Source organism: Nilaparvata lugens, chromosome 4 (genome assembly GCF_014356525.2).
Source record: "Nilaparvata lugens isolate BPH chromosome 4, ASM1435652v1, whole genome shotgun sequence".
Taxonomy (NCBI): Eukaryota; Metazoa; Arthropoda; class Insecta; order Hemiptera; family Delphacidae; genus Nilaparvata; species Nilaparvata lugens.
Window position 1 is genome coordinate 51,243,996 of NC_052507.1, and position 72,089 is coordinate 51,316,084.

Consider the following 72,089-nt stretch of genomic DNA (forward strand, 5'->3'; position numbering starts at 1 on the left):
TGAAAATATCGATATATCATCGATATTCGATTATTTATAATTATATATTTTCAAACTTGTTTGGGAATGCATTATTCAAATTACATATTTTAAATAAGTAAGAGTGAAATACTGTCCTAATTTCTACATTGTTTAATGCAATAAAACCAGTTTGCCCCAGAAAAAAGTTGGAATTTGCTTGTTTGATATATCGATTGTTGAAACTTCGATACGTTCATCTCATAGTATTAATATATTGATATTTTAATTCAATACCATAGTAGGCCTATGGATGGTGGGAATTTCAAAATTAATGATATTGATAATCTTATTAAAAAAATTGATATTTCAGGTGCAGGTTAATGATTTTTATGGGGGGACGACATTTGTGCTTGACACTGAAATAATGTTGGGATCGATAAATAGTGGAAGTAGTTATTATTTGAATTGAAATCATTCAAAGTTCAAGTGTGTATAGTTCAGATACTGCACGATTTTCCCCATAAACTTTGATATAATTATTTGAAAAAGTGGTATAACTTTTCCAATTTTGGATAGAATCATTTGAAATTCTAGGATAAGATTGACAATATGAACAGAATCGTACATGATTTTTTTTAGAATTTTCCATGATCAAATACAAATTTAAAAAAAATTTAAACGTCAGTAGCACGTTAACGGCACGTCTGACAGGATTTTTGCAAAGGACAAAATGTACTGGAAATTCACTTCTACACCCGAATCACTCATCAAAAATACATTGTTTTGAGAAAATTGAAAATCTGCCAAAATTATTAAAGTTTTTAACTGAATTTAAAATTACCGCAAAATGTCTATATATCGTTAACGGTATGTTGTAGACGATTTTTTCAAGAGACAAAAAGTGCTGGAAATTCACTTCTACTCCCGAATCAGTCATCAAAAATATGTTGTTTCGGGAAAATTGAAAATCTGCCAAAATTTATTATTACAAAGTACAACTACTGCATTTAAAATTACCGCAAAATGTCTATATATTGTTAATGGTGCATTGTAGACGATTTTTGCAAGAGACAAAAAGTGCTGGAAATTCACTTCTACACTCGAATCAGTCATCAAAAATACATTGTTTCGGGAAAATTGAAAATCTGCCAAAATTATTAGGCTACTAAGTTTTTAACTGCATTTAAAATTACCGCAAAAGTTCTATATATCGTCATCAGTCATCAGTCATCAAATAGTTATTTGTATATCTAGAGTGGAAAGTATGACTTTCTCTCCCTGTGGGAAAAAGTTTGAAGCCCGAGGCAGCAATTTTCCTGAGGGAGAAAAAGTATTTTTTGCTCGTGATGTACACAACATTTTTCCTCCATCTACATTTTTTTATAGAAACTGCAAATAGAATCATTCTAATAACTTACGTATCGGTGACAATGATTCCTAACAACATAGCCTAAATCTAAAACCTAAAAACCGGTCGTCTGATTGGCACTGCCGATTGCGCTATCTATCGGCAAAAGTTGTAACAATTATATCAGCTGAGCAGCTACCAAAAATGGCTGACTCCAGATCACGCGGTTCAGATCAAAAATATTTGTTGGCTGGTATTTTGAATAGAATAAAATATTTTAAAAATTGTATAAATTTTCATCGTCTACTAATATTAAGAATATAATAATTAGCATACAAACATATATTTCATGAGTTAATCAAATTTCTGGTTGTGGTATTGAATTCAGTTGACTCAATGACAGACACCTCTATTATGCTTTCTCATCTGAGCTTAGACCTTCTAACCTATTACAATGTAAGTTTCAAAATAGAGATGCTCCCCATGTTATTTAAATGGAGTCACTTTTACTCCCTAGGGAGTTTTTCTGTTTTTTACTACCAAGAGCGAAAAAGTGACACTTTAGTATTAGGTTTCAGGGAGTAAAGTAAGTACTTTAGACAGTAGGTGGAGGAAAAATACATTGTTTCGAGAAAATTGAAAATCTGCCAAAATTATTATAAAGTTTTTAACTGCATTTGAAATTACCGCAAAATGCCTATATATCGTTAACGGTGCGTAGTAGACAACTTTTGCAAGAGACGAAAAGTAATGGAAATTCACTTCTACACCCGAATCAGTCATCAAAAATACATTGTTTCGGGAAAATTGAAAATCTGCCAAAATTATTATAAAGTTTTCAACTGCATTTGAAATTACCGCAAATATATCGTTAACGGTGCATTGTTTATGATTTTTGCAAGAGACAAAAAGTGCTAGAAATTCACTCCTGCACCCGAATTAATTAACAGAAAGCTTAAAGTCAGACTGTTTTGGAAAATTCAAAAAAATTTCCATCAAAAATGTAATTGGTGTGAACATTTTTTTATCTCGATAACGGTGTGTTGTAAACGATTTTGCAACAGATAGAAAGGGGTTGAAATTCAATTTTACATCCGAACTGCTGGTCAGAAAGCCTAATTGAGAGTTGAAAAATGTTTGATTTTCACTTTTAACATTTTCACTTTTTATTCACGTGAAGAAACGTGATTTTCACATTGTGTGTTAACATGGGTAATATCATCCTGAGAGCTCAGAAACCGGTCCTTATTGTTATCAATATAATCAATAGATGCTCATTGACTGTATTTGCCATGATGTCTATTTGTTTGTATTTACTTCTAATGATATCCATTTACTTTTATTGATATCACTAAAAGTTCAGTGATAACAATAGATTTTCGTTGACTGTATTTACCCTTATTTCTATTGATATCCATGAGCACCTATTGATATCACTGAACGTACAGTGATATCAATAGAAGTTCATTGACTGTATTTACCGTGATGTGTATTGATATCCATGAACTCCTATTGATTTCCATGAACATGTATTGATATCCATGAGCATATATATTGATATCAAAAGAGTTTTTCTATCAATTTCTATGGATCTCTTCCACTAGGGATGGTACTGACATCTTTTGGCTGATGTCTCCAAAACAAGATGGCTGACACCAAATAAGGGCTATCAATGCTAAATTATAGTGCAACTTTGATTCTGTTTTGTTTTTAAAATACCGTACTATATAGTGAGGTCCACGTTATAATGACAGTTTTTGCTCAACTTTGGAATTGCTATACTTGTCTATCATTCGACAAAGCTGGTGGTACTATCCTTTTCTAGGTCCACAATGATGCCAATTATGATTTTGACAGTGTAGAAATATAATAAATAAATGCAGAGAATTGGCATTGCTATTCTTCTATGTTTATCCACTGTCATTATAAAGGTGCGTACAGACTTTTGCTCTGCTCCGCAACCGAACGTCACTCCAGCAGAGCGATTGATGATCGACCGGGGAGCAACAGTGGTTCGACCGGGGAACGTGAGAAGATGTAACATCTTCCATAACGTTCATGATGGGTGCGTGGGCGGTGCGACTGTGGTTCGATGGTGGTACGAGGGCGGTACGAGGGAGGAGCGTGCTCGGTGCTGGTTGAAAGTGTGAATATGTGTACGCAGCTATACGTGGACCTCACTATAGTGATCTACACTAATTTTAATTTCATTTTGTAATCTAATTCTTCTAACTTAATTTTTTCATTTGCAACCAAAAATTTGACAAATTTATCCATTCCATAAATATTTATAGGCTGGATTTTGGCACTATAGTTTATCGAGAGATTTATGGATTCAATAAGTTTATGGAGCATTCTAGAAACGCATTTCTCATATTTATCGATTCAATAAAGTTATTGAATAGATAAAAAGCTTATGGAATGACTGAGAAACCAGGAATATAGTTTATCGAGAGATTTAAGGATTCAATAAGTTTATGGAGCGTTCTAGAAACGCATTTGTCATGTTTATCAATTCAATAAAGTTATTGAATGGATAAACAGTTTATGGAATGACTGAGAAACCGGGCATCAGTTTAATTATGTTTTAATGTGGGAGGTTTAGTTTATACTTTCCTATTCTTTCAAATGACAATACGATGATATTATTATAAATGTTTTGATTCTTGAATAATAAAACACAAATGATGAAAAGTTTTTTGATCAGCTGTTTTTGTACACTTGAAATTTGGCCAATCTGAATGTCAACGTCAACAATGCTTGTTGTCGTCGACTGCGGAAGTTAAGGTTAGAGGTTCTATCCTATGAAAATCGAATTTGAATAGTTTATAATCTATCTTATCTGTATTTCATTCATCCAAATAAAATGATAGTAGGTACCTATCTTATTATTGCAGATTACTTTATTCAATAGAAGCATAAAGTGAATCCTTTTCATAAACTATTTTGTAAACACATGATTTACATCAAATCAGAATCAGCTGACTTCAAGGTTATTTTACAGCCCTAGGGCCGTAATAGCTATCTATGTATTAAGAGCGTAATGCTCAACTTTATCGCTCGCGCAAAACAGTTATTACGGGACGCGAAGCAGAGTGTGATAATTTTGCAAGAGCGATAAAGAAGCATTACACGCAAATTACATACAAAATTTTTTCTACAACTGCCCAAACCTGTTAAATTACTTATATCGGTGGAGTTACAATTACCGACTTTTTAGGTTAAGATCTGACTTTTTGGCGAGCTGCTTACCATCAGCTGCTTAGCGAGCGTAAAGAAACTCTTCTGTGCATGCACGAATGTTTAGCAAGCATAAAGAAAATCTACTGCGCATGTGCAGATGGTTAGCAAGCGAAAAAGTAGATTCTCCTCAGAAATAAACTACAAATTAAGAATCCAAAATCAAACTTTGCATAGATGGAACGGTGCTCCTGAAATTTCTACAGGTATGGGACTTTTGGCAGTTGATAGAGCTTATCAATTACTATTTTAGGTATGAATTTGATCAAAATCGTTGGAGCCATTTTTGATAAAATCGCAAAAACCCTGTTTTTTACAACAATTTCGCCATTTTAGCCGCCATATTGAATTGCATTTGATCGAAATTGTTCGTGTCGGATACTTATAGTGTAAGGACCTTAAGTTCCAAATTTCAAGTCATTCTGTCAATTGGGAGATGAGATATCGTGTACTCAGACGCACATACACTCATATATATACACACACACACACACACACACACACACCACACACACACACAAAAACACTCACACATACAGACCAATACCCAAAAACCACTTTTTTGGACTCAGGGGACCTTGAAACGTATAGAAATTTAGAAATTGGGGTACCTTAATTTTTTTCGGAAAGCAATATTTTCCTTACCTATGGTAATAAGGCAAGGAAAGTAAAAAAGTGTCAAAGCAGTTCGTGATGGAAACCAACAGTGAAGAATTTTTTTATAGTAAAGCAAATAAATGTCCACGTCAACTACCTATATAACTTAATCATAATATTATTATACTTTCATTTATATAAAAATGTGGTATGTTGTTTTCAGCTTATAAGCTTCAAAATATTGGTATATTTCAATTTAGTATCCAGTTTATGTTCTTGTAGAGTTTCAAATAAAATAAACTATTCTTTCTGTTTGTTTTTCTTTTCTTAATAAAATCGGTTCCCTACAAGTCAGGCTGTGGAACAAGCAGAAGTTGAGAGTGAATAATATTCTCAAAAAATTCGAATTGAGAAATAATGGATTTTATACAAAAACTCTTCGATAGTACCTAGCTAATATTTGTCATCAACTGCTATTAATATTAATTTATAAAATGAAGACAGTTGAAGTAATTTCATTGAACATTGTATAATTGAAGAAATATGATACATCATAGATCATAATGAATCTTATATACATATACATACACATATACATATACACATGTACATATAGGTACAGCTGATGGAAGCTTCAAGGGATACATTAGCGTTAGATAACCTAAGCTATTTATTATCCATTATTTGTGCAGGCAAGCACATAATATTACAGAGTACAAAATAATGATTGTGAAAAATAGCTGATTCTATGCTGAAACTCTACCAAGTTAATATAGTAATGGCACATACTAGAATTTTACAAAACGAACTAAATCCAGGAGTCATTTTTGTCAAGAGTAGAATTTTTAAATGCCTGAAAAAGCATTCTATTTTCATTTTATAATCACTGATTCTTTTTAAAATTCAATGGAATTTGTTATATTTCGAAGCTACCATTTTACTTCTGGGGTGTCATAATCGTTTTTTTGCTTCTCCTGAGAAATTACGTTAATTTAACTATGCCTCCATGCGTCTTGACAAAATTTTATACAAGATTGAAGCTAACAAAATGTCCTACAACATAATTTATTTGACAACTTTTTCATATCATCTACAGTAAGGAAAGTAGGTCTATCTTCTGGAAAATTTTTATCAAAGCTCTAGTTAACCTCCAACCCCCCTCTACCGTTTTTATCAACGCTTTGAGTTTAAGTCCACGGGGCGAGTTTACAAGCTACAAGCCGGCTTTTTTACAAGCAGCTCGTAAACTAGCCCCGTGGACTCACCGCACTCGCTTAAAAGCTGCTTTTAAAAAAGCTCTTGAAAAAGTTGACTCTGCCGGCGACTTAACACACCACTCGCCAGCTTTTGAGCACTAGCGCATGCGCATACTCCTCAATTCTAGAGGTTAAAATCTGGCGCGAGAGGCATAACGACGTAACCTAACTTTGAAATCAAGCCAAGCTCTGCATGAAGTCGAATAAAAATTTCTAAAAATATTAAATATAAGTATATATTTATAATATTAATTATATTACATATATATATTTCATATTCAATATTTTGATTGAAGAAACTGAATATAAGGGATTAAAAATAAATGAAATTAAACCAAGCTCATGCAGATCAGTGGAGTTCAAAATATAAACGGACAATGAACAATTTCTGAAAGTAAGAGACTATAATTTTAAAAAGACAGTAACTTTCACATACTTGGGAGTGACACTCACGCACAACAACTCAGAAGAACTGGAAGTGACCAACAGAATAAGATCGGCAAATAAAAGCTTTCACGCATGCAATAAACTGCTTAGCTCAAGACTCCTCTCACATACATCAAAACTAAGACTATACTAAACCATCATAAGACCAGTACTACTATAGGCTTCAGAAACATGGAATGTATTCCACACTTCAGCTACTTGGCTACTGAGTGAGTGGAATGTTTTGTGTGTACTCTACAACTAGCGCACTCGCAAACTCGCCGACTACTTACTTTCCGGCTTGTAGCTTGTAAAAAAGCCCCGTGGACTTGACCTGTCACTCAAATACATTAATAATAATAATAATATGTAAAGAGAATAACGGAATAAGAATTTCTATCGTTAAATGATGTCTCCCATTTCTGCTAGGGGACCATATAGACCTGCAATGTTTAGTCTCACGGCCCGAAGTAATGGATTGATTGGTATACCGATTGGTGTACCTTAGAGAACCTAGGACACGTTTCTTGAATCAGATATCTTTCTCTCTTCGAAATTTATGGATAATGCAGGAAAAAAAATATCTGCTTAATAATTTATGTGCCAGTTAGATTGGACGGAATTAGCAGTAAACTGGAAAAAACCAAACTCCTGCAGTAGACTAACCAAAATCCAAAAATACTCAATATTTCTCTATCATAATAATTCCGATAAAAGCATATAATCAATCAAACAATCCTCTATGAATCACAAGGTGAAACAATAAACAAATGAATGTAAACAAAATTGGTTTAAAGAAAGAAGTTTGAGTCGAAAAATATTAATTTCTCTAATCTGATATTTTGTCATTTTATCAGTATATGAATTTTTTCAAACAATTGAGTAGGCTATAAGAGATAGAATCTGCTATCAGAATTTGAAAAAAACAATGTGTGCGGGGGGCCATGGCCCTCATTTCGGAAAGGAGTTGAAAAACTTCATGTTCTTGAAACCTACTGAAAAATGTTAGGAATTATATTCTTTATCATACATGCATGGATTTTTGGAATCGACTGAAATTTCAGCAATTATATTTAGAAATTGGTTCACAGATACTATTTTATGAATTGAATTATATATATATATATATATATATATATATATATATATATATATTATATATATATATATATATATATATATATATATATATATATATATTACTAAAAAATTCGTTCGTGCGAAAACTTCCAACGTCGACCGCGACCGGGTCGGCTCAATTTCTAGATGGCTGAAAATCCGTTGTCGACTGCGAATCAAACGTTTTCCTTTACACGAGAAGTTCGCTATTTCAAAATTAACACATTCAAACCAAAATTGGGATACCTTGAATTTTTTTGGAAAGCAATTCTTTCCTTACCTATGGTAGTGGGAAGGGCAAGGAAAGTAAAAATGCTTTGGAAAATAATAATAAATGAAAAAGAATAATCATTGTCTGCAAAATTTAATGTACTGCATGAAAAAATCGACATACATTTAAATCACAATAATAGTAATACAATTTTATCGCATTTGGTTGGTAACTGAACAAAAAACACAGTAATTTATTAATATGTTTAGGAGTGAGTCAAATAACACTGAAATCTAAGTTATCTGTAAAATATATTATTAAATAAGTAACATATGAATATATAATAATATTATTAATCTGGATAAATACATACCAAAATTAGTGTTTGAGCAAGTATTACTTTATTACTTTCAATATTGCCAAGTAACAAACGGTTATTTCAAATTTAAAATATTGCTTGCTTCTTCTGAATAGATGAATAATAGCTTGCTTGTAAATTAAAATCTAGGGATGAACGATATTGTTCCACTGGTAAATGATAACTAACAAACGAATAAATGAATATAATTGTTCAATAGCATGCAAGAAAACACAATATTATAAACCAAAACAGTGGTAACGAAGTAGTTGGATCAAGATGAGAACAACATTTAGCATCTGGGAGAGCAAGAGCCTTCTAGCTTTTCAATTCATGTAAATAGTATTATTTATTTTGATATTAACATCTTCTGAATGAATTGACGTTACCATTGCATAGATATTCAATGAATATTTAAGCGCATCCTCTTATTTTGAACTAAATTGAGAAGGTAAATATGGAGAAGTATAGTACTAGGAATTATAAATCATTACGGTCATGTAATACAAAAGTTTCAATAACGATATAATGAACAATGGTATTTAAAAAAACTGAAATTTGAATTCAGATATTTCAGTTAATCAGCAATGCTATTAGAAACTAAGTAATGCTTGCAAATACCACAAGAAAAATGTGGAAAACATCTAGATCCCTACGTTTTAGGCAGTAGATAATTTAAGAAAAAGTCTTCGATGTAATAATATAAAATTTAGATCTAATTCAATTAGAATTGGAACAAGGCGGAAATATAAATTAATTTAATGCAATTCAAATTCAATTTGCTGATTGCACATATAAAAATATATAGGATACATTTTATACTGGTTATTTGACCTATTATTGAATTTATTATAGATCTCTTACAAAATTAATAGAAAACTAGTTCATGTCACTAAGTGTTTCAGGAAATCAACTCCCTTATTATTAATGATTGTTATTTGGTTGTGATTACAAATAGAAAAATATACTATTCATGACAGCCAAAAGATGGAAGTAAATTATTAAAACATTTCTCATATAGTTCTAATTTAGACAAAATAATTATTGTCAGTAGAAAACGTAAATTTTGAGAAAAACAAAAGTATTATTAGTGTGGGTATAAGTAAAGTTCACAAATACGGCCCTTGAAGCGAAGGAAACCTATCCCTTACTATATTCTATATTTTCTCAAATACAATCACTGTCAGCTTTTGAACTTTCAAGAACTATTTGAACTCAGCGAAAAGTGATCTGACATAATAAAATAGAATAAATCTGTTATAGAAAAAAGCTTGAGAACCATCAAAATAATTATAACATAAATGAACATATAGATTAATTGAATACGATTTTCAATGCAAAAGTGTTATAAAAATATGTATATATAGAATTTACAATGGAATTGCCTATATTTTTCAGGAATAGAATCAAGATAGTCATGAATATATTTAGCATAAGGTTTTGTTCAGTTTTCCAAGACTTATCACCCATCCCAATATTGTCAGTAACATTTTCTTGTCATCAATCAACAATTAAAAAAAGTATGATCAATCATTTTGCTTCTACCAGATGAGCAGTAGCTACATGTAACCCTATACTCTATTACAATCATTGAATAATTGACACACAGTGTTGAACAAAACACTCAATAAAACTGAAAGCACATGTCTCAATCTTTAGATGAGATGCTGAAACAGAACTATACGTTTTTCACTCAATTGCGATCGTAGAATAAATTGAAACAAATACTGGATACAGTCGACAAAATTATCTTCCATGTGCAGAAAACTGCAACAGTAATATGTTAAATGTAAATAAGTCGTCATATTTTGGGGGACATTACTAACTTAAGAAAGGCCATCCCAAAAATAATAAATGATCCGGATTGCAAATGGTGTGATGATAAATGGTTCAGTCTACAAACATCGAAAGCAGAGAGCAAAGACTCAATTTCTCTCTAGCTACTAACCCGTAATGGCAGTTGCACTTCATATCTATTACAATCAGTTTCAAAGCAGAAACGAAGCTGCTTTGCCACTTGTTGACGCTTGCCAAGGTCCAGCAAAATTAATAAACCAGTTTGTTCAGCAGGCATTGGTATTGCTCAGCTATTCATGTTGCTTGTGAGTGTTCCTTCCCATGCAGCTTCCCTCAGTTTAGCGGCTATTCGTTTTTGATCTGCAAATAAATGAAAGGAAATTACATGATTGATAACACTATGATAGACTGACTGTAATTAAACTTTAATGTTGGATGTTTCCTAAGTATCCAACTTTAGGCTGCTATCAATACCACCAACCATGTCGTATAGATAGTTTGAATAATGTCGTTCAAATTGCAGTTTTCGTGGACCTGGACCTGTGTCGTCGAGTCCAGGGCACAGTCGTGACACCAAGGAGAAGAACAACAAAATAAATAAATAAATAGTTTATTGTCAAAAACATAAAAATGTCATAACAACGTCAGTTCAAGCTTACAGTAGTCTGATATCACATTATATATGAATATATATATATATATATATATATATATATATATATATATATATATCACATTTTATTTATATTATTTTTATTTATTTTATTTTTAAATTCAATTGCCTAGCACTCTCAAGTCCAAAAACAAACATTTAAACAAATAACTTTAAAAATTGGATTTCGAAAAACTCTTCTACCTTATATAAACATTTTCCAACCAGAAAATTCGTTGAAAATCGTTTAAAACTCTCACAGTCAATCTCTCTTAGTCCGGGCGCAAATGTCATTCCGTGGTCATTTTTGAGTAACAGCCGTGGAAGATGTCTCAATTTCTTCGTTAGGTCTAGCATAATAAGGATCGTGATGATGATAAGTCGAAATCACGGGCAAACACCTCGGAAACAAGGTGGCCGCCAAAATTTTCAGGGTTTTGCTATATCGCTTGTATTTCAATAACCGTGCAAGATATTCAACCGTTTTTTTCGACGAAAATATTTTTAAAATCTTCCTCTACAATTTTTGTTTCATAAAAGTTTCCTCTAAAACGAATATTTTTCCAATTATAACCTTCGAAAGCCCAAAAAAAACTTTTTTCTAAATTTGTTCAAATTTCATTCCATTATAACCTTTTTTGTGCAAGAGATACAGAGCTAATTCAAATCTATGAAATTTAGAGCGTTTTATCAACTTTGGAACGATATATCTTCATGCGCTGTACGTCAAAAAATGAGTTCTTCAGTTCCCTCCAAAGAAAAACCTGCACTGTTTCTGGTGCAGTTTTTCATACGCATGAGGTAACAAGCTAGAGCTTGTGGTGTTTAATACCAGTCTCCTGTCGGTGACGGCACTAATCTGAGGGTTAACTCCTGTTTTGGAGAAGAAACCTGCCTGGTGTGTGGTTCTTGTTGGGTGAGCCACTTGACTGCCCGGCTTCTTTGCTCCCGTTTCAGGAAATACCCTTGTCTTAAACCAGAAACGAAATTTGGAAAAAAGCTCGATGATGGGTTACTATTGACCTCTGAAATGAATATGATATTAGCAAATAAATAAGCTATAAGCAAGGTCGAACACAGGGTCACTAAGGAACAATATGTGATAACAAGTTGCATTTATTTAAATTTACTAAATCATATATGAATATTGTTTGTTCAATAATTAATAAATGAATTTGATAATGGAGGGCTGAGCCCATAACCAATATAATTTGAATTTTAAAGAGTTATTTCAAGTTTATAAATTTATTAAGGATGAGCATGTAGTGCTTTCACCCAAGGGTTGCCCGACTCAAGTTTGGACAGTGAAACATCAGAATTTTTACAAACAATATACCAGTTTGTCTATGGAAAATTGAGTCGAAGAGATTTTGAAATAATATTATCATTAATCACTCACATAATTATATGGGCCCATAATATACGCGCACTCACTCATGAAGATTTGTTCACTGCATGGCTGGCATCTTTTGTAGACTGGTTGGCACTAACATCGTTGCGCCCCAGGTAATTAGTGTGTTCAGGTAGGCAAATGAGCACATGAAGCATCAACCGCGCCAACAAGACCCTGGTCCTCCAGGTTGGGGGTTGGGGGTTGGGCGATGGGCCGACACCCCATCCCTATAAAAAGACTCTGGTTACGGAACCGCACAATAATTTGCCTCGGATTGGACTGGATTATACGGATTCAAGAGAACGGCTTGCACTGAAACGAAATAGGAAAATGGATTTGAGATTATATACCTGGAATGTGAGGACACTATACGGAAGTGGAGCATTGCAGCAGCTGGTGGAGGTACTTGAGAAGTATAGGGCTGGTATTACAGCAATCCAAGAGATCAGGTGGCTTGGCAATGGAATGTTTCATAAAGGGAAATGCGATGTCTACTATAGCTGCCATGAGACACAACACGTATTTGGGACTGGTTTTGTATTTAACGGAAAATATAGAGAACTCGTTATTGGTTTCACCCCAATCAATCACAGAATATGTGTTATCCGTATAAAGTTGAAATTTTTCAACACTAGCATTATAAATGTGCATGCACCAACAGAAGAGAGGGCGGTTGAGGAAGGAGAGGACTTTTATGAAGAGCTGGAAAAAGTCTATGATAATTGTCCAGGCCATGATGTGAAGATTATAGTTGGTGATTTCAATGCTAAGGTTGGTAAAGAGGAATGCTTTAGGCAATATGTTGGCAAGCATAGTCTGCATTCTGAGTCAAGTGATAATGGAGTGAGACTGGTCAATTTTGCAGCAGCAAGGAGCTTGGTGGTAGGGAGCACAATGTTCCAGGGAAAAGATATTCATAAAGCTACATGGTATTCACCTGATGGAGTCACAAACAATCAGATCGACCACCTGCTGATAGATTCGCGCCATTACTCTAATCTCATGAGTATCAGGAGCTATAGAGGCGCCAATGTTGACTCTGACCATTATCTGGTGGGGGCAGTGATAAGAGCAAGAATAGCCAACTCAAGGAAATCGTAACCTGATAATTTGAAAAGGTATGAATTGAGGGCGCTCCAAAATCCTCAAAAAGTGGAAGAATTCCGGGAGATTTTGAACAAAGTTGTTAGAGGAGGCTGAGCAGGACGAGCAAGCAGTGTCGGATAAATGGAAGAAATGCTCAAAAGCTATAGCAGAAACATCTCAGAGAGTACTAGGGGATCAAAGAAAGGAAAAGAATAGGAGTTGGTTTGATGAGGAGTGTCAAGAGGCTACAAGGAAGAAGAATGAAGCATACCATGTGCTACAACAACGGACCAGCACGAGGCACGCAATAGAAAGATACAGAGAATTGAGGAATGAGGAAAGAAAGCTGCACAGAAGGAAGAAAAGAAGCGCCGAAACACAAAAACTTGAAGAGATGGAAAAATTCCAGGAGCAAAATGAGATGATGAAGTTCCACAGCTTTGTAAGTAATCAGCGTAGAGGATTCACCCCTAGAGTAATGATATGCAAAGGGAAGGATGGAGCAATTATTGCAGAAAGATCGCAGACACTGGATAGATGGAGAGAGTATTTTATAGAAATACTTAATAAGAATTCTGAGTTGAATACAGAAGTGACAGTGGAAGTGATGCGTGGGGATGAGATGGAGGAAGACCCACCCACGCTGGAGGAAGTGGAGAACTCAATAAAGAGATTGAGGAATAATAAAGCTCCAGGCCTAGATGGGCTAGCTGCAGAATTGTTTAAGCTTGGTGGTAACACTCTCAAAGAAGAGATGCATAGGTTAGTATGCAAGATATGGAGCAGTGAGGAAATGCCAGATGAGTGGACCAAAGGTGTAATAGTTCCAATGCACAAGAAAGGAGATAGACTGAATTGTGAGAGCTACAGGGGTATTACACTAGTCAATATAGGTTATAAAATCTTTTCAAATCTCCTATATGGAAAATTGAGAGTGTATACAGATAGAGAGGTAGGGGGGTATCAAGCTGGATTTCGAGAAAAGTGCTCCACTATAGACCAAATATATGTGCTCCGGCAAATCCTGGAAAAGACACTTGAATTCGATATTGAAACCCATCACCTTTTTATAGACTTTAAGGCAGCTAACGATAGTATCATTAGGAGTAAATTGTATGAGGCTATGGTGGAGATGAATATGCTAAGGAAGCTTGTGAGACTGGTGCAGATGACAATGAAGAAGGTGGTATGCTATGTAAGGATTGGAAGTAGCTTATCGGAGCCCTTTGAAGTGGAAAATGGTGTAAGGCAGGGGGATGCCCTTTCATGTTTGCTTTTCAACCTTGCTCTAGAAAAAGTAATCAGGGACTCGCGAATTAATACTAGAGGATCACTGTACAATAGACTGACTCAGATATTAGAGTATGCAGATGATGTGGACATCGCATGTAGATCGCTTGCAGCTATGAAGGACGCCTACACGCGGTTGGAGGAAGCTGCTAAAAGAATCGGTCTGGTAGTAAATGAGAATAAATCCAAAGTTAAGGTGGCCTCCAACTCTGGAGAAGGGCGAGAGCATGGCCAAAGCATAGAGATCAAGGGGAAAACTTCGAAATCGTAGAAGAGTTTGTATACCTGGGATCTTTTATAAACTCCAGAAACGATTCAAGTAAAGAAGTAAGGCGAAGGGTTATGCTAGCCAATAGATGCTATTACGCGCTATCAACTCTGATGAAAAAACGTACTCTCAGTAGAAAGACCAAGCTGCTGCTATACAGAACAATCATCATGCCTGTCTTACTGTATGGTAGTGAAACATGGGCAACTACGGTGGCGGATGAAAGAATGCTGGGCGTCTTTGAAAGAAAGATTCTGAGAAGAGTGTTTGGAGGCATACAGGAAGCAGGAGTCTGGCGTAGGAGGCATAATAACGAACTTTATAGGCTGTACCAGTATGCAGATATAGCCACTGTGATGCGAGTTCGCAGGCTGAGGTGGGCAGGACACCTGGTACGAGCTGACGATGCCTACCCCCCAAAGATAGTAATGGAAGGGAAAATATATGGCCGGCGAAGGAAAGGGCGACCCAGAACAAGATGGATAGACGTAGTGGAGAAGGATGCAGCAGTAATTGGGGTGCGAAGATGGAAAAGTGCAGCGGTGGACAGAGATGTTTGGAGGCGGAAATTGAGGGAGGCGCTTCAGACCAGCACCGAGCACGCTCCTCCCTCGTACCGCCCTCGTACCACCATCGCACAGCAATCGCTCCGCCTCCGCTCTCTACTCGCACCGATCATGAACGTTACGCAATGGTTCGATAGAGGTTCGAAGGATGATCGCTCCGCTCTTTTCTCATTGTTGATTTCAAACCGACAGCATTCCGTGGCTAACAAGATGTCAACCGGTACGCATCAAGACGAAAGAAACGCTTTAATGGTGATGAGTGGTGCGGCACTCTTGATTGCAAGCCTAGCAAAACAGAAAAAACGTCGACGTTGGTGGCAGACAGAACTTTTCAAAAAAAGATCTGATCTCTTAATGATTTTAAAATCGCAAGAGATTAGCGGCCAATACAAAAATTTTTGTCGGCTGTCTTCTTCGGACTTTGAAAATCTGCTGCAGAAAATTGGACCAATAATTTCAAAACAGGATACTTATTTTCGCTCATCGATTTCTGCTCAAGACAGGTGACTATTTATTTATTTATATAACTTATTATGCAAATATATTTATATAGAATAAGAATACAGTAACATAGACATAACCTAGTTCCTTTTTCTCTATGACTACCAATACCCACTGTATTACTTATTATTTATTTTTCTGATACTGGAATTATTGAAGTTGAATTATATTTCTAATTATAATACTGAGGTAATTTCTGTAATAATAACAAATCTTTTCCGTGTTGTAGCAATTATAGCTATACTCTTTTTAGTCAAATGTAGAATACGTAGTGTTTCACATTTCGCTACTAGGCTGCGCTACTATTGCACTTCCATCGTTCAGCGGGTGTTTTGAAAATTCTATTACGTTATGCTTATTGTAGTATAACAGTCGTAGCAACACAAATTACATTATTTCTAAAGCGATCCCTCACACTAAAGAAGACGAAACAACCACAAGGAATAATTGTATCCTACCAACATAAATATAATTTTTTTCTACTTACACCACATAATAAAAATTATAATTATTTTCAAGTGAAATTTTAAAATTATATTCTATTTATAAAATGTCAAAAATATTAAAAATGCCAATGATTATCTGATGAACGGCAAATCATAGAATAAGAGTAATGAGTAATAATATTGGAATTTTAAAATAAAGGAGCATTCCGGTATTGGCTATTGAGCTATTCATAAGTAGGCCTAACTTACATTATGCTAATCCATCTCAGCAATGAGACAAGAGAAATAATATTAACAGAACTAAAGCTAAAATTTGTTGGGAGAATTCATGTTAGTTGCGAAAATACTTGATAGACAATACTGATGAAAGTGCAGTAATGCTATAGTGAGGTTCACGTTATAATGACAGTATTTGATGAACTTTGGTTTGGCTATCCTCGTCTATCATTCGACAAAGCCGGTGATACTATCCTTTTCTAGGTCCACAAACTTGCCAATTATGTTTTTGACAGTGTAGAAATATAATTAATTAATGCAGAGAATCGGCATCGCTATTCTTCTATCTTTATCCACTGCCATTATAACGTGGATCTCACTATAGATTATCACATAGGTACCAAAATATTTCGAAGTCGATATTACTTATTTTGTTAGCTCCACCAAATATAACGTGCACGGTAGCCTGTGTCTTCCAATAAACACACTTTCCTACCTAAAAATCCAACTGACTCCTAAACTAAATTAAACCTATATACTTGAATACAAACAACTATATCACTTTAACTAATCTATTTTTACTCAAATTATTATTATGAGTAATTAACTATTCTATTATTAATCTAATTCTAATTATTATTATGAGTAATTAACTATTCTTCCAACTAGTAATTATTCTTTCAATTATGGAGAAATACAACAACATCTCATACCATACAATCAAATTATAGTAATTAACTATTCTATTATTAATCTAATTCTAATTATTATTATGAGTAATCAAAACCAAAAACAATTTAATAAGTATTAAGCAATAAGCACACCATGCCACAAGCAATATAGTTGTGATCTCATCAACAGAATACAAGGCCTAATTTAGTCGAGCTGAAACATTCAATAAATTGAAGGTCCATAGAGATGAGCACTATCTACCATTATTATAACAGGCAATGCAAACTTCACAACACAATGGAAGGACGTTATTATAACGTATTAAAATAATAGAATAAGTAACATCATAATTTGATATTGTTGAATAATTAGATTATTATTATTATTATTATTAATTGAAAAATAAAAAATATAAACTTGAAAATAATTTATTCACATCGGCACACACAAAAGACAATTATTAGAAAATTATTAAAAAATATAACAATAATTCTTATTAGGGACTCATTAAAATCAAACAAATAATTTTATCGATAATACTTTTTAATTGAATTATAATTATCATGTACGGTACTGACTTTATTAATTATTCACATTTTGCAAAAAATTATGATATTAAATATATGAACTCTTTCAGGTTGGCAGTGACACTTCGATTCCTTGCCACAGGAGATTCTTATACTAGCCTCCAATACACATTCAGGATTTCTAAGCAATCTATTGTATATATAGTACCAGAAGTCTGCACAGCACTCATCAATGGATTAAGAGGATACATTAAGGTAATATTAAATTTTCAAAAGTTACAAGCTCAAAAATCTTTATTTTAAATTGCAATCAATAAAATTAATGGAATTTCTATTTTGATATTGTAATTAGAAGAACTGATAAGCAAAAATACTTGAGGTAAATATGCCAGATCTCCTACTGTAATGATATTGGATATTGTCATTCAAGTACATCTTCAGTTGAGGATTCGAATTCTATCCAGGAATCACCACGTGGGGACTGTATAGAATGCAGAACACATGTCTCAGATTCTACTCTTCTTTTTTGAGAGTCCAAAATTTCCTTATCTGCTTTAACTAGCAATTCCATAACTGAATGCTGAAAAGATAGCTGAGTTTCTCTCGGATAAGTTTTCAGTTTTGTTCTTACAAATGATAAGAACGAATCCATCTCATCGGAAGGCGGCGTTTTGTTAAAATTATCTGATGCTGTCTTCAGAATCTTAAATGCATCATTTATTATTGAATCAGTACTCTTCACACGTTTTTTCTTATTAAACGATGTATTGTACTGTTTGTTTTCTTTTTCTTCATCCTGTTGGCTTCCTTTCTCTTCATTCTGTTCGCTTTCCTCTACTTGATTTTGTTCACTTTCACTGTCTAAACAATTTCCAACAACAGCATCCTCTTCCATCTCCTGTAAATTAATAAAGTTAATAGTTACTATTATAGCTCAATTTTCAAACTAATTTACTATTTCCATTATGTTTGAAATAAACATAGCATATAATTTGCCGGCCAGTTAGCCAAGTTGACTGAGGCATTGCATCCTTCAGTCTGCTAGTGCTACCTGGCTGCGGGTTCGAATCCCGCCGAATCTCATCGAATAGGCATAGACGTTTGATCATTTCATTATTCACCCTCGTACTTCCCATTACCCACGCACAAGCAAAAAGCTCATGTGGTTATCATCCGCAATAAAAAATATATTTTTCTGTTTCAGCTGCCTAAAACACCTGAAGCGTGGAAAGAAGTAAGCAAGGTATTCGAAACAAAATGGAACCTGCCGCACTGTATCGGGGCACTTGATGGCAAACATATTATATTGCAAGCTCCCATTAACTCTGGCACAGAGTATTTCAATTACAAATCTAACTTCAGTATTGTTCTTTTCGCATTGGTAGATGCAAATGCGAATTTCATATTTGCTGACGTCGGTTGCCAAGGGCGAATTTCTGATGGCGGTGTATTCCGTGGGAGTACTTTGCATAGAATGATCGACAAAAACCGATTGGGGCTTCCAATGGCTGAAAAACTGCCTGGAAGGTCTATGTCAGAACCGGTACCATACTTCTTTGCGGGAGATAGTGCATTCGCTCTAAGTGATAATCTAATGAAGCCCTATCATGGAGACTATCCAAAGGGGACTCCCCAAAGAATATTCAACTACAGATTGAGTAGGGCACGCCAAGTGGTCGAAGATGCGTTCGGAATATTAAGTGCTGAATTTCGAGTTTTAAGGAAGCCAATGATACTGGCTCCTGAAAAAGTTGAGCTAGTTGTGATGGCAGCAATGTTGCTGCATAATTATAGAAGAACCAATTCTCCAAATTTGAACACCTCTTCTCAATATGAAGAAAATATTGGTAGTACGTCTTTGCTACCAATAATGGCAGATGTTTCACAAACATCGAGAAACAATGCACAAAAAATTCGTGATGAAATAGCGGACTATTGTCTAAAAGAGGGATTCCTTGAATGGCAAGAAAATTACGCCTAGGTTAGTCAACATGGTATACTGGTGATATTTTTGGAAGTTTTTCGATTTGTGTACTATTAAGTTATCAAATAGAATACATGTAATGGATGAGGGAGATAAATTTACTATGTGTTTATTTAAAAAGTGTAGAATTAGAACTCTGTCAATGAATTTCTACAATGTTCATGTAGTTAATTTTTCAGTGTGAATTTTGTCGTGAGAAATTTATTTTTCTGTTGAAAAATAATTTTATCACATTAAGATTTCACCTGTGCTAGCCAAGTTGTTTGAGAGGATTTTACTGAGTAGGCTTACACCAATCATTGAGAGACAGCAAATAATTCCAAATCACCAATTTGGCTTCAGAGTGAAACACTCAACGATAGACCAGGTGCATAGGATTGTTAATATAATAGAGAAGTGCCTAGAAGAGAGAAAAGTTTGTTCAGCAGCTTTCCTTGATATAGGGCAAGCTTTTGATAAAGTGTGGCATAAAGGTCTTCTTTTTAAACTGAGAAAAGTGCTACTAAAGCAATTTACAGATATATTACAATCCTATCTGACTGACAGATTCTTTAGAGTCAGGCATGAAAATTCATATTCTGATTTGATGGAAATAAAAGCAGGAGCTCCTCAAGGAAGTTTTCTAGGACCATTTCTCTACCTACTCTATACCAGCGATATTCCCAGTCTTGATGAGAATACCACAGCAACATTTGCAGACGATACAGCCATATTATCAGTAGACAGTAATATTCATATTGCAACAGAAAAACTACAGAGATCCATCAACGAAATTTAAGATTGGACTAGAAAGTGGAAGATTAAACTAAATGAAGCAAAATCGATTAGCATCAACTTCACCAATAAGAAGGATCTGCCCATACCAATAGCAATCAACAACCAAGTTGTACCATATGCCAATGATGCCAAGTATCTAGGTATGACCTTGGACACAAAGCTTCGCTGGAAGGCCCATGTCAAGAAGAAGTGAGAGGAGCTTGGAATCGAATATAAGAAGCTGTATTGGCTGATCGGTAAAACCTCCTACCTATCAATCGAAAACAAAGTACTTCTGTACAAACAGATATTGAAGCCAGTATGGACGTATGGTATACAACTTTGAGGGTGTACGAAAGACAGCAACATCAATGTCATACAACGATTCCAGAACAAGGTGCTAAGGAATATTGTTGATGCTCCTTGGTATGTCAGGAACAGCGATCTTCATAGAGACCTGCACGTCGACCTCGTGTCCACCGAGATCCAGAGGCATGCGGAGAGGCATGAGGGGCGATACAGCTGCTAGACAATGGAGGGTTGGTGCGGAGGCTCAAAAGGAGGAAACCGTATGAGCTAGTGTAGTGCTTGTTCAATTAGTGTCCAGTGAAAGAGCAGAGCAGTGATTGAGTGAATCCAGCTTCTATAGTACAGTCAACAAGTGTACATATTAATTAAATAAACTATATCAATAAGAATTTCTAATGAGATATTCGTTGTTAAAATTTTCAAGTAGTATATAAGGGTAGAAAAAATTAGCTCATCAGTCACCAGACTAGATAGCTATAGTATTGACAATAAAAAAACATCAAGACTTTGCAAACTTGCGTCCGGGAAGACAGTCAGTTTTTTATCTTTTGCAGGGTTGAATAGTATTCTCACGGAACTGTATTGCTCCGTCTCCACGTGGACCGCCGTCTCGTTGGTGGAAGGGGTACATAATTTGCGTGGAAAAGATCAGTTTCAATCAAGCCACGACCGGAATCACATTAAAAACCCAGAGGTAGCCTCGGGCATCGAGGGCTCAAAATTAACGAGTTACATGTGGTGAAATATAAGTGTATAAATTTTCAAAATGTTTAATTCGTCCGATTTCGTGAAGTTATTTAAACTATTTTGAATTGAGTATGTTTTAAATAGTTTATTATGAATAACAGTGAATTAAACAAAATCAACGTAGTGTAGTGCAAAGTTTCAGTCGTGATGAGATTAATAGTTTTAATGATAGTGAGTGCAATTATATTTTCTAGCTCATGCTAAAACCCCTTGAATGACCGAGTCCCTAGATTTATACATTATTTGGAATAGAATAAATGAGTAAAGCTCACGATACCTTTGTTAACAGTTAGAATCCCCGATCAGTTAGCAAAATCTATAGGGCAGTTTTCTTGAGTTATTGAATGTACAAAGAATTGTTACAGATTATTTATTGTCAAAATTTCTAGTAGTTAGTTCAGATAATAAAATTTACAATTTGATTATGCAAAAGTTTGTTATAAATGAAGTCGCATGACTCGCCTTTATTATTTTAGAGATTTCTCTACCCCCCATTTGGGACGGTTATAAAAATTTATCAAAAACATTTTTTCTGATTACCCTATTAATTTTTGAGATGCAAGCGCTCAAATTATAAATTTTTGGGACAGAAAATTTTTTATTCGGTAAGAGATAAATTTATGACATTTTTAGAATGATTTCTTCATGGTATTATTGATTGAATTTTAAAAGATGACTGAAATAACTCAATCTTGAGTTATTTTTGGTAATTTTCTGAAAACTGAAATTATCCTAAATATCCATGAAATTATCTATTACTAATTATCCAAGCAAAGATTAATTGAATTTTATTTGTTTTATCAATTTCTCTCCAAGATTGATCATTCTATCACTGTATAACTAATCTCGTGTGTCAATCTATACAATCTGCATGTCTCTATTGGATCTACATTACTATTTGTCTATCAAAAAGCTTTAAATAATATTATAATGTTATCAAATTTGAAAAATAAATTTAAATTTTATCCAAATGAAGTATTTCTTATCATGGTATCATTTGTTTTAGATAATCATGAATGCATTTTTATTAATTATAATTTGTTTTACAGTATTGAATTAGAATAGAGAGAATTATACAATATAATTAATCATAATAGAAAGTCCCACACAAAAGTAACTCACTACTTTCTTACCGTTGTAAGCCCCTTTCTTGGCTTATATTTATTATCCAGAAACTTGAAAGCGTCGTAAGCAAACCAACGGCTCACATAAATTTCATCTCTTCCTGAAAAAAAGAAATCTAGAATGTATGAAAATATGTAAAATACCTACAATTTATGAGTGATGGTACTGTATACATACAGTAAGTTGTAAATACTTTCAATAATTTCACAAGTCCACAAATTTAAATTTACTAGAAAAACTAGAATTACTTTGAGAACTTTATCATAGAAAATTTCACAGTTCTGTCGAACCCAGACACATTATTTATATTCGGGGCTCTACCCTGAATAACAAAAATAAAACTAATAATATAATTTCTTAAAAAACCTTTTACTTTTTTCAAATTTCAAATAACAAAAAAACATACCTATTTAAGAAAATTTATTGATTTTTAAATTTTTCAATAATTCAAGTTCCAATATTACTATTTATAGCTTTTGTGAAAGCTGAATAATAATTAAATAAAACATAGTAGATTCGTTGTGCAAAGCTGTGAAAGCTGAATAATAATATTAATAGACTAAAAATAATAATTTACTAAAACAGTAGATTCGTCGTGCAAAAAAGGGACGATGCGTTCGGGATTTGAACACGGGACGCATGAATGGAATGCCAGAGCTCTAACCACTAGACCATCAGTAACGATGATTTCTAGAAAGAAATATCGGTTACTCCAAGAAATGCATTGTTGACTTGTTGTCTACGCAATTCTGTCTTGAGCAGTGTAAAAATGTACGAACGGAATTTACAAAATAAACATATAGTAATGTTTGAATTGAACATAGAATACTGTATATAATTATATGATTAGAGTTAAATTTAGAATTCAAAGCACATTGATTTAATATTTGAGAAAGCTATAACATAAATTTGGAAGTTTTAAATCATTACACAGGTTTCTTTGTATTGAGGCTCAGATCTTCAATACAATTCAACTGTCTTTGTCTCCTATTATAAATAATAAACTAGCTGTACTGAAAATGTTAATCATACAATAAAAATTGAATAAGATTCTTCATCAATTTGTTTAAATAATTCAACTTACCTTTGCCGGTACTTCTGCTATTTGTAATTTTTAGTTTCTCTCGCCGGTATGAAGATTGAAGATTTTGAATTTTTCTTTTAATGTCTTCTTTTGAAATATTAAACTCCTCTGATATTGCTCTCCAAGCATCTTCCCTATATTGCTTTCTAAAATGAAGCTTGTGGGATGGATCCCACAAAATTGGTTTCTCACCATACGATTCTATTATTCTTAAAAGAACTTCTTCACTCCACTCCATTTCGAACTGACCGCTTGAAAAATGAACTAACCTCAAAAATGTGAAATGTTCAACCCAGCTGATCGGGTGACAAAAATATTAAAATAATCTGACCAGGTGATTGCTGAGTAGCCTAATAGTACATTAGGTTAATTAATTATATGTTTATATAATGAATTGATAATAAATATTATGATTATTGCATTTATTTTAATATTTTATTATAAAATTTAATTCTTGCCAGTGTTTCAAAAGGTGAAAGGCTTGGTTGGGAGTTCGGCTTCTTCCTTCTAAATGCTAATATGTCGGTACCTATTATAATAAATGCTTTTATAACTTTATATTATTTAATTTAATAATTAATTATTAATTTTTATAATTTTATTTGCTAACACAGAGATCGTAGCTATATTAACAAACATTACAAACAAAAACATTGAACACGCATGCTCAACTATTGGTTCATTCGACGTTCGACCTAGGAGCTTGCCAAGCGCGACCTCTGTTCTACACGCTCTTCTCGCGTTCCCCGGTCGAACCACTGTTGCTCCCCGGTCGATCATCAATCGCTCTGCTGGAGTGACGTTCGGTCTTGGAGCGGAACGAAAGTCTGTACGCACCTTAACGTTACGGGAACTCTACATTTAAATTGAATTTATCACTCTTACATAAATTTTAACAGTGAATCATTTAAAACGGAAAAAATAACAAATAGGAGTTACCAACGACTCTCCATTGGAATGCTCAGTTAATCTCTCTCTGTCTTCCTTCTCCTCAGAAATTGAGAAGCTAGGCTATGGGAAGAAAAGGTCACATGACCAGTTAATGACCAATCACTGGTCAGGAAAAATCAATCTAACAATAGGATGGCTACACTAAAGATTATTTTGGAACTTCCAGTTGGCTGAATTGATCCGATATCCTCGACATTATTAGAATTACAGACGATTTCTTGAAAATCGACATATTTTTGCCGCCATCTTGTTTTTTCGAGATGACAAACATTTTTGAGATTGCCATCATGGATAATCTCTTTCTACACATCATTATAAAGAGATTGACACCATTCCCAAGTCTGTACCTTCAAGGAGTCATGAGTTATACAGTTTTCTAATTGTTGGAATTGGCATTTGGTGGTAAAAGCAATCCGATATATCTTACAATAACTGAATAACAAGCGATATAAAACGTTCTGTCAATAATGACTGCCATCTTGTATTTTTCAATGATGTCGAATATTTTCGTTGTTTCCATCATCAATATTCATATTCGTTTTGTTGTAACGAAGAGATTGAGACGCTTGTTACCTCATGCGTATGGAAAAACTCACCAGAAACAGTGTAGGTTTTTCTCTGGAGGGCACTGGAGAACTCATTTTTTGACGTACTGCGCATGAAGATAATATCGTTCCAAAGTTGATAAAACGCTCTAAATTTCAGAGATTTGAATTTGCTCTGTATCTCTTGCACAAAAAAGGTTATAATGGAATGAATTTTGAACAAATTTATAAAAAAAATTTGTTTGAGCTTTCGAAGGTTATAACTAAAAAAATATGCGTTTTAGAGGGAAATTTATAAAACAAAAATTCTAGAGAAAGATTTTCAAAATATTTTCGTCTAAAAAACCGGTTAAATATCTTGAACGGTTATTGAAATACAAGCGATATAGCAAGACCCTGACATCTTGTTTCCGAGGTGTTTGCCTGTGATTTCGACTATCATCATCACGATCCTTATTATGCTAGACCTAACGAAAAAATTGAGACATCTTCCACGGCTGTTACTCATAAATGACCACGAAGTGCCTTATTCATGACATTTGCGCCCGGACTATATCTCATTAGGGAGAGCATTAAAAAGTTTAATTGACATGTACCTTTTGCGATCATGCATACTGCCAATAATTGACTCTAATTATTATTTCTATGCCTAGTTTCATAACTATGTACATTACTGTTCAACACATATTCACTAATATTTTTCTTCATTGATGTTAGGCATGCCAGTATATACAATGATGGCACTGTCAACAGTCCTATACTCACAAATAAATCTCTGCATGGTGTAGAGGGGGGCCTTCTTACATATTATTCTCAAGGCCTTTTTTTGAAGCTTGAATTAGACATGGGAGGATGAGGAATTTCCCCATAGTTGAATGCCATAATTTAGATGGCTATGAATATGCGCAAAGTACAAATTCATTAATACTAAGGTATCTACAATTTGGCTCAGTCTCCGAAGAAGATAGATGCCTTTGTTAATTCTTTTGAAATGTGTCTAACATGTTCATTCCATGTTAAATTTGTGTCCAGCATCATTCCTAGAAATTTCATAGATGCAATTTCTGTTGTACTCCTATCGAAGCTAAATTTCATGTCAATTGTTTTGTCAACGTTCAAGCTCAAATTATTAGCCACACACCAATCATTTATCATTGAAGTATTTTCAGTGAGCATTACCTGTAAATTTTCCTTGCTTTTATCATCTACTTCAAGTCCTAAATCATCTGCATACAAATAAGAAATGCCATTTTTATTACATACATTTATCGAACTAGGCAAATCATTGATATAAGAGTAGTCCTAAGATAGAACCTTGTGGTACACTGCATTTAACAATTTCACCTCTGGAATACTCCCCATTCTTGTAGATGAATTTCACTCTATTTGATAAGTAAGAAGAAATTAGATCTACTGCAGATTGTTCTAGGCCATAACGATACAGTTTTTCACATACCGTAATGTGCTATGATAGACAGTATCATAGTATCACAGTATCACAGCTAAACTTTCTTTGAGTGTAAATTTCAAACAGAAATTCTATATTTGGATTGTTTTTATGTGATAAATTACAATTTGAAGCAATTTTGGACATTTTCAATTTTCAATTTTTTTTCAATTTTCAATTTATTAAAAACACACAAAACAATGTAATAGTGTGATATTGAGAGGGTAGTATTGTAGTTGTTTTTGTGTATCTTATATTATTTTTCAGGTTTTTGAACTGGAATGAACTTTGATTTTACTGTTTGTTGAACCCTGCGTTTTTAGTGTGAGAATTGACTCTGTCTTGTTTGAATTTGCTAACTTGTTGCTTAGTTGTCAAAATTAAAGCAATTTTCGTGCATTTTTCAAATGCAGTTTTAATTTCATGTCGAAAAAGCCACTGTATTTGAAGATTGTACGAGCATTGACCTTTTTGCAGCTTTGGCTTTTCCACTGGAAGTTATGCTCAACGCTCGTGGAGGGGGAATAATTTTCAGTGAAAAGGCGACAGTGGGTATTGAGACATAACCGGAAAAACATCATGTAACGGTGTGCGAGCCTCAGTCCTCTGAATGGGTCTGTTACCCATCCAGAGGGACAAATTAAAAAGTTTTCAGTTATCAGTAATTTTTATCTAGTTGGATAGGAAACCAAATTTTATAGAGTTAGTAGGAGTAGAATCAGGAAATTATTTGTGCGTGTGAGTTCAAGTATAGTGAGTTTTATTAAAGCGTATGTGAGTGTTTCTGAAGAGTCCAAGTTTGAATATTGTTAAAATGGTGAGTGCCGAACTTTTGTTGTTTTTCTTATTAAGCTCAAAATTTAGTTTCATAGAATGACCGAGGCCCAAATTTAAATGCAGCAAGTTAGCAGGTTCCCAAAATGTATAGATTAAAAATTGAGTATGTCTTCTTGACCTGAATCGATGGCTGAATAACTTTGTTCAGTTTGAAAATTTGACATGTTACCTGACTTTTATTAATTCGTTCTACCTATTTAGAGTTCAATAAACCAGGAGTTGAATTTTATTAGTATTTTTCATTGAAGTTCCTGGCTCGTAGTTGCTAGTTGCTAAAATAGGTGACAATTAGATAATGATGATAATCTGTGCATTTGAATGAACGAATCCACTAAAAGCTCCCAACCAATCGAGGATTCAAATACCGGTAGATGAATTGATAGCAGTAAACTCTAGCAAATATTATAGAAGAGAAGAAAAACCCCCTCCGTTTACATTGGTGGCCTGCGGTGGTATAGTCTGCAAGAATGACTATTGAACCACATGTACTCAATATTTCATATTTTGGAAGATTAACTAAATAGAGACAAATATATCTCCGGTTTCAGAAATGATGTCAGGTGTGGTGTAGGGTTTAAAAATACCTCCACCGGTTACATAAATGGTGTCAGGTGTGGTGTAGGATTAAAAATACCTCCACCGGTTACAATACAAAACAAAATTACAAAGAATTACGAAACAAATAGAACACAATAAAATGTTACAAATATAAAAAAACCATGGGCTTTGTGGTTGGGTGTGTTGAAGAGAAAAAAGAGAGGAAGATACCTAGCCAACTTTGGTTTCCCATGTAATAGGCAGGCAAAGAAGAGAAGATAAGTAATGAGAAAAAAAGGGAAGGGAGAAATGGGGGGAAGGAAGAAAACAGAGGAATAGCTACTCAAAATAAAGGTAAGCGAGTCCACTGAAAAATGAAAAAACAATGCTGGAGCAGAAATCTCGAGTCATATATCTAAATGGAAGAAGAAATTACTGTATGTCGAGTTTTTATATCCAGTTTAATTTTTCCGCTGATCTTATTGTCCATGAGAAAGTGATTTGGAATGAGGTTTATTATTTTAGTACCTATGTAAATTAACTGCCTCCTTATACATTCAATATTAGTGTTATAGGTTACATATTTGTTAGCAGTGGCCCTTAGATTATAATAATTAAGTGTAGAGTTTATTGTGAGAAGAAAATCGGATCTATATTTTATTAAGTACTCAATTACGGTTTTTATGTGTAATTGACGTATAGTCATGACCTCAAAATCACTAAAAACCATATCCGTTGGATAGAGCCTCGGTTTGCTTAATATAGTTTTAATTATCAGTTTTTGTGCTACAAATAATTCAGCAATATGACAGTTGAGACATCCTCCCCAAACAACTATGCCATACCGCAGAATTGACTTGACTAGAGCATGATAAATCATTTTCAGGTGGTTCTTATTAAGAATTCTGTTAACTTGGTAAAATTTAAAAGATAAATAATGATTTGTAATTATGAAGATGATTTTGAAAATGTTTTTTTTTTTTTGTGAAAATTGAGTTTCAACCTTCTTTAACCTCAAAATTGTTCCAGCAATCAGATTTTCAACTTAATTATGAGTGTAACGCTAGTTCGCCTCCATGGTGCACATTGGGTAACGCTAAATGGACTAGCAAATAATGGCGGTCAGACACACTTATGTTCTCCTGACCGAAAACTACACAACATTCTCAAAGAATTTGGAAATATACAGTGTATATTTGTCTAGGCATTTGAGACTCATTAGCTATATATTTGTTGTGTATCTGCCATACGCTAAATAATAAATTGACAGTATCAAATGCACGAGACATATCAAAACTTCTGAAATGTACATTCTTATGGTTTTCCAGGTCCTGAATAACTTCCTTTACAAGTCTAAGAACATTATCACCAGTACTATGGTTCTTTCTAAAACCATATTGGTTGTTTGAAAGCAAGCTGTTATTTTCAAAATAGTTAATAATTGTGAGTGAAGAAGCTTCTCAAAAATTTTCGATGGTAAATAAATTAAACATATCTGCCTGTAGTTATCTATGTATGATTTATCTCCTTTTTTGTGAACTGGTATCACCTTAACTATTTTGAACTCATCAGGAAATATTCCCAAGTCAAGGCACCTGTTGAATATGGAAGTCAACACTTCTGATATATTAGGAGCTGCTAATTTAAGTATCAGAGAATTTAATCCTACAATATCCAGACAATTACTATTACTCATTTTATTTATAGTTTCAAAGACCTCTTCCACCTTGAAATGCACAAATTTGAAATTTGTATTCGGCCTAGGAATATTATGAATATAATATTTATAATCAAAATTACTTTTGGGAATATCTTTACCAATCTGTTCCGCTTTATTCACAAAATATTTATTTATATCATCTTTTTGACATTCTGCATTCAATTCCTACAGATTTACTATTTATAGTGGTATGCTTATTTATAATTTTGCAGCTTTTGTCTTATTATGACTATTCTGTATTAACTTATTGTTTTAATTGAGTTTTGCCTTTCTTAATTCAGACCTATAGTAACTTCTTAATCTATAATAATCCGATCTTATCCTTTCACAAGTAGAATTTTTATGCAGATAATACAAATGTTCACATTTAGTTTTTAAAGCACACAAATCCGAATTATAACATTCAGGAGTTTCAGAAGCTATTCATGTGGGCCGTGAACTTGGCTTTTCCTTTGATTAAGAAAACTATCAATGTGAATAAATGTGATAATAAAATATAGTTTTCTTAATCAAAGGAAAAGCCAAGTTCACGGCCCACATGAATAGCTTCTGAAACTCCTGAATTTGTTCTATTACATTTTTTAGAGCATAGACAGTCAACCAATTTAATTCTTCCAATCATTGCATAAAATATGTACATTACTGTCATTAATTTCTCTGATCTTTATTATATTCTAATTCATAATCTTATTTTTATAGTTTTCAAGTCTTAATATTAAACCTATAGCAAAATGGTCCGAAAGAACTGTGAATATCATTTTGTTCTGCCATCTACTAACATGAATATATCGGTAGCAATATTATCGATGCATGTGCCACCCGTTTCGTTGGGTCTTGTCATTTCCTTTATAGTTAAATGCTTATTAAAACTCAACAATAAACTTAGCAGATCTTCTCTATAACTAGATTGAACATTAAAATCAACATTGAAATTGGAACATAAAACCACATTGAAACCACTATAAGTGAACAGGAAGCTCAACATTTCATTGAGTATGACTAGAAAATTATTGAAATTCAAAGCATTCACACTATAAGGCCTATAGACAGATAGAACAATCACATTCATAGCAGGTACTTTGATTGCGCAAGCCTCACATATCATTTCAACAGACATTTCTTTCATAATTGTTATGTCATTATATTCTACAGAGTGTCCACTGAATCAGGTTCAGAAAATTCCCGTACAATTCCCGTACATTTCCCGTATATTTCACGTTTTTCCCGGTTTTCCTCGCTGGTTAAAACACATGTAAAGATATAGGTTGGGGGGGGGGGTTATGGGGTTACTTAGAAGGGGGGTCAATTTGGAAAAATATAATATTCTTAAATAACAATTTCAGAAGTGCAAAAGTATGTTATTCATCAAAATGTAGCATCATTATACAATTACAACTATGTATTTCGAAAAATATAAAAAAGGCAATTTAGAAGAAAAAACTAAACTCCCTAACCTACCCTTTAAACCCTTTAAAACATTATAGTCCAGTCACTACCGGTATATACATTGGTGTTTGCAATATATATTGTAGTTCTGATTTTTCAGTATATTGTTTGGATACATTAGAGAGAAGTCGAGAGTCTAGAGCCAATTTTTCATGCAAAATTTCCAATATTTAAATTGGCATTTTTCCACAATTTAAATGTACAATTCAAAATCCCTCTGGGCGTAATTTTGTGCCCTTCAACCTCAGACCAGAGAGCGCACAAAATTACGCCCAAAGGGATTTTGAATTATACATTTGAATTGTGGCAATCAGAAGATATTATTGATTGAAAACTAAAATTCATCCAAATTTATTATTTTGTTGGAATTTTACTTGTTTTTGTAACTCATAACACATTACATATAGAGAGCTCCAAGTGATTTCATTCTATTCAGAATTTTATAATCTGAAAAAGGCGAAAGCAAATTTAACTGTCCGACGAATGGATTTGGCGGAAATAAGCTGAAAACTAGAAAATGAACCGAAAATACGAGGTGTTTGGGCCATTCTATATCTAGCATAAAGAAAATTGGTTCTGGACTTCTCTTATGTATCCAAACAATATATTGAAAAATCAGAAGTAGATTATTATATTGAAAGCACATCCCCTTTTTTCATGTCTATATTGACTGGACTAATATTAAACAGAAAATTTCAGGTTCTGAAAAACATATGTGTAATTTGATCTACTATCAATAATTTCAACATCGATAATACCTACACCAGATACGGAACTATACCTTAAATGGATATAAAGGTATTTCCACACATGCCGAACCGAACCTCGAACAGCGTAGCGAATCGTACAATCCGCCCTGCAGCGAACATTAGCCATATGCTTCATATGGGTATGCTCCATATGCTCCATATTCGGTATGCAATATTGGTTTGGGGGGGCTCCAGTATCAAAAATTTAGATAGAATCTTTAGAATGCAAAAGAGAGCTGTGAAAGCGATTAAAGGTCTTAAGCCATTAGAGTCCTGTAGAGAGTATTTTAAAGATCTAGGACTACTAACTGTGCCTGCACTGTACATTTTCGAAGTGATCATGTATATAAGAGATAACAAATTTATAAGAAACTGTGACATACATAATTATGACACCAGAAATAAGAGTAAATTTTCTGCACAATACCACAGGACAGCTCAGTATGAAAATAAGCCTTCTTATATGGGTATGAAATTTATGAGTAAACTGCCGTCAGCTTTGAGAGAAAATGAGAATAAGGATGTTTTCAAAAAGCTATTGAGAAAATATTTAGCAAACGGAGTTTACTACAGTATTCAAGAATTTATGGATGGAGAATGAGGCTTTTGGGAGGATTAAATTGTAATGTACATTGTGGAATGTGATGTATATATGTTTATATGTATTCCTTTTTTTTACAAATAGTCCTTGACGATTTCCTATACTCTTTAAAGAGTCTCCAGGGAGAAAATTTAATCAAATCAAATCAAATTTTAACAGCTGTTGAACAACCGCCGCGCAGTTCTCCGAACCGTTCGCGGTCCCACTAGCCATTCCCCATCACTACACCATTTGTTGAAGGGATGATGGTGATTCAAATGTTGCATTCTTTAGCTTCTGCTTCCACGCTTATATCTTGGCAACAATGCGTTCAACCAAGATGACTGCTCTAAAATGAAATTTGATAAATTCTCTACAATTCCTGTTAAGTGGAGTTTTGTTATATTTCCAACAGTTTTCGAGAAATCCGGTCTTGAAAGTGTGGAATTGTTGGAATAACTTGTTTTTATCAAATTTTTGGCGCTTTCAGGGCTTATAGCTCTCCAACAATGCATTGTAAAAATCAAAGCTCATTGTAGGTTTGTGGAGTATCAAATTCTCTTCAATTTGAAGTATTGTTTCACTATTTGAAGTTTTTCCCTCATTGTTACAGCAGCTTTGATGTAGGGGGTTGAATTTTCAATGCTTCAACAATTGATCATTTCACAATGACATTTGAAGGGGGTATCTGGAACACAATATTTGACTTTGCAGTTCAAGTAGGACTACTTAGAAGTTAAACATAGCGTAAGTGCGCATCTTCATCCCCTCTGTTAAAGGTGTGGAACAGCTGAATTGACACTTGTTACAGAATTGAAACTTTAACAGAATTCGGCTTACCCCAGGGTACAGTTCTTTCTCCAATTTCATTTTTAGTTTGTATAAATGATCTATTGAGTCTTCATATCAAGGGATGTAGAGTTTTGTCTTATGCTGATGATACTGCATTGGATTTTACGGGAGACTTCATGGGACAACGTGATATCCTTGACCAACATCGGACTCTCTGGTGTGAGAGTGTGGCTTGTTAGAAATGCGTTGACACTGAATTACTCGAAGAGCATTTATATGACTTTCTCACCAAACTCAAGTACTCAACCCGATGATATCAGACTTCAATTAGATGCAGAAAGAGTACACAATGTAAATTGCTTGTATGTCATGAACGGTAGCAATCGTAATCAACCGGCTTGCTCTTGTCCCGTTTTAGAAAGCGTGACCAAAACAAAGTATTTCGGTGTCACTCTGGACCCACATTTAAGATGGAATGAGCATATAAATAGTATGTGTAGCAAAATGAAATTCATGATCCACACATTTTATAATTTGAGCTTACTCAAAGACAAAGGTCTAAGTAAAATGGTATACCTAGCATATGCTCAGTCAGTCTTCCAGTATGGAATTTGAGTGTTGGGTGGCGCTTTCAATGCACATTTAAAAAAATTGAATGTTATCAAAAGGGTATTCTCACGGCAGCCTAGAGTGCCCAGACGATACCCTAGTCACCAACTTTTTCTGGAATTTTTAGTTATGACAGTCAGACAGCTATATATTAGAAATCTAATTAAATATATCAGCAATCATACAGATACCTTTACACTGCATCAAACTAATTATATTTTCAGATCTGCAAACAGATATATTGTTCCTCGAACTGACTTAAATACATGTAGAAGACAATTCAACTACATAGTAAATAAACTAATAAATATTATTCCAGAACATTTTATAAAAATAAAACTCTCTAAAGCACTTAAAACGAAAATTGAGAACTGGATCAAGACAGAAAATGTTGTAGTCGAAATATTTTAATTCTAGGCATTCATCAATTCGTTATTATCATGTTTTATTCAATTATTTCCCCCTTTACTATCTGAAAGTTGTCTATCAAACTGAATTCAATTCATATAATGCTATTCTGCACTGATTCAAATATTAATTATTTCCCCCTTTACTATTGAAAGTTGTCTCTCAAACTGATCCAATTTATATAATGTTATCCTGCACTAATAGTCCAGTCAAGGAAAGATTATAGGGGGAAAAGTTGGGAAGACAATTTTTGACGCCGCAGTTCTGTTTAGGGCAGTTAGGAGGTAAACATATCAAAAGTCCCCATCCCTACCCCCTGTGCTAAGGGGGTGGGGGTGGTTTAAAGGTACCATTTTTTGGTTTCTCGCATAAAACTCAAAAACTATCTATCCTAAGGACTTGACAGTCATATATCAAATTAAAGCTTACATAATTTCCCAAAATATTCTACAACTTTTTTATATCTCCACTAGTTTTCGAGATATCCGTTCTTGAAGTTGTGACATTTGTGGAAAAAACACGTTTGCCACCAATTTTAGCTCTTATAACATTTTAATAATCGACGGAAAAAATCCATGCTGATTATGAGCTTATAAGGCATTAAATTCTCTTCAATTTGATGTATAATTTCACGCTTTTACGAATTTCCCTACACCTTTTGTAGCAGGTCAGTGTTGAGTGTGAAATCCCAATTTTTGCAACAATAAACCAATTGACAAAGGAATTTGTCAAAAGGGTATCTTTTGAACAAATTTTTTTACTTTGCAGCTTTGTTAAGACTAGTTAGGAGGAGAACATATCAAAAGTCCCCATTCTTAACTCATGTGCTAAGGGGATGAGGGTGGTTTAAAAGTTGCATTTTGCAGCGTTTTGCTTCCACGCTCATATCTAGAGAACATTGCGTTCAACCGACTGAAATAACTATTCAAAAATGAAGCTTGATAAATTCTCTACACTTTTTGTTCAATGGAATTTTGTGATAGTCCCAACAGTTCCCGAGATATTCGCTCTTGAAAGTGTGTAATTGTTGAAATAACAGATTTTCATCCAATGTGTTGCTCTTTCAGGGCTTATACCTCCCCATGATCGAAGGTAGATTTTCCTGGGGGATTTTCTTACCTTGTAGTATAGTCAGTTGTTCGGTAGTCGAGCGTGTGAACGGGTCGCGATCTCCTCTCCTTACAGCGTTCCCGGTACTAGTTTATTACTAGGAAATTATTCTATTCTGGGTTTGTTAGAATAGAATATTGTAGGGCTAGTTCCGGACAACTCGAAGCTAGATCTTCCTTGGGGATTTTCTTTCTTGACAGTTATTTCTCCCAACTCGTATCACTGGGGGTGAGCGAGTTATCCTTGGTTTAGAAACCTAGAGGTATCTTAAGTTTGTGCTACAAACAGTTGAGTGGGAAATTTAACTAGGCTCTTTTCGGTTTGATAACGGTAGGTTCCGCATCGTTCGCGGATTGTAGCGGGTTATTTTAGAGTTCTTAATTTATAAGTCTCTACTCTGTCGCTTCACGACGGTTTTGATTATAATACGGGAATTGGGAATCGGTTCGTAATTCTCCATATTTGGATCCACGGCGATTCAGGTAACTGTATGTTAGGACTGGTCACTTATATGCGTTTCCTCTGTAGTAAGGTGGCCTTAAATTTAAAGATTAAATTTCCCTTGCATAGTTTTCATATTGTAGAGTGGCCCCTGTATTTATTTTGCATAGCAGTTTCGGACTAGCTATAATTCCTAGTAGGAAAATCCCAATCTTTTTCCTTCAGGACTCAGGTGCAGCTTGAGTTCGTACCTGTCGAAGTTAACAGACTGCGACATCCTTTCCCTTACTTTCTCTTAACTTTTCATATTCTAAAATCCTTCCAGCTCTCAGGTATAGCTTGAGAACTTCCCGGTCGAAGTCATCAGACTGCAACAAACTTCCTCTTACTTTCTCCTAATTTTTCCTATTCTAAAATCCTTCCAGCTCTCAGGTATAGCTTGAGAACTTCCCGGTCGAAGTCATCAGACTGCGACAAGCTTCCTCTTACTTTCTCCCAACTTTTCCTGTACTAAAATCCTTCCTGATCTCAGTTCCAGATTCGAGATCGTCCTAGTCGCGGTTTTTCAGACCCACAAATCCTTTCTAAAATTCCTAGAAACCTTACCCCTTTAATAGCAAATATTATTTGCTGTATAATTAATTGTATAAATTCGTTTATTGTATAAAATAATCATAATAATCATAATACAATTATGACATTGGAGGAAAAACTAGGCTGAGCCTGTACTATTTCTCTCCAAAAATTTTGATAAAATGTTAATGTTGTCCAAAAGATAAGGTTATGTAATCACACACTGCTTCGTCACTTGATTTTCGGTCCAAGAATGATGATTTAAAATTTTGAATTTTGAAGGTTGATTTTATACTCTAAATGAATTACAGAATGTATCACAATAAATTAAAAAACTTTAGAAATATTGCACTTATTTAAAAAATTTGAATACAAAATCAAAAACCTACTCACTATTTGTTATTTTGTAATTTATTTATTTTTATTATTTATTATTTGCTGGATTTCCCTGTGGAAAATTCACGAATTTTCCCGTGATCTCAGTTGCAAATTAGAGATCGTTTTTGTTGTAGTCCTCAGACTGGCAATTGCTTGGAAAAGCCCATTGAAATCTTTTCCTGAATTAGTCTCTGACTCGATATTTTTCTTGTGGAAAATCCTGGAAAAATCCTTTCCTACCCTGACGATATACTGTTGTCTTCCAGATATTATTTCACAGATTGTATCTGTGAAGATTGTTTCTATCCTCTCATAATAGTCGACAAACTGACTATAAATTTAAAAGCGTTTCGGACGATTGAGAGTGATTTAAATTCCCTTAAGGGCTGTCCCAGTTTACCCCTTAATAACCGTCGCGCAGTTGTTGGACTGGCGCTGAAATCCTGGTTAGCAGTCACAGAATTGCTAAAGATCCTTTCGCAGCTACAGGCTCAGATTCAGAAATCCTACACCTAAAACCCTATATAGTGAATCTTAAATATCCTATATTGAAAACTTATATTCCGTATTGGGCTAGCAGGATCAATTTGATGATCGATGGAGCGCAATTGTCAGATTGCGGATTATTGAACAAACATCTGTTTACTGTGGAGAATAATAATCTTATTATTGATTCTCTGTACCCTATACCGTATACCGTATACCCTATAACCTCATACCCTGTACCCTATTTAACTATATCTTAAATACCACTAACAACTCCATAGATCCATCATACCTTTACCCTATAGCTCTTACCTTAAACCCCATAGAAAAACCTCTTTCCGTGCTCGCAGATCCAGTCTGCCCGCCGTTGGTTCAGACTGCGTACTACCGTTATAAATAGAATTATTTGTAGGGATCTGATAAGTCAGATCTGTCTCTCTGTATAGGGTTATCTTAATCCTATCTAACACCCACCCTGAATCTCAAAGGCCGAGGGCCGAATCGGCCAGCAACGGCACGGGCAAACACCTTTCCTTGAAATTAAATACCTCGCGACAGAAACAGAGGGTAAAGAATCAGGGTAGGGGGAGAAGTGTAGGTCCGGTATCTCCACCAGTCAGTACGGCTACTGACCCCGACCCATATCCGGTTGTAGCTAGTCCGCATCGTAGCAATACTTCGCAAATATTAGATAACCTAGGGGGTGGAATAGGCGTATCTTATACCGGTTAAGCAAGGTGGATAATATTAATTTTTCGTGATAGATTATTACTACTACTCTAAGGGCCGGTTTCCGAGCTCGGGATTTAGCTAAGTTCTAGACTTTAACTGGCTTTAAACTCTGGAGTCAGAAAATTGGCTTTCCGAGTCAGAGCGTTAACGTAGTTGAGGACTTAAATAGACTCTGGAGTTTAGAGATCATGTTAGACCCTGGAGTTTATAATTTCGCTTTCTGAGTGAAGGTCTTATAAGTCCAGGACTTAAATTAGATTCTCGCCTCTTTCCGAGTCAAGGATTTATTAAAAATCGTTAAGTCAAGGACTTGAAACAGCGAGATTTTAAACCCTCGACTGGGGTAGGGTTTAAATTCAAGTTCTAGACTTAACTGAGCAAACACAATTCAGTTATTGTTTTAGAGTAGATAAAAAGCCAAATAGATATCATGGAATACCTAAATTATTTGGATTAGTCCATCTAAATTCATCATTTATAGTTTGCAAGTTCATTTTGGAATAAAATTGTATCAGAAATATGCGTAAAAATCTAACCTCATTTTACGACTGTGACAACCTAAAAATGTTCAAGGAAAATAATACAAGGATTGCCTTGGAATGGCCATCATCACATCTCCCAATGTGAATATTATTAATCAATGGCATATTCAACATAATAATTATAACAATAATAAATTATTATTCCAGTTTTTTTTTTAAACATACAAAATTTTTTATTCCAAAATCAATGACAAGGATCAATGATGGATAATAGCATAACATAAAATGAAATCCTTATTTTTTATTCATATTTCAAAAGGTTAGGTTTTGCTTGAATTTATAGATCTGCACAATACAAAGAAATCGAAACGTACTTTCACAAAATAATTGTCACAAAACAGTTTGGAGAGCATTTGAATTATCCCGCTGCAATCAGCTGTTTTGCTATAGGCCTAATGCCAACAATACAACAGCAAAATATTGAGAATTTGCCTCATGTTTACTGCCTTAAAGTCCTGGACTCAAATAAGTCGAGAACTCAATAGACCCTGGAGTTTAGAACATAAACCCGTGACTCAGAAAGTTGATTTAAACCCGAGAGCTTATTTGAGTCGTGGACTCTGTAAGTCCACAACTTATAGATCCCGAGCTCAGAAACCGGCCCTTAATAATTTTGTTACCAAATAAATTATAATATCCTAGAGCCTGTTTGATTGAATTCTCCAATTGGTTTTTATTTATTTAGTACCTATCAAATCAAATCAAAATCCATTCATTGCCAAAGACAAATAATTACAATTTGTCTAGGCCACGTCATGAGAAAATTATATAAATCAGTACATATATTATCGATTCAATGGATGATCAATTATTGATTCACAAGAATTTATAAGAGAATCCAAATCAATTAATATTCTAATCATGTTTGGAAAAAAAATAAGTGATTGGAACATTATTATGTCTTGAAATTATTTCAGATATCATTGACACTACGGAAACCGATGATTTGAAGCCGAAATTAGTAAAATAAATCAACAGTATAGATGTTTCATTATTAAAATTGAAAAAGATTCACCACTTGACAGCATTTTATTGTTTGAATTCGCTGAGCGGTTCGCTGCACGGCGCGCTGCGCAGCGAAGTGCACGTTTCGCTGCGCTGTTCAAGGTTCGGTTCGGCATAAATGAACATACCTTAATAATGAATATTGAAAGAAACCTCCTCGTTCCGATAGAATCTATCAATACATGCACCGATAAAACGCCGTATCGATACACTATATTTATAAAATGCCACATCGATATACCAACCTGCATCATCCATCACTAATATACCACTTATCCACTGGCTAAATTGCAACTCTGTTCTTAATTAATAAACAATTAGCTAGTTGACGAAAGTGTCAAAAAATTCCCGTATTTCGACGAAATTCCCGTACATTTCCCGCCCAAATGAAATTCACGTACAATTCCCGGTTTTCCCGCCGCGTGGACACCCTGTTCTATATCATTTTTAATAAAAATTGCACTTACACCATGAATGTGATTCGATCTGCAAAAGGATGAAGCCCGTTTAAAATGACAAAAATTGACAAACCCAACATCCTCCTCATTCATCCAATGCTCACTAATCGCTATTGTAGTTGACTTATTCTCATTAGCGATTAATTCTAAATAGTCAATTTTATTGCTCAGGCCCTGGACATTCCAAGATAAAAGACTCACCTCATCATTAATAATTTTTACTATTAGCTGGCTTGAATCCTGAGTACAATTTATATTTCGCAGCTGACTTATCATGAATTTTTGTTTGCCTAGAACAATTGAGATTTCTGTTGCGAGAAGCGCCAACGCTAACAATATTGCAATATTGAGTGATTAATAATTGTGAACAATGATTGTGAGAATTCAAATTGTTGTGTTCAGAAACAGGGATGGAAGAGAAATGTCTAAAAAATTATTCTCATTTAGTGACTTGTGGGCGTCTGATAGTTGTAGAATTCATTTCATGGGACGGAATGTGGGCAGGAGATATAGTTATAGGAGTCTCTGGACAATCTGAAGGCAGAGATACCCGAGCGTGAATGGGAGAAGCAAGAAAAGGTTTTATAACTGGTGAAACTGCTGCTCTGGGGCTATCAAAGATAGTTTCACTCATCAAAGCTTCTTTCATGTCAGTCACAGAATAATCACAAATAGATTGCTTAATGAACCCTGTTAAGTGATTGTCAAAGTATTTTTACCACGTCGATTGAGGTGAAGACCATGTCTGGTAAAATGAGACCTTCTCAGAGAAGTGTTCACATCACTGTAGTACAGTTCAAGTCCCCCTTTTTAGCTTCTCACTGCTTTTAAGGACGCATTAGAATGACCTATATTTACATTTAGTGCTGGATCATCATAACTATATGGAACACCGCAGACCAATATGTTTGTTTTTAGATGCGACGCTAGAATATTATCTATTCCACGTGAGAGAGTTAACTGATAAGATTCATCACAATGAAGGTCATTGGTTCCGGCCATTACAATTACAATATCATCCCTGGAGAAATCTTCAACAAATTCAAGTCCATCTTGCACAATATGTTGTAGCTTTGCTCCAGGCTTTGTGTATACGAAAACATCATAACTGTTCTCCAGGCTGCCAAGGTATTTACTAAGAAATTTACCGTGACTATTGGCCAGTATCGTCAATCTGTTCTTCTTCTTCTTCATATTCAAGCTTGCACTTTTGGTAATTCTAGAAGGAAAAGTCTTTCGTTTGTCAATTGGTGTGGCAGATTTATGGACCAGTGCCTTGACTTGAAATTTGTGAGCTGAAGACTCAAAAGCAGGCATTAGTAACTCGGTTGAAGAAAGCTCCGAGAATAAATTAGAGATATCCAACAAATCCGCCTTCCTTTGATTGGTTTGTCGTTTCCTGACTAGATTACTAGGAATGATAAAGTCATCACACTTGATAGTTACAAGATCATCAGATTATTATTTTTCAGAAAATTATTGTTTTCTGTCTAAATAATGTCTATTATAGCATTTTTATTTTTAATTTCTTCATTTAAACGGCTTCTGGACTCCTCAAGACTCTTTATGCGTGATGTCAATGACTTAATTTCATCCTCTGCACTCTCCTCATAAAGTAATGAGACTTCAAAACAATCCTGTCTCCTATTCTTTTCGGCCTCCAGGAGTTTTGTCAGGACTTCTCCTCCGTTAGCTTCGTCAAATCACCATTCAGTTCATTGTTGACTGAAATTTAGTTGTCTAATTTGTTTAATACTCCATTATGTCAGGAAGCAAATCGACAATGGCATCATTAGAAAAATTGTCAGCAATGATTGACAGGGTCCCCCTGAAACTTACTGCGTCTTAGTCTATAACATCATTGTTAAGAAGATCAATATTCAAATTATTGAGTTTCAGTTTTGCGTCACGAATCAAATTCTCTCGCATACGACGAGTTGTCATGGGTTGGTTTATTCATCTTAAATTCAAACTGAGCGCCAAAGCTAAGAACAATCACAACACCTGCAACGTCGAAGCAAAACAGCGACTATTATAGGTATATTATAATTATGTTAAACCCTCAAGATTATTTCTAACTTACCACAACGCCTGACAACAAGTTCTCGTGAGTAAAATGTACAGTCCACACCAGAAATCTGAATCAGCCCATTATGCGTTTGCTGTACGCTCATTTCCCAATAAAAACGCATACATTTCATGCAGTGAATAATTAAAACTCAAACTATAGAGTGATACTCACTGTAACAATGCGCGCACTAATAATCTTAAAACATACCCATGAGTTTATATGTTAAAACATATCCTTTTCTAATCATGCATTTTATTTATGTATCATAAAATGTATAAATGAATGTACAAAATAAGTCCACGTGGTATTGTGAAACAAATTATGATTACAATGGAACCACGCTAATCCGGCTTATCAGTTATTCCGACCGTAGCGTTGGATATTTTCTTGATTGATGTATATTATGCTGTGAATAAGCTAGTTCATTTGATATTCTGTAATTTTCGGTTTTCCGACCTTGCGTCCGGATTATCTGGGTTCTACTGTAAAAGGTTGGCTCGTGATTGAACAGTAGCCTATGATTAGCTTGTATTTATACTCTTCGCAGAGACTCACTGTATAGGAATTTGATTACTAGTATATACATATATTTGTGCATTGTTGTATTCTGTCTATTTGTATCAAAACTTTTGGAAAATTAAATTCGAATTGAAAGCATTCATGAACACATAACACAAATAGAGTGAAAACATGTTGAATACCTCTAGCTTCCTTGAGCAGGAGTCGCTCGTGTTCACGCGCCTTCTTGTCGTGCTGCAGTCGCAGACCGAGTGCGCCCGACACGAGTCGCTTGGCGAGTGCCGGACACGTCTTGGGTCGCACGGCTGGTGGCAGCACCAGGCTGCGTGCCTTGGCTCGCGACTCCGGCACGCCCAGTCGCAGCGGCCGCGTTTTCACAAACGGCAGCGAACAGCTCAACACTTCATCCGCTGAAACCAAACCGCACATTCACATTCAATCCAATTGAATTGAGAGAATATTTATTTCTATGTATCTATCTATTTCTATATCTATGTATCATGTACAGATACATAGGAATAGTGTCAATAATCATTAAGCCAATCATCATTTAGTCATTAGTGAATAATATTCACTTTTCTGTAACCGTAATCATGAGATGAATCACATAATATGGTTGATTTGTCAAAAGGGGAGCCAACAATAACAAAGAGTTTTCGTTTGTATGCGTAAATAAGTGATTACTCATAACCGCTGTTAATTGTTGGACTCGAAATACCAGGTCATAATGCTTTCTATCACACTGAATCACCACGTACTGTGATAGGTGTTAGGTGGCTACTGTGAATGGGTCTTACTGCTCTTAAGGTGAGTACAGACTTATGTGCCATGAACACGCGAATTTCTTTTCTCATCAGCTGATGCTATTCTTATTATAATTATTGTATTTGTAGTCTGTTTTTTCTATCTTTTCTGACTATTGTATTGTTTGCTGATCAAATAAATAATATTTGTACAGAAACAATTTGATACAGATACAATAAGCATTGCATCAACTGATCGAAAGAGAAATGCTTGTGTTCGTTGCGTACAGTCTGTACGCTCCTCAAGATCCACACTCACACGCGCATGTTTGTTTACATTGTCTCTCAGCTCCCACAACCCAACGTTATAGGAGCAACAGTCTATTAACAGTTTATTCTGTCTACTAGCAGAAACCCGTGCTCCGCAAGGATCTATTTTAAGACTTGACAAACTGAAAACTTGACGTAATGAAATTTCGAAGAATTGAAAATAGGCCTATAACCATCCTTGGTTAATTAAGAATCTACATGCAAAATTGCAAGTTAGTTTCAGTCCAGTAGCTTAGACGTGATGATGACGATGATGCGTCAAACATAATTTTCCTATCCCGTACGTGTTTAAGCCAGCTCTTTACTTTATTATATATAATTATAGTTAAAACGACTGCAAGAGATAGGACTGTGGAACAGAATAGTGGTGAAACTATGATAGCGCCAGAAGTGTCTCAAACACAATAGTAGGTTACTACATGAAATGTTTGAAAATTATTTGGAAAAAGAATGTTAAAAAAACAAAACTGAAAATTGTCAACCTTATCATTCTACCTCAATTTAGAGAGACTTTTGTTTGAGCCGAATGTAAATCTATATACATAAAAATGAATGTCTGTTTGTGTGTTTGTATGTTTGTTTGTTCCCTATAGACTTGAAAACTACTTGACATAACGGCATGAAACTTTAGGAATATGTTGTGTGAATATTTATGTGTTATGTGTGAATATGGGGATGGTTTCTGAAGAGAAATTTTAATAGGGGGGATAATAATAATTATTTATTAATCCATTTTACAGACATATGTTTTCGAAATTGTCGACAGAGTGGCTACCAAAGAACGGAAAGATGATCATGATTCAAGATCATATTATGATGATATGATTGAGCATCAATCTGAAGTTACCAGCTTTATAATAAACACGTATAATAAACCACAGAATGGAAAGTCGGCTAGTATCTTGACGCCATAATCCTCCATCTTGAAAGAAAGTGTAGCATTGTAATACAGCATAGTAGTTTTAATTTCTAACAAGATGATGCAGTCATGTGTCGTGGTCTTGGTGCACTCAAATCTTGGTTAGATTGATACCTTCCATCCTGTGTGTATTCTGTGGCTGAACGGTTGCTCATGAGTCATGACTGACAGATGTTTCCCCTGTTGATTATATTTTGTAAACAAAACTAGAACTTAACCTATTTCATTGTAATCAATTAAAATGGAAAACCATCAGGTGATTGGAGTAGTTTTAAATGATTTGTAGAATATTTTAAATGTTATTGAATTTATGTAATCATGCATTCCTCTGCTCCCAAATACATTATAATGGAGTCCATTATTTGCAAACAACCCTCGTATTCAGCCATGTCTGTTTACGTTCAGCTACTCGATTTACGTTCTTTTCCATCGGTGGAAAAGTACGATTAACTGATCAGTGAACGAACCGGATATGACGTATTTTTGTTCTTATCAGTTAGGCCAAAGACCTTAGAAGAGGTATAAACGCACAATACCTAGGCCTTCCCAATGTTAGCTCTTACTTGAAATTAAAGGTTCCATTGAGGTATTTTAGCGCGAGATATTATATAATATATATTTTTTGTAATATTATAGATCACAAAAATCTTTAAGATCTTTAGTATGTAATAATCTTCCAGGCTGTCCCCTTAATGGCCGATTTCAATTCCAAATAATCTAGCGCTGCATGTGAGTCAATGCATCGTTCAACGACAAAACAGTACTTCGTTCAGAGCCACGTTCACTCACCGATCTCATCGTTCACTCACCAAATAAAGTGAATTGACCTTTGGTAGGCTAGTTGTAAATAAAGCTTTATTATTAAGGCTCAATCACCAGGAATACTATAAATTCTATGAGGGACCAGTAAGCCATTAATTTTGTCACCAATAATCACTTCCACTATGGACACTGGATACATTATGAACAATCAATAAATTAATACATTTTAGTAATTCAATTCAATTCATAAATACCTATGAAATTTATTAGCTACAGAATAAAAAACTTTTGATTGCAGTGACCCCTACTACTACAATATGAATAACCATTTGGATCAAATATAAGGAATTATTCACATCTCTCATCAACTCGTACTTTTCATTCACAAAATATTAACAAAAAATATATAAGTTATATTGAATGAACTCACGGCTAAGGTGTGCCTTTTTCTGGCTGTGCTACAAATAAAATGTATACCTATACATTTAATGTAGGTATATATGTTCGACATTTTTTTTTTTGTAATCTTGTTGTCTATTAAGAAAGTTTTCAATGTGATTTTTGATGGCAATAGAATTTGAATTTAAAAAAAGAATTATCAACAAACTCCTAACCAAAGAAAATCACTGTGCTCTGTTAACCGAAGGCTGTCTCTAGGCGTAAACCGAACTGGCCAAGAATACAACAATGAAACACACACGTGGCAAGCTCGCGCCACAGAATAGGTACTCGCGCTCTCGATTTACGAAAAATTAATTAGATCAGCTGATTGATAAGATTATTTGAAGCTTTCGAATGATTACAACATATGTTAGAATATCATGTGTCAATTATCTCAGTTCCATATGGCGTTCACCTTACCATGTTCATAACCTTACTTAATAGGATCCTTTTTCATCCTTTGAAATCCTTAGAGGCAAAATATCTCAAAATCCGTTCTTAGTGCGCGACTAGCATGTTTGAAGAATATTTGTGCAAAGTTTCAAGTTTTTAGGCCAATCAGTTTTAGCTGTAGTGTGATTTTACATTAAAAATTTCGAAAAAAGCCCTCTCCTGAACATCCCTAAACTCCTGATCGGAATTTTTCTGCATAGATCTAATTATTTTTCGTAGCTGAACAAAAACGTTCCTCATGACTTTGCTGTGGAATGAGCGGTTAAAAAGTACAACATTTTTGGGGGGCACCAGCTCCCTCAGGGGGGCAAATTTCTGAAAATCCTTTCTTAGTGGATGTATTGAGGCTACCATAAACAATTGTGCAAAATTTCAAGTTTTTAGGCTCAGTAGTTTGGGCTGTGGTGTGATTTCAGTCTGTCGGGGCTTAGCCTTTTATAGATATATATAGAGAAGAAGAAGAGAAGAAGATTAACTTAGCCCACAACTGACTATAATGGTTGGCCCAGAGGAAGTATGGCCTAAAATTCGAAAAACATAGTCACTTTCCTGAGGCCATGTTACCTAAGCTTTATAAAGGGTAATGACAGTGACTGTCAAGCTACTCTGTATATGCATTATATATTTATTATTGCGTGATGGATTTGAGTATTTGAATTTGCCGCTTATTAGCCAAAGAGGTTCGTTGTTCAATATTTCAATTCAATTCAGTTTTCGATGTAAAACTCAAGTGCATAATTAGGGCCAAAATAATAGCGTGATATGGTTGACTAAAATAATATGGATATCATTTCTATGGTTCTATTGACGTATACAGTTTACTGAACGACGAGATGACATCTGATTATCATCAATCAAATATCAGCCAAGGTCATCTCGCTGATCAGTACGTTTCGTTACAAAAGTTACAAAGTTGGCCAGCCACTAACATAAAGGTTCACCACACATCTTCGAATAGACTGTTGATAGGTTCGAAGCCAGCGTTTCGAAACAGTTGAAAGTTTAATGATTCCGGTGTAACTGAGCCCCGGTCGTCTTAGTTTGAGGTTAAGTTTTGAAAAAATTCCACTATAGAGCTTCAATCTGTTGCGTTTGCTGTACTGTTTTCAGTATTTCAGCACATTATGTACTGTTGTTGACGTTCAAAAGAAGGCAATCCAAGGACAAGACAATTGCGTCTTGTTGCCATCACTTCATATAGATCCGACTGATGAAATCATGTTCGTGTGCTCTTGCAGATTCGCCATTCGGTCGTAAAGTGTGATTCGTGAAACGTTACGTTTGTGTCTGGCCTTTTAAAATAATCTTCAGTTGATACTATTCTGAAAGGTCGATTGACATTCTGATTGGAGTCTTGCACCTGGACCTTGTTTGGGAATCATTGATTCCTTTGTTTGGGTGGCTTGATTTATAAGCAACCCAACAAAATCAAATAGAACCCTGGTCTTGCATAGTAGCTCTAACCTGTGGTATTGAATTGATGTAACAGATGAATAACAGTGGGCCCAATATTGGGCCTAGCTCTAGCCTATTAGCTCTAACCTGTGGTATTGAATTGATGTAACAGATGAATAACAGTGGGCCCAATATTGGGCCTAGCTCTAGCCTATTAGCTCTAACCTGTGGTATTGAATTGATGTAACAGATGAATAACAGTGGGCCCAATATTGGGCCTAGCTCTAGCCTATTAGCTCTAACCTGTGGTATTGAATTGATGTAACAGATGAATAACAGTGGGCCCAATATTGGGCCTAGCTCTAGCCTATTAGCTCTAACCTGTGGTATTGAATTGATGTAACAGATGAATAACAGTGGGCCCAATATTGGGCCTAGCTCTAGCCTATTAGCTCTAACCTGTGGTATTGAATTGATGTAACAGATGAATAACAGTGGGCCCAATATTGTCCCTTGAGGGCCTTGAGGCACACCATAATTGAAATGTCTAATGTTGGAGCGATATTGGTATCATCGACTGTTATACAGCACAGTGATTAGACTGCCTTAGTGCTTTCTCCAGTGCCTACATCTATTCATACTGACCAACAAAAGGACTGTTGAAGACAGCGAGCGCATGCGTGTCGTCGACCCACTTGATGTGGAAACCGGCTTTGTTGCGGTAGCCTGCAAAGGCGGTCATCAGGTCCTTTGTCTTGAACTCAGCCGGAAAGCCGTAGATCTCCACAATGCACTCGCCATTGTTGCTGCGCTCCTCCACCGACTGGTACGACCGGTAGTCGCTAGATGCCGCTGTAATCTTCACTTTCCCCACACATTCGCCCAGCTGCAATATCAAACATAAAATAGATAAACAAATACATTACTTTTATTGTACAAAGACAAAAATTCAAGAGCAAAATTAAAGTACAACTGCGTCACACAAGTGGTGAAAATTTAATAGGTAACTGGGGCAATTTAATACATAAGAAAAAACCGAATACAAAGGTAACACCAATATACAACCAGTTTCAACAAAAACAAAATGTTTGTCTAGGAATACTGTTATGAAATGAACCACGTCAAGTCTTAAACACTATCAAATTCATATGAACTATAATGTCATACCTCATAGTCAGCCAGTCACAAGTACTTTCTTGAACTCATAAGTACTATAGTAGCTTTTTATCAGTAAAGGAGAGTAAATACAAGTATACAGTCCAATTTCTAGTGAGTTATAGAGATTCATTTTTGAAATAAGCATTTGCAATGAAATTTCCAAGTGCCCTACAATTCTATTTCTAATAAAAGTGAATCTTTCTTCAGAAAACTCATGTTCCTTCTAAGACCAGCCACCAACAATTCTGCCTGTCTGTACAGAATTTTTGAATCTTCGGCAAAAGGCACAGAGAGTCTATACGGACAAGCAGTACCGTTAATGGCCGGCCTCACATGGAGTATTACATTAAATACAGGGTGATTATAAAAGGACTTTACAACTTTGAGAGCACAAAATATTTATTGAAATTAATTTGTTACAGAACACTCAAGTTTAAGGTGTAGGTGTTATTTTGGTTCGATGTGACAGCCGCTGGTAATGCAACATACTTCCCACCGATAATCGATTTCCTCAATATCAGGCGTAGCTTTTGCAACCGCAGTGATGATCCGATTTCGGAGGTCATTAAGATTGATCGAAGGACAGACATAACAAGATGAACAAGTGCCCTTCCAGCATGACGGTGCACCACCTCATTTCCACGGAGAAGTTCGGGATTTTCTAGATAATTGCTTTCAACTTCGCTGGATTGGCCGTACAGGGCCAATTGCATGGCCACCTCGCTCACATGATTTAACACCGATGGATTTCTTCCTGTGGGGTTTCATTAAGGATGGATTTTTGTTCCGCTTCTACCAGACAATCTTAATTAATAACCTCCGAAATCGGATCACAATCAGATCGCTGCGGTTGCACAAGTTACGCCTGATATGCTGGTACAAGTGCGGCAAGAAATCGATTATCGGTGGGATGTATGTTGCATTACTAACGGCAGTCACATCCAACCAAAATAATACCCATACCTTCAACAATAATACCCATACCTCAAACTTGAAGTGCTTTGTAACAAAATGACACCTTCCTTGAATCTGTAAGTAATTTTAATAAATATTTATGTGCTTTCAAAGTTGTAGTCCTTTTATAATCAACCTAGATAAATACTGTAAATAATTGGCAAACGGTATACTTAGATTGTAAACGAAGGCCGAGATCATGCCGTGACAACCGCAAATGCGTAAATGTAGACTAATACAGCGGCTGGTATGTAAGCTACTGGCGGCAAAATATTTGCATTATGTCACTTATTATTTGAAAATGTTTGGTAAATGGAAATTGGTGTAATATGAAGTAGGTTAATGACAAGCACTGGCAACCAGTACCTTCTTAGTCTCTACTTTCCTTGTCTGTAAACAGCAGAAAATTCTAGGGTCAAGTTATAAGGGAATAAAAAGTTTAACGCCGAAAGCTACTTGTTTTTCATTCAATGATCGTAAAATTTTAGCTTGGATGAATAAGTGGTAAAACAATTAGCCTAATATGATTATTTACTAACACGAGAAGCAATCTCAGTTACCTCCTAAATTGAATAAAAATCAATTTAATTACCTCGTCAATGATGACAGGATCCACCAACGTGCTATCATCGTCGTAGAGGGTTTCCCAGTCGTCGCATTCCTCAGTTTTGATGCGTTTAGCAGTTTGCTCAGCTGCATCTTGGAGCACTGCGCTCTCCGATTTATTATCAGAGCATCTATCTTCATCCAAAGACTTGGAAAACCTCGAACCATTAACCGGATTTTTCTCAGAAGACATAATTAAACAGTCGGTTTTTATTACTTCTGACGAAATGAGTTCATCACTAACAGATGATTCACAGCTAGTGTTTTTAAATTCTGGACACACTTGACATTGATTGTCTGTATTGATGCTGGGAACAACTTGTTCACACAGAACTGAGTTGTCAACTTCCATTTTATCACCTCCTACATCACTATTTATAGAAATAGTTTCAGATTTCACCATTTTCTCAGAATTGACTTCACTTGATGCCCGTTCCTGATTCGAGCCATCTTCTGTCATCGAATTAGAATCTGTTTCGAAAATGGAACAGCTGTCACCAGTTTCCAATGAAACTTGACTCACAATTGAACAATCAGTGGAGCTTTCATCTTGTTTGAGACCACACTCGGCCCCACATGATTTAGGAGACATGTGAACCGGTGAACTGTGTTTTTCTTCGTATTTTGTGGGCAAATTTAATCCTTCCACTGAATTTTCTTGAGAGAACAGAATCGAATTATTTTCCTTGTTTTCAGATGATACATTCAAAACTTCACCTGAACCTGCTTTAGACAAACAGTGATCAATTTCAATTTTTTGAGATGAGTTTGATTCTTCCACAGAATTTTCTCGACGGTGCAAACTATGATTATTTTCAAGATTTTGGTTCGAATTTAATCCTTCTATAGAATTTTGTCGACTCGGTTGTTTATGGTTATTTTCAAGTTTTTCAGACACATTCAATCCAAATGAATTTTGATCGAAAGTAATTTCAGATTGCACACACACTACAGGCGCCGAATACCGTTTTCTAATCAAAATCGGTCTCGAACTCACTTTTTCACTCACTTTATCGCGTTTTGTACAAGTTTCATCAACTTTGCCACTGATTTCCGGAGGATTTTGTGCTGAATTAATTTTGGTTTCTGCGTTTTTCACCAAAGACATTCTACTAGATGCTGTTCCTATTTCCGAGTGACGGGTTTTTGTTGAGGCCTTCGAGAGTCCTTCAGCAGCAACTTTCCTGGGAGTGTCATCACCAAAGGCTGACTCTGACTTTGCCAGAGGAGAATTATTGCTCGATTCGGATCGCAACGGTCTCGGAACGTACCTCTGTTGATCGGGCCGCTTATTCCTCCTGCAATCAAGCATCAAACCTTATAGAAATATCCATCTTTTGCAGCCTTTCCAAAAATGAATTCATTTAAAACTAGCAGGTAACCCGTGCACCGAAAGGGTCTATTTTAAAACTTGACAAACTGAAAATTTGACGTAATGAAATATTGAAGAATGATTGAAAATAGGCCTATAACAATCCTCGGTTAATTAAAAATTTTTATTCAAAATTTCATTTGCAAATTTCAAAATATGTGTAAAAAATAAAATATAAATATTGTTCATAAATTCTACAGATTGAGCAGTGTTCGCGATTTAAAGTTATTGATGATGGTCTATTCAGCTTATGCCCAATCAATATTTCAGTATGGTATAAGGGTTTGGGGGGTGCCTTAGACACTCATTTCAATAAAATACGTATGATTCAGAGGCACATGCTAAAAGCTGCTCTCCAAAGGCCGAGACGATATCCCTACTTACTTTATGAAAAATATCCTTACTTACTTTATGAAAAATTCCCGGTTCTGTCAGTGAGACAACTCTATATAAAAAATTAATACTTTATAATTACATCAATAGATCCAAAAATACATTCACTCCATACATTCCAGCTTACAATTTCAGATCGCCATCAAATTACCGTGTTTCCAGGACAGACCTAATAGTATGCCGCGGCAGTTCCCCTATGTAATGAATTAATTGATTAACCTGTTACACAAAAATTTAATTTTAGATAGCATCACTAAAAATCAAGTACTAAAAAATAATAGATTAGATTAAATCATCAAATGTTTTTCACCTAATTCACAACACAATTTTATTGTTTTCTCTAGTATTGCCATCAGACTTACATACAGTATAAATATAGGTTTTCCCCACTTTCACCTTGATTGTTTCGTATAGTTATAATATTATAATTTAGATTATCATGTTAAATTATGATTTTTCTATTGGAAGTAATATTATCGTTTTCTGTTTTGGTACTCGTCACCGGCACTCAAACTATGGTTTTGCTGGTGTCGCCGAATTAGTAGGCCTATATATATTAAGATGAAAAAACATATTTCTTATTATAAAATATTATATTCGTAATCTGTATTTAATTTTAAACATATTTTGCAAAGCAGTAAATTTGATTTCATTTTATATATATTACAATAATAGCAAAGAGAATAGAGATACTGTCTTGTATTGTAGAGATGTTCTGTGGTACTGACTAACTAGTTGGAACTTATTTATGCAGTTGGGTTTGATGTATTGACACCTTTGTTGACTTGAAAGCTTAGATATGCCTCTTTGAAAAGAAGCCTCACCAACTGATTGAAAGAGTTTGACCCACATCACCTAGTAGGCCTACAGTATGACAATCCTCATAACGTCCACTCGTCTCCCATCATCATCCGTCTCATTACCCACGCAGAAAACCCTACAGCTCATAGGCATCATCCTGCCAAATAAATTAGAAATTGGTCAGCGATCTCTTGTAAACTAAGTACTATAAAGTCGAGAAATTCACAACTTGACATTTAGCCTACATGCAATAATTAAGATCTAAAATGTAATCTTAGAAGTGTAAAAATATTGTGTATCTCACCGATCATCCTTGGAGTTATCACGTGGCCTATTAGCGGTTGCGCTGACAGTCGGTCCAGCCGCAAAAGACGCAGACTCAGTCTGCCGACGCTCTGCGGCGCGTACGGCCGGCGGCTGGTACAAATTCAAACTTGGCGCCACTCGCGACGGCCGAATGCGTGTGGTGCTCTCATTGGTCGCCATCGCCGCCATTTCACTCCCCACAATGGCGGACGAGCTTTTCTGGCGGCTGTGTACAACGGTTGGCTTCTTTTCGCATGTGTCTGCTAGCTTTCTGTAAAAACGCGATGAGGTCCAAAATTAATGAGTACTGTAAGGCCTGTTAGCTGTCACACATTGAATAGTGAAGGATTTTCTGTCATGATTTCTCAGAGGAATGGAATAAAAGCCTCCTTGAAATTAAGGATTTATGATTGAATTCTTCTTAGTCTTTTCATTTTTTCTAAAGACTGGTCCTAGAGTTTTTCCTATCCTATAATAGGCCTTTCCATCTTCCCTTCACGCATCCTGCTTTATTTTTCACTCTGTCAAGGTTTAAAGTTCCTGGTACATGGTTTACCTTACAATCATTCCTTATTTTGCTCCACAAATCATGAATTTGAATATTGTGATCGTTGTTTTAAATAGGATATTTCATTCAAAATTGATTGCAGTTGAGTGGATCAGGAGCTATAAAGAACGTCATTGGTACATCCATCGTAAGATGAAAAATCGTTATAATGCGGTGAATTTTCAGCAAAAGATAATTTTACAAGAAATCGTAAATTACTCAAAAGCATCCTTAATAATTCATGTAGTTTAAAACGTTTTTTTTCAATTTCTGAAATTTTCATAAAGTATTCTATCAATCCATTTAGTTTTAAAGATAACCGATTCTTCCACGCTGGCTCAGCGTAATGCGAATTGCTCTTAATTGTTTTTTTTATTATATGAATCTAATACAGTATTTTGAGTAGATAAAGCACATTCGTATAGCTTGAGTATCTATGAGTAACGTGGGCCTATTTACTGTGACTCAATTGAAAGACTATACAAGACTTACAATGCTCCAAGCACTATTTAACTAAGCATGCTTTACTAACCCTATTTTAATAATGGAATTGTGGCAAACAGCTGTTCTTCTCTGAGAATCCAGCCCCACAGAAAATGTACGCAATTTATGTTCCTTGAAGTTTTCTTGTATGAAGTTATGAATGAGAAATCTTCTGCGTGAGTTCAGCGGAGGAAAAAGTAATACTCTGAAACAATATTACAAAAGAGCAATGCATTTTTCCAGTTAAAACGTTTATGCATCTGTGAATGCATAAACGTACTGATATTAGTTTATGTATGTTCAACATTATTGAGACATGATTGCATAAATACCTTACCAAACTTCAACTGATTTTGAAATGTTAACGGCTGATTTCAAACTAAAACTGGCACTGCAATTGTATGATTTAATTACAGTACTGAAAATGTAAAGGTTTTCAACTGAACAATGTAAAGGTTTTAAAACAATCACGTCAAAAAGACTACGGTACATAAAGAGAACAAGAGTAACTTAATTCAATTACTTACTAACAAGTAGTGCTGTTGTCAATATCATATTGCAACTAAGTAATCAAATCTAGAAAAATATTACATTTTAATATTGTTTTGAGAATATTTATCCACCACGGTAATTTTTGAAACAATTTTCATTTAATTAAAAAAAGAATCACTGCTTCCGACCACGTCTCAGTACTAGAATGATAATAAGACATGCAATGATTTTGTGTTCTAATATTCTATTTATAACTACATTTCCTATAACAGCCTTGAGCCAAAAACTCAAATTCATTTCAGTACGCTAATGTTACACGCTGAAAAATCATTTTAAGGTTAGTTTACAATTCAGATTTACGTAAAATAAATGTAAATCAACATTGATTTGAAAAGCAAATAATGCAGTTAATGCAGTGTTGAACTTACCGTCTAAGTTCTTCAGATGTTGATAGAAATTGTTTCAAGTCTTTTCTTACAACCTCCAAGAATGAATCGTCTTTGTCTGGGAACAATCTTTCTACTTCCGTATTAAAATCCAGTTTGACTGATGAATGCACTTTACGTAAGAGTAAAACAGTGATAGTGATTACATAGCCTATCTAACATAACCAAACCACTAGGCAGCTAGGGTATTTTGTTGTTCTACCAGAGTACCAGAATAGTAATCACCTCCACAAATGATACAGGAGAAAGGAGTTTGTTGATTGCAGGAGCATTTTGTGAGTTCTTATTCTCCTTCTCTTCAAGTCAGCTGTCAAATCAAACCAGAATTTGATCCTTACTTACAATATTATAATAATGCTAAATCAAAGGCACAAATCCTTGAAAAATCAATTTACTTATTAGATGTTAGCAAGGCAGAATAGTCCAACTCATATTTCCAAAAATAATATACCGTATTTTAAAAAAAAATTAACACTGGAACCTGGGAAGGTATGTCCTAGGTTGATAATTTGTCGATATTATAAGGTCAAGTCGAGAGTTGAAAGACTGGAGAATCGAGAGTGGCATTGAATTGAAAGTACAATAACTCGATTGGCCATTGATCATTCTTTTAACGTCGATAGTCAATAGATATTCCACATTGAATGAACTCGATACATAGTAACGATTGACCATCGATCGATTTTTCAACATCGATAGGGCAAAAGATAATAGATAATTAAATTATTTTTTCCTCCACCTACTGTCTAAAGTACTTAATTTACTTCCTGAAACATAATACTAAAGTGTCATTTTTTCGCTCTCGGTAGTAAAAAACAGAAAAACTTCCTAGGGAGGAAAAGTGACTCCATTTAAATAACATGGGAAGCATCTCTATTTCATAAACTCACATTGTAATCAGTGAACTCTATACTAACTGGAATGGACTAGCAACACAAAGAAAGTGAGGCAGTTGGTAAAGATAGGCATCCCGCATTGCTGTGGGAATCGTCATTTTGTAACTCATTGGCTCTTATGGAAAAATGCATTGCACAGTTTTAATTTCTATTTTATTTCTGTACTGTATGTCTTATTCCATGGAAGCGTTATTTTTCCTTTATTAAGCAGTTCATTATTAACTTTTTGAGAGCGAAAATAATGAAATAGGTTGAATATGAATAAAGAAAAGATTTTTTATTTGTGACTGCAATAGTTTTAAACGGTGTACACACGTACGTTTGCCTCGGGTGAGCATACGTGTATGGGCTTGCATTCGCACGTGTGGACACTGTTCGCTGAGGCATGTGGGCGAACCGGAACCCTGTCGGTATTTTGGCGTGCTCAAAGGCGCCTCGGGCGAGCATTGAATGTACGTGTGGACGCGATTTTGCCGACTTTACCTCAATACAGAGAAAAACCAAATAGACCATTGATAACCAGCTTGACCAACCCAACGGATTAGCTATTTTCATGTATTTTCAGATTATGAAAATAAATTATTCGATTTTAATTCTATTTTTCTTGATAAAATCTATTTTATAATATTTAGAGTTGGAATGTCTATCTTTCACGTATTTTTATTGCAACCACATATCCTACCCAATATCAAGTGAACGCAACGATGACATCGTTCATACTAAAACCAATAACTATGAAGCAATGATTTACTCACTTGAATAAATAAATTACCTCTTATTTCGTTATGATTTAAAAAAAAACACCAGAACTGGTGTTAAATACCTTAGCTATTTATAAGGTTTCCAACCATGACATGCACTGCACACGCTAACCGCCAATTATGAACTTCACTTCGAATAAGATTGTTTTAGTATTTCACATTAAAATTAATCATATATTTCACATGCAAATAATGCTTGAGTTTTGATTGTTGAATACGCTCTATTCTTGTCTTATAGCACATTTTTTATCGATACTTAGTGTGGTGGGTACCGTACCTTAATATTCAAATAAAATATCATATCTATAGCCTACTGTGTTGATATTTCTTAAAAATAACTTTGAAAACAAGAAAATGTAAGAACAATGATTCAATCTTTTTAATTTCTGTAATAATTATTAACGTTCATGACGATATAGTCATCAAAATAGTGTTTCTATCTACAAAATACTGCATCAGCATAATATTATAAATCCTGCCTGAAGCAAACCAAACTAACTTAACATAAATTTGATGGTTATTACCTATACTGTAGGCTTGAGCTATATTATTGGCAATGATCATTCACACGCCTTTTTTTAACACCATCAGAGATTTTTATGAAAATTTCTATAAAATGCTACTGTATGAATAGTGTTAGGTTTGCCACATATTTTGTGACCACGCAATAATATTCTGTGTTTTTTTGAAACACGCTTGATTAAATTGAAATAATGGAGTAAAAAAAATGAAATTTTCTTTGAACGCTGCTTAGTGTTCATGGGACTGGTTAATTAAATACCAATAAGTTCTTCAGATTTTTATTTGAATCCTTGTATGATTCAAATAATTCTTGATTATTGTAACATTTATACAGTTCACAATTTTATGCGTATTCATTTGTTTCTATTTTAATCAATTATTTTTGTTTTTCTTTATTGAATATCCATTATTTTTTCACTCGTTGAATATATCACAAATGTAAACTTTAAAGTATAAATACCGTATTTTTAAAACTCATTGATATAGCTGAGTTTAATTCCCCCACCACAATAACCCTCAAATTTTGAGAGTCTACTGTTTGAACATAATTTAGTTTGATGATGCAGCACACAACGAAACGGTCGTCACTAACATGAGTTTTAAAAAGATTTCTTCTTTAAAGTTTACATAAAGCCTTATCTACTCCAAGTGCGCAATGCAAAATGTTTTGTGAAAACGACATTATAAACAATCAAGTACAGCAGTACTACGAAGGCTAGTCAATATGCAAGGTTCATTGTGATAGACTCTTCATATCTTTGTCAATAAAAGTAATGGGGTTTGTGAAACTCAATTATTATTATAGATTAGAGTTTTTATTTAAATCATCAGTAAATTCTATACCTACAAAGAGTTATTGTAAAATTCTATAATAAAAGTTATTGAATGTCAAAATTTGAGGTTCGATTTTTATTTATATAGATTATGGGTAACTGTAAATAAAACAGCTCAGTTATTGAATAACTAAATGTTATTGCAAATGCTCTCTATAACAACATCAATAAACTTAATTTATATTCATTTAGAATGAAACTCACCTTATCAATGATTACATTAGTAAGTATATATTGTTTATTCAAAACCAAATATAGAAGCTCATTTCATAAAATGAAATTATAGTAAGTTACCCTTTCTATGAAAAATAAAAAATAGAAAATAATAGATTAATTACAACCAGTGCATTGCTCAATGATAATGTAAATAAAGTGCAAAATAGTCTATTCTTTTTTCATGAGGTGAGTCAAGAGATGATTTTTAAAGTGGTTCATAATCTTAAAGTTTCGAAGAGTGAAGATTTCTATGGTCTATCAAGCTGTCTTCTCAAAACTATTGCTCACTCTGTAGTGCCAGTACTGACCATTTGTATAAACAGGTGTATTACACAGAGTGTTTTCCCCGATGTATTAAAAGTCTCCAAAGTTGTTCCCGTTCATAAGAAGGGCTCAAAAGAGGAACCTTCCAGTTATAGACCCATCCAAATAGTACCTGTCTTCTCCAAGGTTCTAGAGATTGTCATGTATATACAGGTGTATGAATAGCTTAGAAAACGCAGAAAATAGTTATTTGTGCAACTAGTGCGCAAAGTGACAGTTTGCTGCACCGAAAGAAACTTTTACGCACGAGCCATAGGCGAGGGCGGAATGGTTTCTTGAGTGCAGCAGAGGAACTTTGCGCACGTGTTTCACATTAAATTTTTCCTACAGTTACCATCGAATATGAAAAGTGGTTAATTATGGGTAAAATGATGGCTGAAATCCATCAAATGTTTGTCTGTATAATTTTGTTATTAATAACAACTTTAATTTATTTTAAACCTGATAATCCAATTGAAAATCAATAATCGATCATTCATTCAAATTAAAAATTGAATTAATCCAATGAATTTGAAAATTTGAATAATTTTGTGTCAATCTTAATTTAATATTTTTCAACCAATCAATTTATGAATGAAAAAAAATTATTTGAAATAATGAATAATTAATAATATACAAAATGTATAATTTAATGGGTTCTCATTTTTATTTATTTGAAAATCAGAAAAAAATACATAGAACAAGTCCGCATTCAAAATACACGCCAACAATGTCTACAGCTGATTGGGATAGCTGCAAGATAATACGCTAAGTATTAAGAGTACCTACGCAAAGTAATACTTTGCGCTCTAGAGCGGAAAAGTGGTTCTTTGCGGCCTGCAATCAGTGCAGAAAAGGTCACTTTCCAAGGTACCTGTAGGAAAATGCATATTTTAGGCGTAAGTTGATTTTTCTTGTTAAATCTCGATGGCAATAAAATATAATTTGCCCCACCCGAAATCAAATCCTGGCTACGTGCCAGACTGATCAAAGCTAGTATAAGATAATTATCCAATGAAGTACATAATACCTTTTAATTTTTTTTTTCAAAACATATGAAAAATTGCGAAAGTAACAGTAAATTGTTAATTTACATAAACACATTATTATTCATGACAGAACACATGTTTCGTAATGTACAAAATTATACAATGAGAGTGGTATATTATACTATGGTAATGATAAAACGTTGTGTATGGTGTCAAACTATATGATTACATGTTCACTGTCTTTGCAGAATGAGATACAACACACACGATGAACTGTCTTGCGGCCTTTGTGATATATTTTGGTGCCTGAAATGAAAAAAAAACAACATTATTTTCAAAATCTGCAATTGATTGGAATGAAAGGAATACCACTTAATAACAAAAGTAATGAGTTATACAGAAATGTTATCACACAATAGTCCAGTCACTATATACATTGGTGCTTGCAATTAATATTGTAGTTCTGATTTTTTAATATAACGTATCATTTGGATACATGAGAGAAGTCCAAAGCCAATTACTTCATGCAAAATTTTCTTCTGCTAGATACAGAACGGCCCAAGAACCTCGTATTTTCGGTTCATTTTCCAGTTTTTAGCTATTTCTGCCAAATCCGACAATTTCAGTAATCAGACAGAAAAATTGGCCCTCGCCTTTTTACAGATAAAATGAGATCATTCGGAACTCTCTATCTCCAATGAGATAGATCATAACTGATTTATGATTTTTCAAAAATGTATAAGATTCAAAGAAAAAATCAATTCTGATGAATTTTAGTTTTTGATCAACAATATCTTCCGATTGTTACCATTTACATGTATAATTCAAAATCCATCTAGGAGCATTTTTGTGCTTTACAATCTAAGATCAGGTAGAGCGCTTCATCTCAAATAGATTTCCAGGTACACCTGACAACAATACTCCTTGTATTGTGAAAAACACCTAATTTTCAGCTTAATCCATCATCACCAACTACATTGTCCTGCACAATGACAGAAGTTCATGAGATTATGTTCTATGAGAATCATCCGTTAGATGCACTTCATTTCACCATTTCCTGGTGGAGAGGCGCGCATAAGGACACCTCATGGATCAAAATTTCAAACTCTTATAACTTTTGACACAATGTGACCGGCTTTAGATATTAGCGAGCGTCCATTGATTTTGATACTTTTAAAACCAATGTTACCAAAATTACCTGTTCAAGTAAACATGTGGATGTTTAACATGATGACTAACTAAGGGTTTTAGATGTAATAATTAGAACAGCTAATTTGTTAAATACACACATGTGACATAAGAAACAAAATAAAAGCTTCCTCCATGAGAATAGCATGTACACATTGAAGGACAGTAGGGCTTATCCTTTAAGCCGTGTCCACACTGAACAAATGTTTTACAAACATGTTTGTTGAAAAATTTTGGGCAAATTTTATTATGTTATTTGACAAACAATGTTTGTTGGTGGCCAGTGTGGACGCGTCACCAAACAAAATATTTGTAAGTGAGGAGAACAGGTTTCATGTTTTACATATGTCAACACTGAAAATGTTTGGAAAAACAGTAACTTTTTTGTTTGACAAACAATGATTGTCCAAAATTTTTAAAATGTTTGTCCCTGAGCTCCTCAACAAACATGTTTGCCGACTGTTCAGTGTAGACACGGCTTAAGGATTTTCTCAATAAAAATAGGTCAATGACAGTCATCGGTTATATAAACCATCTTTCGGCAAAATGTCACATACCATTTAGGCGTAACGAACACCCAGACAAACGTGCAGACGCCATCTCATTTTCATAGTGGTATAGATTAAATTATTGAAATTGAAAGCTTGAAACTAATACCTTTTACACAATATTGTCGATACATGACTTTCGTCGAGGTTGCTTTGCCATTCCAGAAGTCTATTCTTTCTTCATCACTTCCGGCAATTTTGAAACTGTTCTCACTCCTTGGCAGAATGATGCACATGTTAATTAGAGCACTATTGGGCTTGTGGTGGATTTTCTTAACCAGCTTGATCATCCGCTCTGCAATGGTTACTGGCCTCTCTCTCTCACGGGCAAGTTGTTCATCCCCAGGTAGAGAACCTCATGATCAAACTAATCATCATAAGGCGATTGGACTTCTTGAATCTTTTTACCTGATTTGAAGTTGACTGTGACCTGAAAAGATAATTTACATTGAATTTATCAAAGTAAAATAGCTCATACAGAATGCAAGTCTGAAGCACTTGCTGGTATCATCAAGACATGTAAAAAGCCTTAAAGGAGGCTGAAGCTAGGATGATAGATGGTTCATAAGATTGATAATCAGATTGTTTTAATTTTCGGAACAAAATATTTCAAATTTATATTTATTTTACAGTTTCGAGTGCTAAGTAAAAAGAAATTTTGTTATCAATTCAGATCTTAATCTTTCTAAATTCAAAATTAATAATTGTTTCAAGTGTTTGGTGAGAAAATTAGACAAAATTTTATTAAGTGAAGGAAACATAACTTTTTTTCTGGACTATTTTAATGAATCAAATTCGGGGGAGGAACAGTTTTGGGCTGTGCCTGTTGATCCTCCCCAAATTATTTTAAATAATAATTTTGTATCATTGAATCAATAAAAAATAATAATAAAATAATAATAATAAGATATAGTCGGTTTGCTGCTCTGAATAGTTGTAGGATTAGGGTATGAATAGGGTAGGATTGACCTGACTTTCAAGAGATGAATCTCGTTTTACAGTATATGGTGAGTAACCCACTTTTTATTTGTAGAGGTGAATAGTGAAGTTTTTTGTTTTCATGAATTGTTTCAATCTGATACCAAAAACTGAAATTAATAAACACAATATAAAAACATGGAGTACACTTTTTAATTAAAACATTTCAACAACTAGTTTCGGCCTACATTGGTCATTTTCAAGTTTAAATGCAATAATAAACAAGTTGATATTATATAATATATGTTCATATGCTTATTTTCGTATGATTTATGACTTATCATTATTTTTTGGTTGAAATGATTTAATTTTAATTTGTTTTATTTTTCAGTTTAAAAAACCACTATTTTTGGACTCAGGGGACTTTGAAAAGTATAGAAATGTGGAAATTGAGGTACCTTAATTTTTTTGAAAGCAATACTTTCCTTACCTATGGTAATAGGGCAAGGAATTAAAAAAAAACTATATAATGGAACACGTTTGGTGGAAATTCGCATCACCTACCGTCCCATGTGACATTCAGTAATTCAGTAGTCTCAATCCATGATCAGCACTTGCTGGATAGATTGCGTCATAAAAAATAAAACTTATACTTGATAACTAAACTGAGAAAGATGGGAGGTCAGTCATAAATCTCAGAAAACATTGGGTTGACTCTTCATCCAGGAAGTGGAGAGCCAGACTCACAAGCTTCTCACGAAGTGCCTTCTTGAAGATTTTTTATCCTGTTCACGGAAATACACCGGCATCCTGTTGTAAATCTCAAATGCACGGACAGGGAAGCTATTATGAGATCGAGTCAGTCTGGCCTGAGACAAATTGATGTCATTCCTCCTCCTTGTGTTGTGTGTTGTGACTATGTGCATGTCCTCTCTGCTGAAAGGTATGATGTCCTCAACAGTACATCTGTTGATCTTCTCAACAGTAACAGTGAACTAAAGAGATACTGGCTATAGACCGTCATAATCCTTAGCCTCCTAAAGATTGGCGCACAATGCTCCAGCCGATGAGGTGATGATCCGGAGAACCTTCTTTTGCAGAAGCAAGATGCTTCTACAGCCTACTGCATGACCCCATGCACTATGCCATAATTGATATAGCTGTGGAAGAGGCCATGGTATGTCGTAACCAGGTACTCCAAAGAAACATTTTCTTATATATCAATTAAAAGAATGATACATAGCTGTTAGTAGTTGTACAATGAACGTTTTTCTAAGTCTATAGCTGATAAATGTCTTCTTAGTTGTTAGGTGTGGTTTATAATATTGACTTCACGAAATGGAAGTCGTGGAACTAATCGAAATTAATGGCCTATTGGCCCGTGTGTACCCAGGCTAACAAACAATTAGTAGGGAACATCTACAGAACCCAACCAATGAAGAACGGTCCTGTCTCAAAAATTTGTTTTGGAAACACCAACAATATGAATGTTCCGGGCGGCCTCCAATAGGAGATCAAGGCAGTATTGTAATGTTAGAATGCAAAACTTAAAAAAAAGTAAATTTGTGTGGCTTTTGTCGGTGGGGAGTCTCTTGCGGGAAGGTCTCACCGCCTGAATATATTCAAGCCATCAATGGGCCTTACGACTGTCATACTTCAGCCGGGACCGACAGTTTAGCGTGCCCATCTGATAACACGATAATGCGAAACTCTATTATTATTGGTATTGAAAACAATTTGTAATTTTTATACAGCATCGACAAGATTTTTATACATCAACATGATTTGATAGAATATGTTGAGAACTTAAGATTGTATAATCACTTGATGTAATAGCATTTTATATTAATGTATTTATAATCATCATCATAAATGTTTCTACATTTAATTTCTTATTTCCAATATTGATTTGTTTAGTTGTACTTCAAATTGTCTTTAATTATTCAAGTATTATTTCATTTCACTCATTTTTCATTTTAGTATTTGGTGCAGAACTTAGGATTGTATAATCACTTGATGTAATTGCATTTTATATTAATGTATTTATAGTCATCATCATAAATGTTTCTACATTTAATTTCTTATTTCCAATATTAATATTTGTTTAGTTGTACTTCAAATTTTCTTTGTTTTTCAAACGATTAATGTAATGGAAGCAAAATGGATCATTGATCTGTTGCTTCCACATATTCTTGTTTTCAATAAATAATTACAAGAAGCTCACCAGATACTTGATACTGTGATCACCAGCCATAAACTAGCAAGATAAACCCAAGAGCAAGTTTCAACCATAGCTCAATCAGCCTGTTATTCTCTGAAAAAAGAAAAAATAACTGTTTCTAGACCTGCTAAGAGTTTATATGACAATACAGTAGGCTACCTGTATCATGCGTATTTCAATGATTCTTTTAAAAAATCCGTTTTTAAAACCTATTTTTTGGATTTGGTTTTGAGGTGTCGTTCAATCCTGAGTGAGGCAGGAGTCAGGTGTTATAACGTGAAGCTTTATATGCAACCTAAAGCATGCTATATAATGCAAAACCTATAACAAGAAAAAAAGAAAAGATTGATTATTTATTGATTGATACACTAAGTACATTATCAAAATGATAGAAGAGAAAATAAGTCAACCTTGTGCTATTCCTCTCCCAGATAAGGTAAGGTTAGACACGTAGTCCAAAATAGGTTAAGTCTTGTAGTTGTTCACTACAAGATAATAGGTAACTTAGATCATAGGTAGCCTAACGTGTATTATTGTCAATATTCTGACCAACTTTATAGTCCTCCATCAACTCCTAAAATGCAATAGGCTACTTGTCCTATTTCAATAAACTCTATTGAAAAAATAGAAGATGCACATAGATTACATTTTGATCTTGTTCAATGGCTATTAAATATGTTCGTATTAATTTTGTTTTCCTTTAGATTGACTAATAACTACTGTATTCCTAACTCTACCGTTCTTTCTTTAGGCTGAAAATACAGCAGATTCTAATAATCCTAATTATTGTTTTTACATGTTTTATCAATAACATTTTTCAATGGGTAGGTAGCCTATTCAATATTTAAGATTTAAGTATCTAAGTTTCCTAATCAGGTCCCGATTTGTTGTAGCCTACCTGAGTATGGACAGGCAAAAATTATAAGTGACAAGCATTTACGTTATTACTTATCCAGTGTAAGTTAATCGCCACGGTCCATAGATCGGGGAATCGTATGGTTTTATTAAAACTAAAAGTGACTGTTCTGTATAATTAGCAATACTTGTTTTGAATGTACATTTTAAATGTTAAAATCTAAAAATTATTTCAAATAGGGCCTAGGCAATATTATCTTACCTGGTACAGTGATGAATAGCCTAATCATACTATTAACCGTTTCAACTTTCTGTTTTAAACGAATTCATCAATGTTATGTCTTTGTGTTTGATTAGCCTTCTGCTAAAGAAGGTCTTATTTATAAGAATAAACCTACCAAGTAATGAATAATTTTGTATCTACTGTACTTTGTTACATCTTAAACATGTTGACTGTTCAGTTTGTTGATAAAATATAAGCTAATATCCTTACAATTCCGCTAAACATAACCTAAAAAATGATCAGTAGAAGTTTTAAACCGTTATGTTGGTAGTGAGGTCACGTGGGGTTGCCTTTGGTCTATTTGCGTTTTCTCTGTCGTTAAGATCGTTCGATTTTGCCATACGGGTGAGGCAAAACGTAAACATTGAAGGCGTCATAACCTAATTCCAATGAATTAGGTTAATGAATGACAAATCAAAATTGTGATCCAATAACTAATTGTAAATTGTAGGATATGTGGATTGTCAAATATTTAAATAGAAACATGCATGAAGTATATAATTCGTATCATGATTAACAAATTTAGAACTGCATAATTTAAGTGAAAAAAGCTTCTCTACAGGGTTCCTACAAGGAAGTATAGCTCAAAATATTATTTTACTGTGGCTATCAAATCATCTTGTGTTTGTTTCATGTTATCAATCAGAGTTGTTAATTAAAATTGTAATCTTCAATATGATATTATACGTTTTAGATAGCTAGGCTATCTATAGAGAGATTTATACAAACTTTGAACTAGTATTCCCTTGAAGGTAAATCTTGAATGTAATCTTTTGGAGAATCTTGTTTTGTCATGTGTATGAGCATCTAATGTTTAAAATGGGCAGCAATTTAGTATTTGATTCAATTTATGGCTAATTTTCTTAAAGAAGACTGTCAATTTTGTGAGACAGTGTTAAGTGCTTTGATTAGGTCATCAAAACTTCTGGAATTATTGTAGAATTTTTCTTTTTTTGAGATTCTGAATAGATATTGGAAACCAACAAATGAATTGCCTAATGCCAAGAATCTCAAAGTTAGAGCCAATCGTTCTTGTGGAGTTATTGCTCCCCTCATGATGATATCATTTTTTGTTTAGATAACTAGTTAAATTAGATTCAGTATATTAACAACATAATGTTTTGACAACCTAAGAAAGATTGAATTGTCAATATTATGTCATGTAGCAATTTATTTCCTTACTTCAACCTACAATCGTTCAACCCACCAACATCGTTTGTCAAGTTTTATTTTTGATTTTATTATATAAGTCATTGAAATAAAATGATACTGCTGCAATTTGTGATAACTATCTTCAATGATGGAATGACGCCATTGTTGTCATGTTGTGGAAAATCTACATTGACCATGTCTTCGTGTCGTCTGCAAATCAGTTAGCTTTTTGAATGCTGAGGCATACGTGGATCGCGTCCACAAGGACGTACAGTGAATGTTGAGGCATATGTACATACGATTGTTCGCGCAAAATCTGTACGGACGTGTGTACAAGGCTTTAGTATTAACTTTTCACAAGCAAGGGAATAACTTTGGGCCAGATTTCAGAGAAGCGTATCATTTATTAATTTTTATTTATTTAACAAGGACAAATATAAACTATCATGAAATGATTGGGAATGAAAAAACAGGCTCATAGTCCTTATTATTCCAATCCCGAATTTTGCTCGTACACAGTCCAAAGGAGGGCTGTGTTTAATTGAAACTATAAAACACAGTCTTATGTTTATTTTGATAGGGTATACTATTGTTTTTTGGATTATATGATTTATTTTTATTATTAAAGGAAAGATTTATTACGGTATTATTGTTTGAAGAAATATCTCAATTTAATAATATAGGCTTACTTACAGCATGTTATGAATGTAGAATTATGTAGGTGTGCATTGGTGTAATTTGTGCATTAGTGGTATACTGATGATCTGGCCAGACTTAAGGGACTCATGCTCGCCCTCAAGAACCGATGTGAGGATGGTGATGCTGACAGCTCTACTAGATATAGAAACTTTAAACAATTCTACAAGAGGAGGATCGAGTTGGCTAAGAGGTTGGCAACTGAGCGACAGATTGAGGATGCACCTAACCAATGCAAAGCTGCCTGGGATGTGATAAATACAAACAGATCCATGCCACGGAAAAATATCGACTTTGCAAGCCCGGATGATTTTAATGGCTTCTTTGTGGGTTCGGTTCAGGATATAGTGGATTCCCTGCCTGATACTGCCATTGATCCAATTGATCTGTTGGAAGGAAGAATCCAGCCGGGACAGGAGCATCTCTCCTTCTTTCGCCCCACCACACCAGCTGCCTTGAGGAGCATCATACGCTCTTTCAAACCCTCAAGAAGTCCAGATGTGTTTGGCATGTCTGTGAGCATGCTTCGAGAGGTTGTTGATGCCATTGCAGTTCCTCTCTCTGCATCTGTCAATGAGTGCTTGAGGTCTGGAAATTTTCCTGATTACTTGAAAACATCAAGAACTGTCCCAGTCTTCAAGAGGGGTGATCGTGAGAACCTTCGTAGCTTCAGGCCAATCTCCATAACTCCTGTCTTTGGCAAGGTGATTGAGGCAGTGATAAAGCCTCAGCTGGAGGCTTTTTTTGAGGAGAATGGCCTGTTCTCCAACATGCAGTTTGGATTCTGAGTTGGGAGATCAACAGTGGGTGCAGTCGACCATGTGGCTGAGTGGATTGATGCTGCCTTCGAGGATGGTGAGTCTCTTGCTCTTGCTCTTTGTGATCTGAGCCGAGCCTTTGACTGCGTGGACCATGGCATTCTTCTTAGAAAGCTGAGCTTTTATGGTCTTAGAGACTCTGCCCTTTCCATCTTGGGCTCTTACCTTTCTGGAAGGACTCAGCTTGTCTCCCTCAGTGGTGCAGACTCCCGGACACTTCCGGTAACTTTTGGTGTTTCTCAGGGATCAGTGCTGGGGCCTACATTGTTCCTTGTCATGATAAATGACCTCGACGACCATGGTTCCTCTCTGATTTTCACGGATGATGCATCTCTACTGTCATCGGGTGCTGAGCTTGAGCGGGTTTTGGAGGCATCTGCAGAGCATCTTCGATCTGCCACTTCATGGTTCCTGGCTAATCGATTCCAGCTGAATGAGGACAAGACCCAAATGATCATCTGCAGCTTATCACGTGAGCTGCGTGACCCTCAGAATCCAGTGAAGCTGCTGGGTTTTGTCTTGGACAGCAAACTCAGCTGGAACAGTCATATACAGCAAGTAACCAGTCGACTCTCCCGCATTTGCTTTCTGCTGCTCAAGATGAGGGGCCTGGTGACTGAGAAGTACCTGATAATGATGTATCATGCGCTCTTCCATTGCCACATTACCTATGGCTTGCTTCTGTGGGGTCATTCAGTGGGGGCTGCTGATGTGCTGAGACTGCAAAAGAGGGCTATAAGAATTATAACAGGCAGCGATCATCTTGCCCACTGCAAGCCCATCTTTGCTCGCCTTGGTGTACTGACTGTCTTCAGCCATTTCATCCTCCTGTGCTTGGTGTATGTCAAGAAGATACAGCATCCTCTACCTGCCCGTAGTAACATCCACCGCCACAACACCAGGCGCAGTGAGCTGTTGGATTCCCCAGGAGATGCCTCCACCAATCACAGGCCAGTTACAGGATTTCAGCCCTGAAATTCTACAACAAGCTGCCTAATAGTGTGAAGCAATTGGATGAGGCCGCCTTCAGGAGAACCGTCTGGAAGCTACTGTGTGCAAAGGCATATACAGTGTGAACGAATTTATGGGTGATAATTTGAATTTTTATTGAGAGTGTGAGCACTGGATCACTGCCATCTGAACTGTTGGTTTTTTTTCATGTGTTTGTACGTGTTTTGATTTTTTGACACCATCGATCCCACAATTGTGGGTAATGGATGAAGCTGAAGAGAGAGAGAGAGAGAGATATTTCAAATCATGTAAGAGTGGGAGTTTCAGAAATGAAGCAAATAACAAAGAAATATTTTATTAGATTATATGACTATGATAAGCAAACAATAAAATATGCTACATAATTACCAGAGTAAAATGAACAATTTGAAATTAAAAGGTTTCAAAAATTAACTACAATTCAGCTGATAAAAATCTCATATTTTTTACAATAAAAGTAGGTAAATGAAATGAATTATGTGGACTCATGATGATTCAATAACACAGGATTATTGGATATGTAATGATAGCAATATACTAGGCATTCTGATAACATTTCAAATCATGTAAGTGTAGGAGTTTCAGAAATGATGCAAAGAAATCTATGAAGAAAATTCTATATTAATTGTATTATAATTATGACCATATGATAAGCAAACAGTAAGAGGGAGTCATGATTCCAAGCTCGATAAAACTATTTTTACAGCTTTCAATACTCCTTAGACCAACAATACAGCGAATTGTTTTTTTGCCAAATAAATGCCTTCTTCATATCACTTGAGTTACCCCAAAGACGGAGCCCATAATTGAGATGGGAATGAAAAAAACTATAGTAAGTCAGAATAAGTACCTCCCTACTGACACATTTTAGTTTTCTTAGTAGGTACATAACTCTGGACAGTTTCTTACACAGATGCTCTATGTGGCTACTCCAACTTAATTTACTGTCTAGGACTATACCCAGCAGTTTAATCGGCTTCAGGTACTCCTGGTGCTCCCTGCTTAAATTATTTCTAAGCGAGAATAGAATATTTTCTGTTTTACTCTCATTGAGAGTCAAACAATTAGCAGCATACCACTCCCTGCAGCGTTCAACCGAGGAGTCAAAATTAGAATTAAGTATAATATGGTAGTGTCATCAGCATAGAGCACAGATAAACATGGAACATTAACACTAAAATCATTTACAAAAGCTAAGAATATAAGGGCTATTCAGGGCTAGGTATTTTTATTTATAAAATCGAAAAAATAGATTTTTCTATCTTGCATTTCTATTGTAGGTTTGGCAATGGGATACCACTTTCAGGATATTTTGCAAATTTATACATTAATGAACACGAAAGATCTAAAATAATTGATAATATTAACCCACTAAAACAAAATGTTATTATTAGTACAGATTTTATGTAAACGATCTAATAATGTCTTTATGAAGATTATGTGAAACATTGAAACTAGAAGTTGTAGTTTGCGTTTTTAATCTATTATTTTTTATTTTTCATAGAAAGGGTAACTTACTATAATTTCATTTTATGAAATGAGCTTCTATATTTGGTTTTGAATAAACAAGATATACTTACTAAATGTAATCATTGATAAGGTGAGTTTCATTTCTAAATGAATATAAATTAAGTTTATTGATGTTGTTATAGAGAGCATTTGCAATAACATTTAGTTATTCAATAACTGAGCTGTTTTATTTACAGTTACCCATAATCTATATAAATAAAAATCGAACCTCAATTTTGACATTCAATAACTTTTATTATAGAATTTTACAATAACTCTTTGTAGGTATAGAATTTACTGATGATTTAAATAAAAACTCTAATCTATAATAATAATTGAGTTTCACAAACCCCATTACTTTTATTGACAAAGATATGAAGAGTCTATCACAATGAACCTTGCATATTGACTAGCCTTCGTAGGTACTGCTGTACTTGATTGTTTATAATGTCGTTTTCACAAAACATTTTGCATTGCGCACTTGGAGTAGATAAGGCTTTATGTAAACTTTAAAGAAGAAATCTTTTTAAAACTCATGTTAGTGACGACCGTTTCGTTGTGTGCTGCATCATCAAACTAAATTATGTTCAAACAGTAGACTCTCAAAATTTGAGGGTTATTGTGGTGGGGGAATTAAACTCAGCTATATCAATGAGTTTTAAAAATACGGTATTTATACTTTAAAGTTTACATTTGTGATATATTCAACGAGTGAAAAAATAATGGATATTCAATAAAGAAAAACAAAAATAATTGATTGAAATAGAAACAAATGAATACGGTACGCATTAAATACGAAACATCATACAATAATCAAGAATTATTTGAATCATACAAGGATTCAAATAAAAATCTGAAGAAATTATTGGTATTAACCAGTCCCATGAACACTAAACAGCGTTCAAAGAAAATTTCAATT

The 72,089-nt window shown here is 34.6% G+C and overlaps 3 protein-coding genes and 1 long non-coding RNA gene across 9 annotated transcripts; 1 reads left to right on the forward strand and 3 right to left on the reverse strand.

Annotated features, from left to right (window-relative positions):
• Window positions 1-8,295: 8,295 nt before the first annotated feature.
• LOC111061896 (coiled-coil domain-containing protein R3HCC1L) lies at window positions 8,296-56,000 on the reverse strand. Of its 5 annotated transcripts, none has more exons than XM_039425774.1 (7): window positions 55,455-56,000; window positions 54,584-54,739; window positions 53,503-53,775; window positions 50,619-51,930; window positions 48,560-48,800; window positions 43,054-43,281; window positions 8,296-10,673 (listed from the first exon to the last, which is right to left on the reverse strand). In XM_039425774.1, exons 3-7 carry the CDS (start codon window positions 53,691-53,693, stop codon window positions 10,600-10,602), a joined length of 2,046 nt encoding a protein of 681 aa, XP_039281708.1. In that variant the 5' UTR covers window positions 53,694-53,775; window positions 54,584-54,739; window positions 55,455-56,000; the 3' UTR covers window positions 8,296-10,599. The 5 variants fall into 5 exon arrangements, with proteins under 5 accessions (XP_039281708.1, XP_039281709.1, XP_022205285.2 ...); XM_039425775.1 differs by lacking the exon at window positions 55,455-56,000 and adding an exon at window positions 55,062-55,347; XM_039425777.1 differs by lacking the exon at window positions 8,296-10,673 and adding an exon at window positions 12,180-12,670.
• Window positions 15,617-23,235, forward strand: LOC120350845 (protein ALP1-like). Its single transcript, XM_039425779.1, has 3 exons — window positions 15,617-16,071; window positions 18,041-18,185; window positions 19,135-23,235. Exons 1-3 carry the CDS (start codon window positions 15,680-15,682, stop codon window positions 19,909-19,911), a joined length of 1,314 nt encoding a protein of 437 aa, XP_039281713.1. The 5' UTR covers window positions 15,617-15,679; the 3' UTR covers window positions 19,912-23,235.
• Window positions 18,207-24,740, reverse strand: LOC111053034. Its single transcript, XM_039425780.1, has 3 exons — window positions 23,936-24,740; window positions 22,860-22,951; window positions 18,207-18,828 (listed from the first exon to the last, which is right to left on the reverse strand). Exons 1-3 carry the CDS (start codon window positions 24,171-24,173, stop codon window positions 18,352-18,354), a joined length of 807 nt encoding a protein of 268 aa, XP_039281714.1. The 5' UTR covers window positions 24,174-24,740; the 3' UTR covers window positions 18,207-18,351.
• A 4,270-nt stretch (window positions 56,001-60,270) lies between the features above and the next one.
• On the reverse strand, window positions 60,271-66,329 carry LOC120350846. 2 transcript variants are annotated; one of them, XR_005571051.1, is made up of 4 exons: window positions 65,985-66,329; window positions 64,871-65,188; window positions 61,838-62,158; window positions 60,271-60,298 (listed from the first exon to the last, which is right to left on the reverse strand). It is a non-coding gene; the product is annotated as an uncharacterized LOC120350846 (long non-coding RNA). The 2 variants fall into 2 exon arrangements; XR_005571052.1 differs by having other exon boundaries at window positions 64,871-64,960; window positions 65,985-66,328.
• Window positions 66,330-72,089: the final 5,760 nt, after the last annotated feature.

Excerpts from the sequence above, each read along its gene's own strand:
- LOC111061896 (XM_039425774.1), bottom strand. The coding sequence starts at position 53,693 with ATGGCGGCGATGGCGACCAATGAGAGCACCACACGCATTCGGCCGTCG. Across the intron at positions 51,931-53,502 it reads GATAACTCCAAGGATGATCG|GAGGAATAAGCGGCCCGATC; the intron begins GTGAGATACACA and ends GCTTGATTGCAG. Across the intron at positions 43,282-48,559 it reads CTTCAACAGTCCTTTTGTTG|CGGATGAAGTGTTGAGCTGT; the intron begins GTCAGTATGAAT and ends GTTTGGTTTCAG.
- LOC111053034 (XM_039425780.1), bottom strand. The coding sequence starts at position 24,173 with ATGGAGTGGAGTGAAGAAGTTCTTTTAAGAATAATAGAATCGTATGGT. Across the intron at positions 22,952-23,935 it reads TAGCAGAAGTACCGGCAAAG|GAAGAGATGAAATTTATGTG; the intron begins GTAAGTTGAATT and ends TCTTTTTTTCAG. Across the intron at positions 18,829-22,859 it reads CAAGAAAGGGGCTTACAACG|GAGATGGAAGAGGATGCTGT; the intron begins GTAAGAAAGTAG and ends ATTAATTTACAG.
- LOC120350845 (XM_039425779.1), top strand. The coding sequence starts at position 15,680 with ATGAACGTTACGCAATGGTTCGATAGAGGTTCGAAGGATGATCGCTCC. Across the intron at positions 16,072-18,040 it reads TCGATTTCTGCTCAAGACAG|GTTGGCAGTGACACTTCGAT; the intron begins GTGACTATTTAT and ends GAACTCTTTCAG. Across the intron at positions 18,186-19,134 it reads GATTAAGAGGATACATTAAG|CTGCCTAAAACACCTGAAGC; the intron begins GTAATATTAAAT and ends TTTCTGTTTCAG.